The sequence below is a fragment of the Nuphar pumila genome, chromosome 11 (assembly GCF_984573655.1).
Source record: "Nuphar pumila chromosome 11, dmNupPumi1.hap1.1, whole genome shotgun sequence".
NCBI lineage: Eukaryota > Viridiplantae > Streptophyta > Magnoliopsida > Nymphaeales > Nymphaeaceae > Nuphar > Nuphar pumila.
This window is the reverse complement of record NC_143259.1, coordinates 4,771,062-4,843,150: the sequence shown is the minus strand read 5'-3', so window position 1 is coordinate 4,843,150 and position 72,089 is coordinate 4,771,062. Positions and strand designations below refer to the sequence as shown.

General features: G+C 37.4%; 3 protein-coding genes and 1 pseudogene across 4 annotated transcripts; 2 read left to right on the top strand and 2 right to left on the bottom strand.

Annotated features, from left to right (window-relative positions):
• Positions 1-4,950: 4,950 nt before the first annotated feature.
• On the bottom strand, positions 4,951-6,278 carry LOC149821715 (protein SLOW GREEN 1, chloroplastic pseudogene; annotated as a pseudogene). Its single transcript, XR_016425924.1, has one exon. The product of XR_016425924.1 is annotated as a protein SLOW GREEN 1, chloroplastic pseudogene (transcript).
• A 5,755-nt stretch (positions 6,279-12,033) lies between these two features.
• On the top strand, positions 12,034-46,206 carry LOC149821714 (methionine aminopeptidase 1A-like). Its single transcript, XM_089980076.1, has 17 exons — positions 12,034-12,092; positions 13,254-13,346; positions 14,954-15,004; positions 18,472-18,654; positions 18,949-19,024; positions 19,169-19,216; positions 19,311-19,355; positions 20,642-20,741; positions 22,466-22,517; positions 22,619-22,660; positions 23,323-23,384; positions 23,482-23,580; positions 44,226-44,299; positions 44,386-44,455; positions 44,653-44,718; positions 44,858-44,946; positions 45,884-46,206. Exons 2-17 carry the CDS (start codon positions 13,273-13,275, stop codon positions 45,950-45,952), a joined length of 1,200 nt encoding a protein of 399 aa, XP_089836202.1. The 5' UTR covers positions 12,034-12,092; positions 13,254-13,272; the 3' UTR covers positions 45,953-46,206.
• Positions 46,207-47,878: 1,672 nt separating this feature from the next.
• LOC149821713 (spindle/kinetochore-associated-like protein) lies at positions 47,879-51,458 on the bottom strand. The gene is made up of 9 exons (XM_089981415.1): positions 51,362-51,458; positions 51,140-51,264; positions 50,888-51,000; positions 50,701-50,776; positions 49,834-49,901; positions 49,420-49,525; positions 49,288-49,317; positions 49,064-49,177; positions 47,879-48,288 (listed from the first exon to the last, which is right to left on the bottom strand). Exons 1-9 carry the CDS (start codon positions 51,456-51,458, stop codon positions 48,214-48,216), a joined length of 804 nt encoding a protein of 267 aa, XP_089837541.1. The 3' UTR covers positions 47,879-48,213.
• A 4,840-nt stretch (positions 51,459-56,298) lies between these two features.
• On the top strand, positions 56,299-71,789 carry LOC149821712 (uncharacterized). The gene is made up of 5 exons (XM_089981414.1): positions 56,299-56,403; positions 56,783-56,860; positions 56,940-57,000; positions 65,150-65,274; positions 71,515-71,789. The coding sequence occupies exons 1-5, from the start codon at positions 56,299-56,301 to the stop codon at positions 71,650-71,652; spliced, it is 507 nt and encodes a 168-aa protein (XP_089837540.1). The 3' UTR covers positions 71,653-71,789.
• The last annotated feature ends 300 nt before the right edge of the window (positions 71,790-72,089 follow it).

The window sequence follows — 72,089 nt, the reverse complement described above, 5'->3', positions numbered from 1 at the left end:
TGTAAAACGAGTCAAGCCGAGTTGAACTTGCCATTTTCGTACTAGATTAATTTACCTAAATAAGCTGGCTCACTAAGCCGAATGGCGAGTTGCTTATTTCCCAACTTAACATTGGTACATTAATAGTGACTTCACTTTTTTTTACGACACTGGGAAACCAGTCCTCGGTTTGGAGAGTTGGAGACCTAATTGTGCTGGCTTAGCCAAGTGTAGTTGTCATCCTGGTAGTGTAAAACTTCATGAGCACACTTGTTGCCCCTTAGGAAGTCACCTTGTTCCAGCTTCTACAAGGGGTTGACACTAGGGCTGGTAAACGAGCCGAACGAACCGAACAAGGCATGTTTGGGCTTGGCTCGCCAAGCTTGAGCTCGGCTCATTCCTGAATGATACGAGCTGGCTCATGTAAAAAGATTTCATGTTATTTATATATAGTATATACAATTTTATATATTATACTTAAAAATATTTATAACTTTTTATAAATTACAATTAATAGTTTGTATTTTATCTATATATTTTTCATTCATCTTTCTTATATATATATATATATATATATATAATCTATACGAGTACTATCGAGCCTAGCCAAGCTGAACACCTTGGGTTTTGGCTCGGCTCTTTTAAGCTAAATGAGCTGCTTGTGGCTCGGCTTGACAACTATACAAACCGATCACGAACTTGTTTGTGACAGCCGAACTGAGCCGGCTCACGAGCTGCTCTGTTAGCTTACCAGCCCTAGTTGACACACGAGGTTTGAATCTTGACCGTCCTTTTAGCAGCCGAGGTTCTTATTGCTATGCTTACTAATCAAGAAAATGAAACGGTTCTTTTTTCTCGAAGTGCACCACACATCTAGCTAGGTGAGTCAGCATAAATTCTTAAAGTTGAAAGACATACGTACTATGCCCATCTCTTGCTGGAGTCTGTGGTCTATTTATAACCCGAAGAAACTGCACTTGACAAGAAGATCTAGGCAGTGTTTTCATCATGCTAATAGCGTAAAACTATGAAGCTAAGACCCTCACCCTCACCCTCACCCTCACCCTCACCCTCACCCTCACCCTCAAGGCCTATGCTATGTGTCAGCTTGCGCAGAGGGATGCCACTGCTGAGAATCAAACCTTGACCGCCCATCTAGCAGCCAAGGCTCAGCCAAACCGTAACTTTTGGCCAAATGAAGCTGAGTAGTCTCTGTTATAGGTCAATACCCGATGACCAACCTAATGTCCACCCCTAATTTTCAGTTTCGTTCTTGTATTATGATCAATTGTATTTTGAAATTTGGAGCTTGCTTCTTTGTATTTTTTATTTTGAATCCACTAGCATGTACGGAAAACCTTACCTGCAATACATCTACCGAAGCAAATATTTCATGCATATACATTTTTCAAAGGAATGTAGAGATCAATAAAAGGTACATATTTCTCTCATATATTTATAAATACCTGATTTAGTATTACAGAGCGAGTGTTTAAAAAGCACTGCTTATCCCTATGTTGGATTAAGTGGGCTGAGACTAGACTATTTTTGACATATACAAAATTTGGGCCAAGATTTGATCGTGAATTTGAGATCCCCAAGATATAATACAAGATATTTACATACCATGAAAATGCTAACAATATCAATGAAAAATGAATGTACTATATGGCAAAAATGACATGTTTTTAAAAATACCTCACAATTTATTGAATTCATCCAATTACAATATCGTAGGTTCTCGATTTTTTCTTGATGCTTTTACCCCTCACAAGAGTACATTTTTTTATTTTTGCACTTTATGACGTTAAAATAATACACCCATGAAACTTGTCAACAAAATCATTTTTGAGGTTGCGTTTTTTCAAAAAACAATTGCAAAATTTCAAACAATTTGCGAAACTCGTGATAAGTTTCCCGCGATCACTTGCAAAAATCATAAAATTTGTAGAAGTTTGATAATTGCAAAATTATGAACGAGTATCGCATGAAGTATTGTAAAATATCTTGTATTACATTATGTGTTGTTCTCTTGATTTTTTATATCTCACCTATATCATGTGATCAAACCCTAATTGTAAAATACATTGACTTTGTATTCATGGAGAAAAAACACATCTATCCAACTATCACAGATCGTTAGAACGAAGCCCCCCATCAATTTTACATCATCATCACTCATGATTAAAACTAATTTGTATATGATAACTTACGGACTTTTGGTTTTCTATTTCACCTACACCATAAGATAGGCTTACTAAAAAAACTCGCAGTTCGTTAAAATGAAGACCTCAAGAATGCTACATATCTCACCCATATAGCATGATCATATGTTAACTGCGAAATACGTTGACTATATGTTGATATAGGTTGCAGATTTCATTTTTAATGCCACCCATACCATAAGATGCCCTTACCACAAAAACTCATCGTCGATGATTTTTCGTTGATGAAGCGTTGTCAATCTTTTCATCATCGATGCTTGGCTCTAGAAAAATAGTCATAAGTTTTCACTGGTTAGAGAGCAAAAAAACCTTAGATTCTATGGAACCCTTGCTTTTCTTTTATACTATGCTCGTATGGGATTTCACAAGAAAAAAAATGCAAAAATTCATGTGATACTCATCCACAATTTCACAATTATCATACTTTCGCAAATTTTATGATTTTTATAGGTGATCACGCGAAACACGTCATGAGTTTCACAATTTTTTTGAAATTTTGCTATCTTTTTTAGAATATCATAAACTTATATGCGATTTTGTTGATGAGTTCCTTGGGTATATGATTTTAACGTCGTGACATTCAAAAATAAAAAATTTGCACCTATAAGGGGTAAAAGCATAAAACAAAAATTGAGAACTTACAAATTTGGTAAATTGTGGAGCATTTTGAAAAACTAATCATTTTTTTCGTACAAAATGATCATTTTTTGTAATATCAATTTCTTATATATCATAATTTTTAAATTTTTTTAAGTTTTAGAATATTTATAATTATACCATGATTTTGAAGTTTTAACTAAAAGTCTAAAACTATCAATTTATATCAAGATTTTTCTGTCAAAGCCTGCTTTTGAGGTTGGAAAATGAGATGAGCTGCTTGTGGTTTGGCTCATGTTCGGTTCATAAAGAGCTCATTCGAACTCATGAAATAGACTCTACAAGCTAAGTTTGAACAACTAATGTTTGTCCCGGCTTGACTTGTATAAACTCATTAATATATATATATATATATATATATATATATATATATATATATATATATATATATATAGGGAAAAGGATAGGTGCCTGATCCTTTTTGTGCAGACAGCATGCCTATCCAGCTTGGATAGGGGTTTTCAGGTTGTTTTTTAAAAATCTAACCTAACATATGTGTTCTACATGATAAATTTACTAGAAAATCACACCTGGATCATGTTTTTTTTGAAAAAATAATTTTTTAAGCATTGATTGCTTTTTTAAATTGTAGACCATTGATTTTTTAATCTTATAAGACCTAACTTGGTATTGGAATCAGACGATTCAAAAGTAGATTCACACACATCTGTACTGTCAGATTTTAGAAAAAATAGAAACAATCTTTTCAAGGCTCGAGTAGGTACAAAAAAAACGTCAGGCCCATATATATATATATATATATATATATATATATATATATATATATATATATAGAGAGAGAGAGAGAGAGAGAGAGAGAGAGAGAGAGAGAGATGGCTGAAGTATTTGGCTGGTAAGCAAGTTTAGAGTTCAAATCCTATTACTACAAATTTGAAACAATTATTGATTTTGTTAACGAGCCAGTTTTAGCATGCCTTAGTAGGTTTAAGGTCTAAATTCGAATATTTTCAACTCTGAAAAAATATAATTGTTTTGTAAATGAGATAGCTTGTGGTCAGCTCATTTAGCTCAGGCTTTTCATGAACTCGAGCTCGGCACATGAAACGAGCCAAGCTTGAACACCCTCAGTTCGGTTCGGCTCATTTACCAACCTCTAGCTGCTGTACAAGAAAAACATGATTTGATCTGGTAAAGCTTTGATTTATCACTCGAACAAGCACAATCCTCTAAGAAAACAAAAAGAAGACTCGAACAAGAACAAGCTTGAATTGCCAAAGAAAATCCTGGTGTCTTAAAACATGTACCCCATCCAACCGTTTTTAGGCGATTCGATTTTGAAGGGGGTTACAGAGTCAGGCAAAGCAGACATGGATAAGAAAATCGAGCAAATCCCAAAGCAATTTTGAATAGGTAGATGCTTTGATTCCCTTAGTGACAAATCTCATGATCAGGATATTCTTCACAAAAGAAAATCTTGCAATAAATTAAAGAAATGTATTTTTCTGAGAAAAATACATGTACATTTAAATTTTAAGAAAATATAAGAAAACAAGAAAACCATTAAAAATATAAACATTATATAATAGTCTGAAAATATCTCGTTTTTTTGGATTATCAGTTTCTGAAAATCTGGGGATAAAATCACAAGATTTTACAAAAGAATGACCGAAATTCGTGACTATGGGAACTTTGCTAGCTGAATCTGACAGCGTCTGCACCTACCTCGTCTTCTTGGACTGGAACAGCAGATAGAAGAGATTTTCACCTAAATCCCTCATCTTTGGATCTCCTCGCATAGCCCATGTTTTCAAAGAGATTATAATAAACAATTACCCAAGACTCATAATGAGGGATAACACCATGATTATATGTTTCCAAACAAACAACTGCAGAAAAATAGATAGAATGAACTATTTCAGTTTTGATTACCAATCCATTTTTGTGATGAAAAATAACCCCAACTAGATACTCCAAGCTTCTTGCCAATTAGCATTGCCCAATCTCTTTCGCTTTACTCATTTCATAATATTCATTCATTTTCTAGAACATCAATCTAAGAGCGCCAGGTTATATTATTGTTAGAACGCATTAAAGAAAGGAAAACACGAAAAAAAACAACTCAAGACATCATAAATAAGCAATTTTTAGTCATTAAACTTTTTGTTAACAGAGAGAGGAAACCATTATTCTTGCATCTCCTCTTTGTCGGCAATCAGAACGACTCTCCCATTTCATGTTTGCAGTTAAAAAGAAGAAGAAGAAGAAAACTTCAAAATGAAGAACCCCTGCTAATTCAAAACTCAATATTCTAACAAAACACCATTATTCCTCTTACCAATATCTGACGCGCTTTAGAAACATGCAATTCACCTCTTTGCAAATGCTTCAGCGGACGCTTCCCGCCATCGAATCATCATCTGAACCGAAGATCTTCATCCTTGAGAGTGGGGTCTGCAAGTAACCCTCGACCTCGAATTTCCGGGGCGCCAATTCCTTGTACTTGCCGAACTGCTCCCTCGCCTCTGCGTTCCGGTCCAACAAGCTGTAGATCACCCCCTGGCAGAAGTAGGGCCGGAAGTCCTTGGGATCTTCTTTGGCCAATTCGCAGTAGCTGGCCAATGACTCCTCCACCTTCTTCTGCAGGAACAGGATCTGTGCAATGATGAACCTAACATTCCTCGCGTCCTTCTCTTTGGCTTCCGACTTCGCAGCGCTGAGTGCCGACTCGAGGCGGTCCAGTGCGGCCTCTCCCTCTCCGCAACGATCCATGAGAATTGAATTCTCGAAGAGGGCCTCGAAGGAGAACGGGTTGTCGACGAGGATCTCTTCCAAGAGCTCCCGCGACTCCTGTGGACGGCCCATCTCGTTGAGGAGCCTAGCCGCGAGGAACTTCCATTCCGGTTCTGCGGGTTGGGAGCGGATGAGGGACCGGAGGAGGGAGAGAGCTTCGGAGTCTTCGCCAGACTCGAGATTCTGCTGGACTAGGGCTTTGAGATGGGGGATCGAGTCGGGTTGGGAATTGAGGAATCGCTCCAAGATGGGTTTCTCGGCGTCGGGTTCTTCGTGAGTGGAAGAAGCCACAGGTGGTGGTGGTGGTGGGGTGTCAGCTCGAGCGGTCGCGAGGGAGAAGCGTCCGAGGAGGAGGGCGGTGGACAGGACGACCGTTCCGGCGGTTTTGAGGATGGGGCGGATTTGGAGAGTAGGGTGCCGGCGGGCGGAGATGGTGAGAGGGGCCTCCGGGAAGCGTGGGCTTAGGGAGATGGCTCGGAGGGGAAGAATGTTGGGGAGGAAAGGAGAGAGAGGGAGTTGAAGGGTTTTGGGGGAGGTAAGTGGGGAGGTTGAGAGATGCATTTTTGAGAAAAAGGGTTCTGGAATTTGGAGCTCTCTCCTGAAGTTTAAGATTTTAGAGTTCTCTCTCTCTCTCTCTCTCTCCTGAACTTTTTTGTTTCTTATAAGCGTACCGGTTTGGTTTTGGCTCTCATCAGTCTAATGTAGGTATGGCAGTCGACCGGGGCGCGGGCGGACCGCCCGCCCCGTCTCAAAATTCCGCTCTCCATCTTTGCCTCCGTTTCTTCAAGAGTTTTGGTTTTAACCTCTTATCTTCACCTTCATCTCTCTTATATGTCCTTCATCCTTGGTTTAAACAGGATGAGATGGTCTGGGCTCATTTTTTTTCGGTTCACAATCATCCTTAAAAGAGTATTTTTAGCATTTTACTAACGGAGGAAAGCATAAGTTGATTCTCGCTTTCATCCTGGCACAGGTTTTGATTTTAACCTTTATCTTAGTTTCATGTCTTCCATCTTCAATCTAAGTGGGCGAGATGGGGTGGGGGCTCTGTTTCTCTCTGGTCCACTGCCATCCTTAAATGTCACCCAACTTTTCCAAACTATTCTTACCTAACCCTTTTGTCTCTCACTAGTCACACGCACCTAACATTTTGCGCTACCGACACTATTAAAAACTCCACCAAACTTTGCCAGCCGGTTATTTTGCACCATTCCTGTCGTAAACAAGATGATGACCTAGGAATCAGACATGTGGGTGTGTTTTTGTTCGTTAGAATTACAGGGAAAACACTAACCTTTAATAAATATCGAACCCAACAACGACAAATTAAAGAAAGATAAGAGGCAATTCACTAATATATACTTTACGCTTGTTCAATCATAAACTAATCTCAATATATATATATATATATATATAGGTATTGGTCCTTTTTACACACTTCTAACATACTTACAATAACTTTTAGCTTTCTTTTATTGTACTAACTATAAAATCTCATGTTAATTACTTACTAATGACTCACTAATGGACTATTCTCGACAAGCACATGTAACTTATCTAATTCATATAAGCTTCACATGGACCTTGTTGGATTTTTGTATGGCCTTGCATAATTTTTTAATAAAAATTATGAATATTTAAATAAATATATTTATGTTTTCTTCAAACAATTTCATATTATTGCATGGAATTGTGGCTTGTACAAGATTACATTGTGGTACTAACCAGTTATTCTCAAAATTAAATGTGAAATATGTCAATTTGATATGAGAAAACCCCATCTTCGGGACTTTTAATGCATTGCCTTTGATGTCTCACATACCAGGTTAAGGGTAAATCCTAAGTGAATTGGGGTGACCAAGTCTATCTTCCTTTATTTTTTCTATAGTAGGGGCCTTCAAGAGATTGACCAATTCACGATGCATGAGAAAATCACCCAAGTACCTGACAAAAAATTGTGGAGCATGCAGCACACTTGCTTGTAGGAGACACATATTGTCTCTATGTATCGGTTAGACATTTTTCGATGTACAAAAGGCGCATAACCCTTTGGAAAGATGATGGTTAACAACTACACTCATTGGTGACTTGGAGTTGGAATTGGCTAAGCGAATTTTGGTCTTGGATAATTAATATGTTAATTATTGATTTGCATGTCCCTATTGTCTCTATGTGCCAGTTAGATATTTTTAAGTGTAAGAAAGGCACATAGCCCTATGGAGAGATGATGGTTATCAACCACACTTGTTGGTGACCTTTGAGTTGAAATTGGCTAACGATTAACATGTCGATTATTGGTTTGCATGTTCATGTACTAGGTAGGTGTGGCTTTTTCAATGCTCATCAACATGAGCACACTTAATTTATTAAGTCAAAATCATGATTTGCCAAATAAATTTTTATAAATCAAGTTTTTTGAAATATGTTTGTAAAAACTAAAATTGTTGGATATTATTTTGGCACCCTTGAAATGTCTACAACCTTTTGTTTTAAATAGACTTAATTTATTAATTAATATTAATTAAAGAAAGCTTGAATTGGTTTAGGAATGTGTGGTTGAAGATAAGGCCAACTGAGACTTAAATAGGTGTCTCACCCTTGAGGGAGCATAAGAAAATCCTAATAGGTAACTTAGTGCAATTGAATTAAGAGGCAAGCCCAAAGGTTTGCTCTATTCAATTTGTTTCTAAACCAAGGGTGAACACAAAACCTTGGTCTCATTTTTATTTTTTTGGCTTGTCATTGGTGGAGAAGTCTTGGTCAACAACAAGGTATGTTCATTTTTTTATATTCAGTTTTTTTTTATTATTATTCAATAGATTTCATAATTAGGGGTGGGCATGGGGCCAGGTCGGCCTGGTCCGGTTCCCATTTAGAGCTCGGTTTGCCAGGCTTTAAGTGTGGCCCGACCCATTTACTAACAGGCCTAGTTTTCACCCGATTCTTAACGAGCTTGGGTTTGAATAGAAGCCCATGGCTCATTGGCCCAATGGGTCAATGTGAAGCGAGTCGGGACCAGTTCAACCCGACCCAAATTCATTTGTAAATAGTAATAATTAACAAGTTTTCAACTTTTCATGCACTCAATTAATTATCTTTTTAATTTCCATAAATTTAATGTAATTAATTAGGTGAATAGTAATAGTTGTCAAATTATTAATTATGCAATAGTTATTTTTAAAATTTTATGTTATTAAAAAAAAATAACTCAGGCCCATCGGGCCAGCCCAATCCCGACCCACGTATATAACTCGATGGGTTTTGGCCTATGGCCGGGCCTAAAACCTTAGCCAAAACCCAGCCAGGTCGGCTTGGCCCATCTGGCCAACCAGCCCGTTGCCCACCCCTACTCATAAATAATAGGTTGCTTGTTTCTTAATGTGGTTACGGTAAATCATGTATGAGCGTTCTCCGTTATTCTTTCACGAATAGCATTTATAAAGCATGTTGTTTTATTGTGTTGGTTCATCACTAGGGGTGGCAATCGGGTCGGCGGGTTGGCGGGTCAGCATACCTCAACCCGAACCCGACCCATTTATTAAACGGGTCGGCTGTGGCAAACACGAACCCGACCCGTTTAATAAACGGGTAACCCGACACGACCCGCCAACCCATTTAATAAATGGGTTGGGTCGGGTAAACGGGTTTTCAGGTTGGCGGGTTGACGGATCGGGTTGGCAGGTTGGCGGGTCGGGTTGACGGGTCGGGCAGACGGGTTGGTGGGTCGGGTTGGCGGGTTGGCATACCCCCAACCCGAACCCGACCTGTTTAATAAACGGGTTACGCGGGTCGACCCGTTTATTAAACGGGTTGGCTTAAGCCCAACCCGAACCCGCCTAAGAGGCGGGTTGGCGGGTCGTGTCAGAAATTGCCACCCCTATTCATCACATTTGTATCATCCTACTTGTCAGTTTTGGTTTGCATATGTAACTTTTCCTTTTAATTTGTATAAGGATAGCATTAAGTGATATTTGATCGTGCATATAAGTTATGTCATGTAACGTGGCAATGCAACATACAATAGGTTGTGCTTTTATTTAGCTGTTAAATATTCTTGAATTTCTTAAAAGTAAAGTTGTTAAAACGTATTCATCTATAGGTTAATATTTTAACAGCAATTTTTATACACTAAATTATTACTTCATCGTTATTACATTCATGCACATTTATGCTTACGGTCATGCATACGGTTGCACATGAATGGGTCATTAGGAAGTGTGCATGGTGACTTCTTTAAAGTGGAGATAATTGATTTTATATGTTTTTTCAGGTTTGGATTATATCAAAAATAATAATGATACTGATAAAATGAATTGCATTATGTGTCATGATAAGAATTATTAAAATTAAACTTTATGATCTGATTTAATTCTAAAAAATTATTTAATTTGATTAAATAAGATTTATAGATTATTAGTTGATCATATCTTACCACTTTTTTTCAATATTGAGCTTACATTAATAACCTATAGAAAATTATCTTAGATATGTCATGGCATCCAATGGTAGTAACTTGCTCGGTTTACCAAAAAAAAAAAGATAAGATGAATGAAGAGAATTTCTCTATGTGGCATAGCAAGATCCGGTTTCTTTTCAACTCACAAGATTTGGAGTATGTCTTAGATACTCTTACTTCTTGTTTTTCTTGAGTATGATGTGATTCTAAAAAGTAAAGCTTGCATAGGTGTAACAAATGGAACAAAGACAATCATATCACTGTTTATATCATTTTGAACTCGATGAAGGATCCTCTCATATCATTGTTTGAGTAATATAAATTTTTAAAAGGAACTTTTGGATGCTTTCAAGGCCAAATATAAGGGAGCTACTACTGTTATAATTGTTAATCTTCACAATAAATTGTTTAGCATAAAAATGAGTCAGGATACAAAAATCATAGATCATATTCTTGAATTCAACAAGATTGAATGATTTGGCCATTGTTGAAAAACCAATTGATGAGGTACCTACATTTTTTTTTTATTATTTTGTAAATCCTATTGAGGACCTACATATTATTCATGTATTTTTTTTCAAGTCAGGACTCTTTTATGTCTTTGTCATCATCATGACATAATTTCATTGGGCTTCTTTCTGCTCAAAGAAATCAATGTAGTATTGGCTTTGTGAAACTCTACAATAGGTTGTAAAATGAAGAAAAAATGTGTAATAAAACAAGTTTAGAGAAACCCAATTCCACGAAGTTACCTACTTTAAACAAAAAAGGCAAAAGTGATGAGGATTAAGAAACCCCAAAAATCTTGATAGCAGTTCAAAAGAAATATCAATGTCTCTGTGAAAAATAATATTAAGTGTTATGCTTGCGAGAATGCGAGGCATTACAAGTCTAAATGTCAAAGCTATAGAAAGCCTCATAATTACAAGGGCAACTTTAAGGCACCTATAGTTGCTACAATATGCACTTCTTCATTGGACACTGACATATCTACAAGGGCTAGATTGTGGATGCACCTATCACATTGCAAATCACAAAAATGAATTTATTAGTTTTAATAAGATACTTACATGAAAACATTATTGCTATATGAGCAATAACCTTAAAATTAAGGTTTTGAGAGGTGTTACATATCTCTTGCAAACAAATAATATAATCATTGAGCTTAAAAATACTCTTTATACTCCAGACATCAAGCAAAACCTTCTTTCGAATAAGCTTCTTATTGCAATTGCATTTATCATTAATTTTATTGGTGATCGTGTGCATCTGCAATATATCAGCTAATGATCAATATGTCATTATTGTCTCGATTGTCATGAATATGATTATTTCTTCTTATATTGTTGCTCCATCTTCCTATTTGAACATGTCACATGATAATTAATATTTGTGGCACTTAATATTTGAGCACATTAGTATTGAAAAGATTAAACGTATCTCATTATTGGGACTTGATACTTGGCAACCTTTATTTTCATTATTCTGTTTGTGAGTTATGCATTTATGGGAGGATGGTTCACGCATATTTTTCAAAAGTTGAGCGTAACATAGATTTGTTACAAATTGTCGGCATTGATATTTATAGTTCACTTATTATTCATATAAGATCTCATAATTTTTATTTTATTATTTCTATTGATGATTATCCGACTTTACTTAGTAAATAATGTAAATATGAAACACTATCATTTTATACATTATAAAATTTTCATAAAAAGTAACTTAAAAATTCACTAAGTCTCTTAGATAAGATCGACATTGAGCATGCATCAACTGCTTTTCAATCAATCACACAACTCCTTCTACACCTCAACCGAAGAACAGAACACTCATGGACCTGGTAGGTGCTATGATAGTCATGCAAGCCTCCCAGCCGTCCATCACATGAAAAGTTGCAAACTTCCACGTTTTCAAACCCCACTTTTGACTCAATAAATAGGTTGGAAGGGAGAGCATCGCGTTGCGCGGGTTATATGCTTGTGCGCGGCAAAGGGAACGTTGAAGGACCCTTCCGCTAAACAGTAAGCATCATCTCTCTCTCTCTCTCTCTCTCTCTCTCTCTCTCTCTCTCTCTCTCTCTCTCTCTGCGTGCCGTAAACCCAAATCATGTTTTTCATTGGATGGAATTCTTAGTCACTGTGCGTTTCATCGCGGTCAAATAGTTCGCACCCAAACACCTCTTTGATTGATTGAAGGCAAAGATTAGGGTGAATTGAAATTCGGTCGATTTTGATTACTTTCTTCTTGCTTTTCGCCGTCGGTTATTGCTAAGTAAGCGCTCCATTACCTGTACGAAATTGGGAAAAGAAACCAGTATAGACGAACGATCTCTTTGATGGACCAGCTGTGGATTGATGACCGAGTTTGGTGTTCAAATTATTTATCTTGTAGAGACACTCACTGCCCCTATCATCAAGATGTTGATATCCGTTACTGGATGATGGTTTCAAAGTTGTTTGTGGAGTGAATTTGATGCTGTAAAGAGTCTTTGATTGTGACAGAGAAGATTTATGCATTACATGTTCCTTCCTCATACATGCTGTGAATATGAACTTCACATAATGCTGATATCAAGGATAACCACACATGTTTTACATTACAACTGGAGCAAATGAATGCCTTTTTTATTGGATGAGAGAAGATTCCAAAATCAGCTTTTACTTCTTCCTTTACTCATTCACTGTTTCCAAGTGGTAGGCAATCAAAATGTTGACCTTATAGGCATGTTTGGACTTTGGACACTGTATAGCTATCTCAATTTGCACGAAAGATATATCTTCTGCCTGAATCTTTTGAATCGATCCCAAATCCTCTGCTATGTCACACAGATTACGACTGCAGATACGGTGTCACAGCCATTTGTATGAAATTTTCAATATGACTACTATATAGGGGGACACTATACGGGGGCCAAAATGGAGTATCAGTGTGATATAGGTCCTTTGTCATAGTTGGCAACTTGTGAGCTATGCGGGCAAGCTCTCAAATGAAAGCAGAGAAACTATATATATGTTTTGTTCTCTTGTTTGTTGCTGCCGTTTTAAAGTTATGTGTTGATTAATGTTTTGAATCTTGATTGACAGTTTGAAGTCTTGATTTAGGTCACTGTGAAATAGCTTTTCTCCGTGGCACAGTTCAACTAATTGCTCTTGCTATTTCTTCCTTTCTTTTTACATGACAAGAGGAGTGCAATAGGGTGGCATGGATCGAGGCTCAACTATGGCAGCAGAATCAAGTTTATCTTGTGTTAAGTGCGGCAATCCTGCACGTCTTCAGTATGTTCTTATCTACTATTATCTTTTATTGCAATATTTGAATGTTAAGATTAGCCTTTTGACTTTTTCATATGTTAGTCTTTGCTTTGTGAAATGACTCTTGTATGATCAAATTGGAAACAATGTGATGGTCATATTGTCATATGTTCATTAGTATAAGATGTCCATGATGGGTAACTTTGTTCTGTACAACGTTATGCTTATCAACTTGTTTACAAAACCTTTTTTCTTTTTCATTCTTTTGAAATTGTGGGTTTTAAAATTAAATTGTTGTCCATATTGGCTTTGAAATGCATGACCATGGTTTGCACATGCAGGTATTGTTAGCTGCTCCTAGTTTCATAAATGACATAAATAAAGTTGAATGTTGTCAGTTATTGCTTAAAGTCAAATTGGTCCATGGTTAAGTATCATGAGTAATTCAAATTATATTGTTGGATAAAAATTAAATGACAGGTATTTTGATGGATTATTAATTACAATCATGCTAAGATTCTTTAGCTGCCATCAAGTTGAGAATGGGATTGATTTACATGTATTAAAATTACATACCCTGCCAACTCAGTAGTAATATTTATTCTTATTAAAGTGTGGAGTCAAACTATCAGCTGCAGGAGGGTCTAGGGAGATGATGCGCTATTGAAATGAGACACATAGGTTGGCTGATGAATGTCATATTCACCGTTAAGAACAGAGTGCTGATCAAACACTTGGCAGGTAGAAGCATCTAGCAACTGCCTTGACGAGTGTCCATGGTGGAAATTTCCATTCAATCACAATGAAAAAACTACACATGATTCTGAATGTGAATGATTAGTTGAATTATAAGAATAGAAGATGCTTTTGCATTGTTTTATCTTATTGGTGTCAGCTGCAGAACCTTGTTACAAATTTGATGCATCATGATAGTGTTGGTTTAAATATAGGCCTTTGCTACAACTTATCATTGCTTGAAAACATGAAAGAGAAAACCATGATTCAATAATAGGGATGGCAGTGGACCGGAGCGGGGGCTGGGGGACAAGGTCTCCACCCTGCCCTGCCTCCATCCCCGTTTCATGTCCTCCATCCCCGGTCCAAACGGGGCGAGGCGGGTTGGGGCCCCGTTTCCCCTCGGTCCATTGCCATCCCTAAAGAAGGATTGGGGATAGGGAGTGGCAGGGGAAAGCGTAAGTCCATCCCCACCTCCATCCCTGCACGGGTTTTGATTTTAACCTCCATCCCCGTTTCATGTCCTCCATCCCCGGTCCAAACGGGGCGAGGCCCCGTTTCCCACCGGTCCACTGCCATCCCTATTCAATAAGAGACTTGCCAGTGTGTTTCTTGCTTCATATAAATGATTTGGGCGCATCTTTGTTCTACTGATGTAGTCCTTTTTACTCATATCTGGACTTGTAAGAATTGTGATCTATTATTACATTTTGATTAAGGTCTTTTTCGGTGTTTGTTGAAGTTAATTTGGTTACCTTTTCATTGACAAATATGTATGAACATATGCCACCATATGTCCACTGCACACCATATGTCCACTGCACACCATATATTCTACATTTATTTTTTATTCTTCATGATTTTTGTTTATCTTAAAGTTGTTTTTTTTTTTTTAGGTGTCCTAAATGTTTGGAATTAAAACTGCCTCAAGAAGGTTCTGCTTTCTGGTTAGTAATCATTATCTTTAGCATGAATCTTCAAATTTTCCCTTTTTCAAGATTATTAATTTCATCTGTTTATGTATTTTGTAAATGGTAGGACACTAGATGTTCTTTTCTTTAAGTTCATGCTATGTTAAATACTGAGACATAAAAGCATACAGATTTATTGCAACAGTCATTTGGTAATTATGATACTTATGTAAAAAAGAACTGTCTTTGTACTTTGTGTTTTGGGAGTGTCGGTTTAGTAAGCAACGAAGTAGTGATGGGAGTGTAGTGAAGCTTGGTGAGCAAGAAATACCGGTGAATGATTATTTCAAATATTTGGGATCCATCATTCAAAAGCATGGAGAAATTGATGGAGATGTAAATCATAGGATAAAGGTTGGGTGGATGAAATGGAAAAGTGCAACTGGAGTGTTGTGCGATCGTAGAATGCCATTGCGGTTGAAGGAAAAGTTTTATAGGACGACTATTAGACCCACTTTACTATATGGTACAAAATGTTGGGCTGCCAAGAGACATCATATTCAAAAAATGAGTGTAGCTGAGATGCGGATGCTTAGATGGATGTGTGGAAATACAATAAAAGATAAGATTCGGAACGAGGAGATACGTAAGAAGGTAGGTGTTGCACCCATTGAAAATAAGATGCGAGAGAATCGTTTACGGTGGTTTGGACATATTCGGCGAAGGCCTAATGATGCTCCGGTTAGAAGGTTGGAGAAATGGGAAAATATATTAGTTAAAAGAGGTCGGGGTAGGCCTAGGAAGACTTGGATGGAGATGATAGGAAAGGATATGAATGCTTTGAACCTCACCGAGGACATGGCATTGGATAGAAATGATTGGAGGAAAAGGATTCATGTGGAAGACCCAAAATGAATTTCTTTTTTGGTTCATATCGCTGACCCCAATTGTTTTGGGATGAAGGCGTAGTTGTTGTTGTTGTTGTTGTTGTTTGTGCTTTGTGTTTGTGTTCATGTACTTGTTGATTATCTTGGGCCAGTGCTTTTATTTTTATGTGGGACTTCCAACTAGAATATCCTGAATTGCACATCGCTAGAAATACAAAGTGTTATTAAGAGTGTTCCAGGTACTGTTTAGAGTGCACTCTTGTCATATTGTTTAACTTGTCGCTTTAAACTGTAGGTATTACACCCATTCAAACAAATGGACTCATTGGTTTCTCTATTTTCCATGAGAGAGACATAGAAAGATAACATTAAATAGTTTCAGTGATAATTACCATCTTAATAATGTTAAACTATCTCAATGATAATTCAAACGGATGGGTGCGTTAGTTGTTGTGTGAACCAGTTTTAATAATTAACAAGTTTAATAAATAAGTTTCTAATTATCCACTTTTGATTATCTATATGGATCTATTGCATAAAACTTATTTTATAATTACTAATTCAAGAGTAACCTTTATATATTTAACATTAGTGAATTTTCTAATTCCACAAATTTCTTATATCTCTCGTTTGTTAGTAGGTTAACCTAAAGCATCACAATTCTTTCTCACATTTTGAAATGTGTTCGATTTACCCAAAGGATTATGTAAGTAGTTTACTAGTTCTATCCATTGTCTTTTTCCCTTTCGTATCTGTGTAATTGGGTGCATGTGTGAAATAAAAATTGAAAATCACAAACAAGAAGTGCCATATGGTGAGAATAAAGTATGCATAACGCAAGCCTAGTAAGCCAAACCATGCACAACCAGATTATTTGTCCAAGTACAACAGTCTGAACTTCTCAAGACAATATATAGGCCAATCTAAACCCTCTATTATCATATTATTAAAACCTTGTTTAATGTTAGATTCTATACTTACAAAGTGAAAAGCAGGGTTACCCGAAATGCGTTGCTTCTGAAATGTTAGGGGAAGCACCATTTTTAAATGGGAAGTGAGCTTCCCTATTAGTGGAAAGCGAGCTTCCTGATATTAGGGAAGGGAAGCTCGCTTCCCAATAATGGACAATTTAGCCCTTAAAAACTTTTTTTACCAAAAAAAAATATCCTTTTTTAAGGGTATAATGGTCGTTATGCCAAAGTCGAATAGGATTTCGACTTTCCCAAATCTGAACTCTCTCTCTCTCTCTCTCTCTCTCTCTCTTGACCTCCATCGAATTTCGGCACTTCCGACGATCTTCAGCAACTACCAGCGACCTTCGGCAACCATGAGTGTGTTCAAGTACTCTCTCTCGCTCTAACTCTCTCTCTTTCACTCTCTATGTCTCTCGCTCTGACTCTCCTCTCCCTTTGTCTTTCGCTCTCTCGCTCTCTCTGTCCCCCACTCTCTCTCTCTGTCTCGTTCTCTCTATCTCTCACTATCGCTCTGACTCTCCTCTCCCTCTCTCTTTGTCTCTCACACTCTCTGTCTCTCACTCTCTCTCGCTGTCTATAAAATGTTATGTTGAATATTCAGTTGCGAAAAAATATGTTATCCAATTTTTGCGATTGGCTTCTGTTGTGTTATCCAATTTTTGTGTTATTCAGCAAATCATCCAATTTTTGCAAAAAAATGTGCTGAATATTCAGTTGACAGCATGTGCATACTGCACACATAGATGTTATAGTCTTGACTCTTGATTAATTTTGCTTGGGATCAAACATATTTGATGTACTCAAATATTCATGCACCTTGCTTGCTGTTATGATTATGGTATTGGACCCCATTAAGTCAAATTTTTTTGCCATGTAATTTGTTGATGTGTATCATAGCTGCAATGATATGTGAAAGTTTTTTTCCTTGGGAAAAATTTAATGCAGTTGTTTTTTGGGATTCAAGGATTTGCTGAGTACAAATTTGTAATGTTGAAAATTATAATTAATGAAAATATGTTTTTGAGGAAACATCAGCTTTAATGTTATCTACTCATGTTTTATTTTGTCAATGATAACATAAATATTATATTTTGGTAAATTAGGAAAAATACAATTACGTTTTCGCTTCCCACTAAAATCCTAGGTTGCTTTCTTCTTCGTTCCCCCTTTGAATCCTAGTTCGCTTCCGATTCGATTCCTAGGTCACTTCCCTTCTTGCTTTTGACATGATTCCCGGTTCACTTCTCAGTCGTCCTGCGCTTCCCGCTTCCTAAAATTTTAGAAGTGCCTCGCTCCTCCCTTCCGCTTCTCGAATTGCTTTCCACTCCTGCTTCCTCGACTGACAACTCTGGTGAAAAGTTTGATATTTAATTTGAAAAGATCAAGAAAGTTATTTAGATCCCCATTAGTATGACATATCTTGTTATGATCTATGCAATCTACCCATGGTGTCTTTAATCCATTAGAGGATACAGTTTAATGGTGATATTCTTTTTCTGATGCACATTCTTACTAATAGATTTTATCATCCTCTTTTGATGGAAATTGGGAAGGATAGGTTTCATCTCAGGTCAATGTGTTTATTCATTTTTTTTCTTTAACCTTGTGGTTTCTTGATACTAAAGTACCTTGGGATTTCCAGCTCTCAAGATTGTTTCAAGGCATTATGGAGCTCACATAAGTCAGTACATTTGAATTCAGAAGTGCATACATTTAGTGGAAATCCACAGGAACAAATCTTTGCAGCACTTTGTAAGGGTTGGTTATACTGCTTGAAGAAAGGCCAGGCACGAACTGCTCAGCTTCGTCATTTTGATTGGACAGGGTATGTTCTAATGAGATCATCCTTTAGTTAAATCTATTTTATGTGGCACCTTCATACTTCTGTGAGTTAATGGTTGGCTCAGATTTATTTTTGGAGAGGTGTTTGACTGCTGACCTGACAGTTATGCTTGATAATTACACATGACATATATAGTGATTGTTTTCTCTTGAACAGAACTTTTATGAATTATAGATGTTGACTACAATTGTGTCAATATTCTGATGCATCTTTGTACAATTCAAATCATGTTTCTGTATGACATGGAGTTGGCTCACATGCCTTAACCTCAAATAGAATGTTAAGGCCATACCCTATTTCCGGTCGGCGATTTGTTCCAGACAGAATCAGTAAATCTGATTGGGCCATTGATGTGAGTTATCTTGAACATTGTGATCATTGTTTTGCATTTCATTTAGATGTCTTCCCTAATATATGTCTGTAGAAAGAACAACATGCTTTGTTGAACTCTGAGATGTATGCTGTGTTATGCTTTTAATCTGAATCTGACATGCAGGGTATTCCAAAAATTGAGCCTAGTAGTGACTTGCAAAATATTGTAGAGGTACTTTTAAGTCTTAAATCTTGGTTTTGTTTAGTTGAATCACTTTTGTTGTTAGGACATTTAAGATTTCTCTCATTGTGTGGTGCATTTACAGATTAAGACCCCTGAACAAATTGAGCGAATGAGAAAAACTTGCCGGGTAAGCATTCATTTGTTCCAAAACTAAAATCAGTTCAAACTGAAATGATTTCATTTATATTTTCTGAAATATTCTTTAATGTATCTCGTTTTATTGCTGTTTGTGGAGGCAAAATTACAGTTTGTTAATGTACTGATGGCTGTTAGGCATCGGATCCTTGTTTGGTAGGCAAAGGCTAGGTGCTTATCTGAAGCATTTTACTCTTCACCCTTGGCAGGTGTGCGGTTGCCTTTCACTGGTGGGCTCCATAAGGGCTTGGGTGTTGGTGACCCCACCTAGAGATTACCCGCTTCGGCGGGGAACTTCATCATCAAAAAGAAAAGAAAAGAAAAAAACTCTTTACCCTTGGCAATTGGATAAAGATCCACTTATTCATAACCAAATTCATTTTAAATTTCAGACCGAGGGTTTCTAAGTTCTCAATTCTTATTGTTCAAAAATGAATTCACCTTAGTTTCAAAGCCTGCAACTACAAAGAATGTGTCAAAATGCATCTTTAGTATGCAGCTGCATGAATGTGATTTATCTTCTTGACGTGATGCCAATCCACCGCAAAACTCCCAAGTTTGGAAATTCATATTATCAATGATATGAGTTCATTGCATTGCAGTGGAATAATTTAGGATCTACTTGTGGCTCTTTAACTTATTGAAAAAGGGAAATTGGGAGAAGATAGCAAATGACTGGAATATGTTGTATGCAGATTTTTATGTTTTACCATGAGGATGATTCTGGGAAGTATACAGTTTGAGTAGCAATATTTTTTGCGGCTATGCCAAGGGGAAACACCTCCATCACCGACCGTATATTGACTGACCTTTGATCAGTAAAACCCTTGAGGTCCCCCCTGCCCTTTAGGGTGTACACCCATCTTTGACCTTGCAAGGGATGCTCCCCATGGGTTTCAAACCTGTGACGTCCCGTCAACTTGGTGAGGTTCACAAGTCGCCCCTACCAGATGAGCAGAGTTCTTGTAGGTTTAGGGATTTGGGACTTGTAAAAGAAAAGAAAAAGGTTAATCACTTTCCTGTCTGAGAGGTGCTAGGGGTTGTAGCTATGTGGTATTTCTACGAGGGTATTCTTCATTTGCTAACTTGTGAGAAGAATAAGTTCAGTTGGATCCATAAATTTTGTTTAGGTTTTTATCAAATACCTTAATCTTTCTTCGGAGAATAATTTCTATGATATAAGCACACACTAAATAAAACCTCTGTTCTTTAAAAAAAGCGGAACCCTCTCAGTTTTCTGTTTGATTTGTTTTTCTTTTCTCTATTTATGAACTTTAGATTGCAAGGGAAGTTTTGGATGTTGCAGCTCGTGCAATAAGACCTGGAGTCACAACTGATGAAATTGATGAATTGGTCCATAATGCGACAATTGCTGCAGGTATGTGGTCAAGTTTTTGACATGAAAACAGAGTTATCTACCTTTTATTTTGCAACCATAAATATTAAGATGTCATTGGAATTACTGGACAATATTCTTGAGAAAATATTAGTTTATGTTATTTTAAAAGTTAATAAACCAATGTCCTTGAAGTAGAATTGATAGTATTTGCATTTCATGGAATTACTTTTTTTTTTGTTGCTAGCAAATGCCATCTACTTAGGAACTTGAGGTACGTTTTCTACGAGGCATTGTTGTCAAAGCCTTTTGTGGTTGGTAATGTATCTAATGCCTTGCGGAGCTTTAATCATTGAGAGCAAGAATTTTCTGAGATATGTTCTTTGTGTTCTGTTCACCATTTCCATATGCTAATGTTGAGTCTGATATTATCGTTTGGGCAAATTCATGGTTTGTGGAAATCTTAGTTCACTATGAACTACTGGTTTCTTAACCCTTTCCAAAAGTGAATGTTGGAATTTATAATTTTTATGATTGGACCTAATGGTCAATAACGTGATCATATATCTGACAGATTGAGTAAACCTCAGTAAATCAATTAAGAATATTATTGGCCTTTTTAATTATCAAGCATGGATGATTGGTAGTGGGGCAACCAACAGTGTGACTGATGATAGGATAAAGTGCTTCTTAATCTGGTCATTTCAGATTGTCTAGTATCCAAGTGACTTGTTCTCTTGAAACAAGAGAGAGAGAGAGAGACAGAGTTCCTTTGTTATTCTTATGCCCGTCTGATGCTTATCAGCTTTCAGATGCTTGTGACGAAGTTTACACGTTTTTTCTTCCTTCAACCTTTATAATATTTGAGTTCATCTTTTCCGGTTCGAATCCTGGAGACGCCATTTACTTCTTTTTTCACCCCAAAAGAGAAAAGAGATAATAGGATAAACTTCTCTCATTTCCTTTCTTATGTTCATGGCTTTGCACCAGCCAGGGATGGTTATTCTCATACAACTACTTATGTTAAAATATCCTGACAAATCCTTTAGGTAATGTACAACAAATCAATATGCTTTGTTCTTCAAGGTTCACAATGTCTGACATCCATCCCGATTAAGTTATATTGTGTATGTTACTGACTGAAGGAGCTTTCCATGTAAATATTTTATCTTCTATCACATGCAATGAGTTCAATGTTTGGTATCATCTCGTGAGTCACTATGATGAAGTAATTAATTTGTCTAGTGGAGGTCCTTTTTCCTTTTTATTCCATAGCTTGAAAATGTATTCTAATATTCAGACTTCTGCCTACTTGAATTAATCCATCTGACACGATGGGATCTATGTGAGTTGCGACTTTGTCCAAAGTGATTGATTATGTCATTTTGTAAGTGGCTTGAAAGAGAAGCAGTGGGATGTCAATATGCATGTAAGTTCAAATAGTACATGGCTCGTGAAGGCCTGAAATCTCTTCATGCAATTTCAACAGTCAAGGGTATTCCATTTGTATTTTTCATCACATCTATGGTTTGTTCATGTGTGGGAAATCTGTCCAAAGTTGAATTACTATTAATGCTATGTTCTATGTTTTTTCCCCCCATTAATGTTGTGGAAAAGCATGAATGCCAATGGGAGTTTCAATGTCTTATTTGTTAGTATTGGATATTTTTCATTCTATGGCTGTGCATTATTTACTGTTTTATTAATTGAGTCTTGAATCTTGGGTTATGCTACTATAAGCTGATAATTTTCATATTGTTGTCCAGGGGGATATCCATCTCCACTAAATTACCATTTCTTTCCAAAGTCTTGTTGCACGTAGGTAACTCTTTTTTAATGAGTTTTGTTGAACACCCATTCCAGTCAGAAAATTATATTTTCAGATTTGTGTAGTTCATGCTTCTTGATCTTTATTGCAGGTCAGTCAATGAAGTTATTTGCCATGGAATTCCTGATGCTAGGTTTGTGGCATGATTTTCATCTATTCTTGTTTTAAAGTCAGGATTCAGCATTGGATTTGTTTTCAAAAGATATTCTTGACCTAGTATCATCAAAATTTATAGCACGGTAATGTTAAGGTCGCCAGGAAGACTCAATCATTTGTCACTCAGATAAAATTGATAGAAAATGAGAAAATACGATCAGCGGATGTGTTTAGTTTAGGGCTTCCTTGTGAGAGTTTCTGCTGCATACCTTGCCCTTTTGGCTAAGTTCAAGTGAGGAGGTCTGCATTACTGTAGGTGCTATTTTTATAGGATTTTAAACTTATCAAAATGAGAATTGTGTCAGTTTTCGGTTTTAATGGAATTAATGTCATCAACATGCTTTGATGCAAGCATAGTTACTGTGTTTTCTAATTTGGGCAAGAAGCCATTGCCGATGACCCAATATTCCAAGCATACACAGCTTTTTTAGTACAAGTGATTCTACGGGTATACTGGGTTGTTTAGGCCTTGGCAATCAACTATCCACACTCGATGAGCTCAAGGATTATGAATGGAATTACTTTTGCAGTTTGCCACTGCATTTAAGCAAAGGAGTTCTGACAAACTGCATGTCCTATGCTAGTTTTGGCTTTTGCTCTACCTTTTCATGTATGATATCAATTACTACTTTTTTGTAGGAGATTAGAAGATGGAGACCTAGTCAATGTTGATGTAACTGTCTACTACGATGGTGTCCACGGTATTGATTAATACTATGCTATGTGTGTTACACATCATTTACTGTATTGTTATCCACATAATTGTCATGTTATTCTTTGCTTCTTTATAACTTCCAGGTGATCTCAATGAGACATATTTTGTTGGAAATGCTGATAAAGAATCTCAACAACTTGTACGTTGTACATATGAGTGCCTTGAAAAGGCTATATCCATAGGTACTTATATGAACATGTGAGTCCATCAGAACATGTTGTGTGCTTTCAAAGTTTCTATCTATGACCTATGCATATTTTATTTGTCCATTTAAGTCAGAGCTTGTGCCTGTCATTTTTCTTTAAAGTGCATAGCCTGATTTTTTTGGCCTCCTTGAAATGACTAGTTTTCATTTATCCTCACCTAAAACTTATCTTGGCTGACAAAAACTTCATTCGTGTGAGTGCATGTCTGTATGTGTATGTTTCTTTAGTTAAACTCTCTTGTCCATCATATCACTGATTTAAATTTCCAATTCAAGAACTTACTGAATGAGTAGTTGGAAATATGGGAAAAATATAGCAGTATTGTGTATAACCTTTTTCCCTAGCTTATAACTCACAGATTTACTGAATGAGTACTGCATACTGATTTGTTGTGATGGATTGCTGATGAACAGATGGTTTGTTTGGGTTCTGAAAACCCTACAGTAGGATTCTGGATATCTCTGCCAATAATATATATATATATATATATATATATATATATATATATATATATATATAAAACCAGGTATTTTGGTCTTTTCATTGAATAGGCGTCAGCCCATTAGGGGCTGATATTTTTATTTTTATTTTGTATTTTGCTTTTTTGTACTTTTTATTTTTTTGTTTTTACCTTTTGTCATGATGGGGACAGCTCCATATGGCTGTTGGAGCTGCCCCAACAGCCACATGGGGCTGCCCCCCTTGGGCCCTGATTGTATTATAAATATGCCCCTTTGGCCTTGTATTTGTTCATCTCTTTTTGAAGAGAGTTTCTATACAATAACAAAGTTATTTGACCCTTGTGTGGATGGTGTGATTATTCAATCAAGTATTCTCCTTGATTGAAGTGTGTTCTTGCATGTTTATTGGGTTGAATCCATTTCATTACATTGTATCATAGCTTTGGTGTTCCAAAAGCTATTTTTTAGAAGAAAGATCATGATAATATCAAGAGGAGGATCGTGAGCTTGGCGAATACAACGAATCATGGATTGTTGCATCGGGAAGCACACCATCTCTCAAGCAAGTCATGTATTGCATTCTTTTTCTCTTTCTCTTCTTCTCTTTACTCTCTCTTTCTCTATGGAGAATGAGAGGGAAGCTATGCCACAGGGATTCGGACAACCAAGTGCCGCACCCGCGTCGACGCGACGCAGGTGCGTGTGTTGGTGCGGCACCCAATGCGGTCAACCCCACCCTGGGTGCGGTCAACGCACCTAGGGTCATATTCGTCTAAATTTTAGACTTTAAAAAAAAAATTGCCCGATGAAATGGGCTTGAGCTTGAGGATTAGGGCAAAATTGTTTTGCCCTCTTTCCTGTCTTCCAAGTTCAGACGTTGTTGAGCTGCGACACCCCGACACCGGCGATGCTTGCTACCGTCTGATGAGTGCGAACTCAGTCTCCATCTCCAAGGTACGTTATTCTCTCTTGTTCTTTCCTTCAATCCCTCTCTCAATCTCTCTCTCTCAATCTCACTCTCCACTCGTCTCAATCTCTCGGCTAACTCTCTCTCTCTCTCTCTATCTCTCTGAGAACACCAACCATCAATCCTCCTTGTTGGCCTCATTCTCTTCAATGTTGAAGTACCTCATCTCATAGACACTCCGGTCTTTGTTGGATGCAATCACATGCAACCAATCTCTTACGTTGTGTTTCTTCAAATACTTCTTTGTCAAAATAGGAACCAGAAGCTACCACTATCATGTATTGAAACCAAATGCACTGCGCATGCTATATCTTGAAAGAAAGCGTTTAATAAAGGAAATTATTTGAAGGTTCCCTTCTTACTTGCATAATGCAACTGATACAGTTCTTTTGCTAGATTGTTCTGTTTTAATTTGGGCAATGCACACTATAGGGGTGGCAAAATTTGACCCGACCCGCCAACCCGCTTCTTAGCCGGGTTCGGGTTTGGCTTAAACGGGTTCGTGTCGTAAACGGGTCGACCCGCCTAACCCGTTCATTAAACGGGTCGGGTTCGTGTTAGGGGTATGCTAACCCGCCAACCTGTTTGACCCGTTTAATAAACGGGTTAGGTGGGCGGGTTTACCCGTTTACACGAACCTATTTAAAATATACTTTTTTGAAATTTAATCATTTTAAAATATATAAGACAGTAGCGTCTTACACAAAATAGGTAGGGGCAAAGACGCCTTTCCACTTCATAGAAAGGGCAAAGGAAGCCCCAGCCACTAGCCTGAGAGGCTGAGATAAACCGTGCCGGCGATGCCCAAGGCGTAGATTCCGGCCGCCTTTCCGATGAGGCTCCATCCGGAATGCACCACCGCTTCGACGCCGCTAGGGATCCACTCTGCCACGAAGAACGCCGCACTGATCGCGGCCAACCCGGCCGGAATGCGCGTCGCGAGGGCCGTTCCGGCGTTGGACACGACAGCGTCTGTGAACAGCTCGACAGAGAACACCTTGAACTCCGCCTGGCTGAGGGCCTCCATCCTGTCCGCAGAGTCTGGTCGGTCTTGCCGGAGGACTTGGTCGACCTGGATCTGGGCTGGTGGAGAGGGGATCTAGTTGCGGACGAGGGAGAGGGAGAGATGGAGGCGGGCGGCGGCGTCGTGGAGCTGGTAGGTCAACTCGCAACCCGTTTAATAAATGGGTCAACCCGCAACCCGTCAATCTGAAACCCGAAACCCGTGTAATCGGGTCGTGTCGATCCGACCCGTTTATTAAACGGGTTAACCGTGTCGTGTCGGGTTACCCATTTAATAAATGGGTCGGGTTTGTGTTTGCCACATCCGACCCGTTTAATAAACAGGTCGGGTTCGTGTTGAGGTATGCTGACCCGCCAACCCGCCGACACGACCCGCCAACCCGACCCGATTGCCACCCCTAGCACACTAAGATATAGGGCATTACCCAAGGTTCAACTTGCAATTCTTGTGGTTTGACAGAATTGCACACACACATGCAACTCTATTTCCCAAAATTTGCAAAGAATATGTTAGATTTATTTCATTTTTCATGAATGTATTTCTCTTCCTTCTTCCAAGAGAAAGATCTTTATTTTTGCTTCATTTTTTTTCAAGTCTTGGATACGTTTTTTGTCTATTGAAAGTAATCAGAAGTAGGATACTTTTTCAAGTTTCAACACAAGACTCAAAAGTAACGAATAGAGTAAAATTGTAGATTGTTAATTTGATTTATTGCATGCATGATAAAATTATATATATATATATATATATATATATATATATATATATATATATATATATATATATATATATTGCCGCACCCCCGCACCCAAGTTTTTTTAAAGTGTCGCACCCCCGCACCTGCACCCGCATTCATGTGACATAGGAGGGAAGTAATAGTCTCCATTCCCGTATGCCTAAATGATACAAACTATGTGATGTGGGCATCCATAGTAAAGCACAAAATATGAAAAAAAGGACTATGGGGTTTGGTGGACGATACCGAAAAAACGCCTAAATTCATTCTTACAAAAATTGAGAATGAGAAGGAAGTTGCCCTTCAAGGAGAGGAAATGGTTAAAGCCATTTTCGATTATGAAAAAAGATGGAAAGAATGGAGTATGGGTCATTCCAAGATAATTGGATGACTCATCAATAGTGTGGACATCCACAAGTGTTCTAGTTTGCCGAAATTTGATTTCGCTAGTGATACATGAAAATATCTTAAAGACATGTATAGTCTTAAAGATATTGCACATATATGTAATGTTCAAAACAATGTAAGAACCTTGACTCAAGGAGAGATGAGCATTAGGGAATACTACAATGCACTCGAGATGAGCATTAGGGAATACTACAATGCACTCTCTCTTCTTTGGGATGAATTGACTCTTCTTGAGCCAAAATGTCATTGCCATCAAGATGTAGAACTCTGTGAAAATCAAATTAAAATGGAACGTTTCTACCAATTTATTAATGGGCTTAGACCCGAATTTAAAGGAACCAAGTCGGCTCTCCTTCATAGAGGAGGTATACCATCCATAGTAGAAACTCATGAAGAATTGACTATAGAAGAAGAACAACAACAACAACAACTACGCCTTCATCCCAAAACAATTGGGGTCAGCGATATGAACCAAAAAGAAATTCATTTTGGGTCTTCCACATGAAGAAAATACATTAAAAAAAGCCTTTCGCTTCAAAGGATGAAGAATCCATGCTTGCCATGTCAAAGCCCAGTAATCATACTAGAAGCTACAAACCTCCTCATTTTGTAAAAAATAAGAATGAAAGAAACTCCAGTAACTGTGAAAGAAATGAAAAGAGGGGTGACCATGAATATAAAAAGGGTGAAAAAATAATTTGCTATCATTGTTATGAACCGAGATACATCAAACTTTTTTGTCCCAAAAGAAAGAAGGATGATCATAGAAAAGACAAAAGAGTTGCTTCGGTTGAAAGGAGTGATATAGACGACTCCAAATGCATTGGCTCACTCTCTTTGGCTTAACTAATGGAGGCGCTACATCTCATGCTTAAAACTCAAGCTCCTTTTTCAAGAGCGGCCATATCTACAAGTGGTGATCATGGTAAGACCTCTTGGATCCTAGACTCCGGTGCTTCTTTTCATATGGCTCTAAATGAATCCATATTGTCCGAATGTAATTTTAATCCAAATGACTTATGTTTTAACTGCTGATGGAACATTTTTGAAAATCAAAAGTTTTGGTATTTTTCAAAAACCTTCAATCTTTCACATACCAAATATTAGAGTAGTACCAAAAATTAAATTTAAATCTTTTATCGGTTTCTCAAATTACGGACCATGGTTGCAAAGTACTATTTTCATATAATGATTGTCTAATACAGAATCTCCAGTCCGGGAAGCCAATTGGGCGAGGCCATAAAAGAGGAGATCTCTATGTCATAGACAATCTTGAGTTGCCAAAACAAGTTTTTTGTAATTTTGTGAAAAATAAAGATATAGAAATTTGGCACAAAAGACTAGGACATCTTAGCGTGATCAAATTACACTTGTTTCATATCTTTCAAATTATAAAGAAAGATTTTGTGTGTGAAGATTGCATTCTTGGCAAAATGAAGTCTTTGCCCTTTGAAACAAGACATTTTATAACTAAGAACTCATTTGAATTAGTTCATTCGAATGTACGGGGACCGACTCCTGTTGTATCCAAAGGAGGTGTATCCTATTATGTTGTGTTTGTAGATGACTATAGTTGACACTCTTGGATATTTTTTCTAAAAAAAAATCGAAAGTATTTTATTGTTGTAAAAAATTTCACTGTTATATAAAGAATCAATTTAAAACTAATATTCAAATCTTTATAACCGATTCCGGGAGAGAATTTGTATCAAAAGAATTTGAAAATTATCATGGCCTAAATGAGATTGTTCATAAAAAATTGTGTCTATACATTTCTTAATAAAATGGACTAGTTGAGAGAAAGTATAAACACATTATTGAGACCACTAGAACACTTGTGTCTAGAAATATTTCAAAAGGATTTTGGGCCGAAGCCGCCCTTACGATAGTCTATTTGATAAATAGAATGCCTTTAAAAAACATTGAAAATATCTCTCCTATCGAAAAACTTTGTAAAACATCTCTCGATTATAAAAGGTTAAGGGTCTTTAGATACAAATGTTGTGTCATTACCAATAAGAATGACAAACTTTCTCCAAAAACAATCCCTTGTATTTTTTTAGACTATGCCAAAAACCCAAAGTGATATAGATGTTATGATATTGAAAGAAACAAATTGTATGTTTCTTGAAATGTCACTTTTCTTGAAAATGAAATCGGTTTTAGCAAGGAAAAAATCTAAAGAAAGTTGTGACTATTCGTTTCTTTTTTACTTTGTCAATGATAGGTGCGAAAATATTCATGAGAGTGAAAATCAAGACACGCATAATGCAAGTGAGAATGTGAATAGGGATCTTGATAATTTAGATCTATCTCACAATAACATACAAACCTATGCTCGACGTACCGAAGATCATCCACCATCTGCTTTAGAAAGATATTCCCAAAACCAAGAAGTAGATTCTTCTAGTTTTAGAAAATCCATAAAAATTTCAAAAGCTCCTAGTAGATTTGTATCTTATGATTCCTTTGAACCAAGGTATAGATCATGCCTAATGGCCATATACTTATATTCTGAACCTCAATATTATCATGAGGCTAAATATCATCAAGAATGGATTAAGGCCATGAATGATGAATTAGAAGCTTTGGAAAAGGCAAAAACTTAGGAGATCCAAACATTACCTAAAGGAAAATAACTATAGGATGTAGACAGGTCTACAAGATAAAAACCAAATACGATGAAACATTAGAAAGATACAAAGCCAGGTTAATAGCAAAGGGATACAGTCAATAATATGAAATAGACTACGATGAGACGTTTGCCCCAGTTGCTCGAATGACCACTGTTAGAACTCTCATTGTTATAGCAACGATTAAAAAATTGCCTATATTTCAAATGGATGTAAAGAATGCATTTTTTAATGGTAATATGGATGAGGAGGTTTACATGGATCCTCCACCAAGCTTGGATTTTATCACATGCGAAAACTCTTCGGTTGCGCAAAGCCTTGTATGACTTAAAACAAGTTCTTAAAGCTTGGTATGATATGTTGAGTAATGTGATGATACAACTTCATTTTAAATCTTGTTTTACTGACACTGTCTTGTTTGTTAAGTTTTTCAATGCAGGAATAGTGATCATATTACTTTACGTAGATGATATGATAATCACAAGAGGTGATAAGCAGAGAGTTAATTATATTAAAGAATTTGTGTAACTGACACTGCTTTATTTGTTAAGATTTCTGATGCCGGTATTATTATTCGTCTCATTTATGTGGACGACATGATCATTATCGGAGGAGACAAACATGGAGTTGAAAAATTATTTTGAAATGACTTATATGGGTTTATTGAGATATTTTTTAGGAATTGAAGTTGCTTATTCTTCTAGAGGTTATTTATTATCTCAATCTAAATTTGCTTTTGATATTGTTTATAGGTCCAGAATCACAGATGATAAGAGAGTTGATATTCCTGAGGTTGTCAACTTCAAAATGTGAATTGATGACAGAGAACCTCTTAAAGATCTCACTCCTTACAAACAACTTCTTGGAACACTCTCCTACCTCTCAATCACTAGACCTGATATAGCAAATGTTATACACACAGCTAGTCAATTTCAACATGCTCCTATTTCTGTTCACATAGGAGCAGTTTTGTTTATTATTAAATATATTAAGTCTTCAATTTCTCAAGGTCTCTTCTTGTCTGCTTCATCTTTATTAGATGTTGAGTGGGGAGGTGACCCAATAACATACACTCAACCACTGGTTTTTATATTTTCTTAGATGAATCATTGATTTCATGGTGGTGTAAGTGTAAAATTGTCTATGAAGAGACAATACACATACAAGCATAAATACTTTATAAAAGAAGTGCACGAAAGCACTCTCACAACACTTGAACAAAATACGCAAAAAGCGTAAAAATAATGAGCATGCAATAATGCATGTATTTTATAGAAGAAACAAATGCTTGAGACTCTCAAGCTTGAGAATTTACAAGGGGGAACACCCCTATTTATACAAAATGAAAGGAGTGCAAAGGGGGGCTCCCAAAGGAGCCGTTGGGGAGCCCCCAATGGTTACAACCCCCAACGACTCTATTGGGGGACCCCCAATGCACTTTATGAAAAATATAAAAAACAAAAAAACAAAAAATAAAGAAATGTAAAATACAAAAAATAAATTACAACATATTCCAAAATGGAATATGCGCAAGATTACAAGAATACCCTTTTAGGGTAAGATAAAAAAAATGAATAAATATATATATTTATATATGTAGAGATACATATAATATATTATATGTATATGTATCTCTAAGTATATAAGTATATATATTTATACTTACAACATGTTTTTGGAGATACATTTTAACACCCCCCCTCAAACTTACGGTGCGATAACCGCAAGTTTGTCAAGAAGGAAATGAAATCTGGGCGAACATAGTGCTTTTGTGAAGAAGTCTGCAAGTTGATACTCAGACGTCACGTATGGTAGATCAATGATCTTCTTCAAATATTCTTCTCTGACATAGTGGCAGTTCATTTCTATATGCTTTGTTCGCTCGTGAAAGGTGTGATTCTTGGCAATATAAATTGTGCTTTTATTGTCACAGCACAACTTTGTTGGTTCTCTGATAAGTACTCCCATATCTTTCAAAAGGCGTTGAATCCATACAATTTCCATGGTAGTGGATGCCATGACTTTATATTCGGCTTCAGTAGATGACAGAGAGACCTTCTGTTGCTTTTTACATCGCCATGAGATCAAGGACTCACCTAAGAAAACACAAAAGCCAGTGGTGGAGTGACGGTTACTAGGGTCACCTCCCCAATCTGAGTCAGTATAAACAAGTAATTTCAATTCAGAAGAAGAAGATAAAAATACTCCCTTATTCACAGTTCCCTTCAAATATCTGATGATGCGAAGCACATCACTCATATGAACGGTTGTAGGAGCGTGCTGAAACTGACTGGCGATGTGTATAGCATATGACAAATCAGGTCGGGTAATGCTAAGATACATTAAAGAACCTACCAACTGCCTGTAAGGAGTAGGATCGGTTAGAGGAACACCGTCGTCAATCTTCATTTTTGCTCCCACAACTTCAGGAGTTTCGCATACTTTGTCATCAGAAATTCCTGATCTGTCAATAATCTCGCAAGCAAGTTTAGACTGAGATGGAAAATAGTCACGTTGCGAATAGGCAACCTCAATTCCAAGAAAATATGTCAGAAAACCCAAGTCTGACATCTCAAATTTTGAAGTCAAGACGAACTTAATACCCTTGACTCCTTGAACATCATCACCTGTAATTAACAGGTCATCAACATATAGTAATAATATCACAATCCTTGCCTTAGATTTTCTAGTAAATAGAGCAGTGTCAGTATAACATGAGGAGAAACCATTTTCCAGCATTACACTGGTAAATCTGTCATACTAGGCTTTGGGGGCCTGTTTCAAACCATAGAGGGCCTTTCGAAGACGAAGAACTTTATCTTTAGGAATCTTCATGCCTGGTGGAGCATCCATATACACTTCTTCATTAAGATCACCATTTAAAAAAATATTTTTCACATCCATTTGAAAAATATTCTAATTTTTAATAGATGCAATAGTGATAAGACATCTAACTGTAACCATTCGGGCTACAGGAGCAAAAGTTTCTTCATAATCAATTCCATAATCTTGCTCATACCCTTTTGCAACTAAGCGAGCTTTATACCTTTCAAGGGATCCATCGCTCTTAGTTTTAACCTTAAAAACCCATCGACAACCTATAGTTTTCTTTCCTATGGGTAGAGTTTGGAAATCCCAAGTTTCAGCCTTTTTAAGAGCATTAAGTTCATTTTGCATAGCTTCTTGCCATTCTATACATTTTTTAGCTTCTTCAAAATTTCTTGGTTCAAAATAAGAATTAATGGCACTAAGACAAGCCCTATATCGGGGTGAAAAGGAATCAAAAGAGACAAAACGAGTTGAAGGTCTCCTATTCCTCTCAGATCTTCGGTGATCGAGAGCAGGAACAAGTTCACTATATTGATCAATAGCACTTCTAAAGGTGTCTTGGTTTCTGCGTGAGTAAGTTATTGGATCACTTGAAATTCTGTTTTCTTGTTCATTGAGTGGGTTATGTTCTTCAACATCACCATCAATTTCCTCATCATGATTTGATGATACATCATCATCACTAGATATATCATCATTACTAGACAATAAGTCAAAAAAGGAAGGAGTAATCAAAATTTTCTTGTTGAGAAACATTTTTTTCAAATCCACTTTCATTTTCCAAAAAGGTTACATTTCTAAAGACATATAACTTATCATCTCGAAGATCATAACAACGAAATCCTTTTTGAGTTTCAGAATATCAAAGAAAAGCGCAGGGGATAGCTTTGGGAGAGAGCTTGTCATTTTTATCCGTAAGTATGAAACACTTACACCCGAAGACTCGTAACCTATTATAATCAGGTTCGAGCTTATATAAAATCTCAAAAGGGGATATTTTCCCTAATATCCTAGAAGGTAAGCGATTTATCAGATAAACAGAAACAAGAGCTGCTTCAGCCCAAAATTTTTTTGGGATGTTTTGGGAAATAAGAAAGGTTCTAGTGGTCTCAATGATATGCCTATGTTTTCTTTCGGCCAACCCATTCTGTTGAGGGGTTTTAGGACAAGATCTTTGGTGAATAATTCTGTGATCTTCAAGATATATTTTAAATTGGTTGGAGAGATATTCTCCTCCAGAATCACTTCTAAAAATCTTTATATTATTGTTGAATTGATTCTTGATCATTGAATGAAAGATTTTAAAGCACGAAAAAACTTCATGTTTGAACTTAAGAAAAAAGATCCATGAATATCTAGAGAAATCATCCATAAAAATGACATAATAAGAAAAGTCTCCTTTTGAGACAACAGGTGCGGGTCCCCAAACATCGGAATGAACAATTTCAAAGGTTTTAGATGAGAACATAGTTCTTTGCTCAAAAGGTAAACTTTGCATTTTTTCGAGAATACAATCATTACAAGAAAATGAACTTTTACATAGGTCCTTCGCAAAATGTAAATAAGATAACTTGGTGATATTAGGATGACCAAGTCTTTTGTGCCACATATTTATATCTTTGTTTCGGGCAACATTACAAAAAGATTTTGGAACTTGAAGAGATTCCATATAGTATAAGTCTCCTTTTCTAAAGCCTTCCCCAATCAATTTCCCGGACCGACGATCCTGTATTAAACATTTATTACACGAAAATTTAATATCGCAACCATGGTCCGAGAGTTGAGAAACAGAGAGAAGGTTTAAGTTTAGTTTAAGTATGAATCTAATTTTTGGAATGAAAAAATCTTGAGTTTCAAAATCACCTATTCCTTTAATTTCAAGAGAGGTTCCATCCGCAGTGGAAACAAAGGATGGAGAGACATTTTTTGAATAGTCGGAAAGCGAAAACATGTTTGGGGACATATGAAAAGATGCATCTGAGTCCAAAAGCCAAAAGACTTTGCCTGGAAAGGAAGAAGTGGACATGGCGGCACCGGAGGTAGCTCCCTTGAGGAGAGGTTGAAGGGCTTCCACTATTTGATTTAAAGAGAGTGACCCACTTGATGATGCCTCTTCCTTTTGTGGTACACCGGTGGTAGCCATGGCGAGAAGTTTCTTCCATTTGGGACATATGGGCTTGATATGCCCCGGTTCTTTACAAAAATGACAAATGATCTTGCTATAGTCTTTCTTTCCTCTTTGTCCACCATCATTTCCTTGATTTTGTGATTTGAAATAAGGAGGACGATAGGTCTTTACATTATTTTTGGGTCTTGATACGACATTGACCTCATTATTTTCTTCATAATTACAAGGAACCGCAAGAACATTTGATTCTTGTTTACATAGACTCATACGAGTCTCCTCACCACTTAATTTGGTGAGAACATCTTCAAGAGAAGGATGAGTAAATGAGGATAGAAGTGATGACCTTATTTGCTCAAATTCCGGTCTTAACCCATTCAAAAAATTGAAGAATCGATCTTCTTCAGGTTGCTTGTGGCGGAGTTCAATTGCCTCGCCACTCCATTTTGGTTCAAGCATGGAAAGCTCATCCCAAATGGAGGAGAGGTCGGCAAAATATTCCCTAATAGACATTTCACCTTGAGTAAGGGAGAGAGCCTTCTTTTGAAGGTAATACTTGTGGGATAGATCTCTTGATGTATACATTTCCTCGAAATAACGCCAAGCTTCCGATGCTCTTTTGAATTTGACAATATTGGCATTAATCTTTGTTTCAACAGATGCGAAGAACCATGAAAGAATCTTCAAGTTCTTCATTTCCCATTCGTCGTGCTTTTTGGAGTATTCTTCAAGAGCTTTGATCCTTTCTTTTCCCTCAAGAATCTTGATTTCACTTCCGTCCATTATGGTTATTTTGGGTTCCGATTCCGGAATTGTGCCTTGCATATAACTCCATAATCCTTTACCTTTTATGTGAGCCTTCATGTTCCCGGCCCAAATATGATAGTTGGACCCATTCAACTTGAAGCCAAGAGCGAAGTGAGACTCTTTTTCACCCATTAAGGAGTTAAGAAAAGGAAAGAAGGACGTACCAACACAATGCTTCAACTTCTAGCTTGCACAAGATCCTTCTAAAATATTTGAGAGGCAAGATCCACCACTTCAACTTCTAAGAATCCGAAGGCACGGTTTTCGAGGCACTCGAAAAAAGGAGAATCTCACGATCCTCAATCACCAACCGAGCTCTGATACCATGTAAAATTGTCTATGAAGAGACAATACGCATACAAGCATAAATACTTTATAAAAGAAGTGCACGAAAGCACTCTCACAACACTTGAACAAAATACGCAAAAAGCGTAAAAATAATGAACATGAAATAATGCATGTATTTTATAGAAGGAACAAATGCTTGAGACTCTCAAGCTTGAGAATTTACAAGGAGGAACACCCCTATTTATACAAAATGAAAGGAGTGCAAAGGGGGGCTCCCAAAGGAGTCGTTGGGGATCCCCCAACGACTCTATTGGGGGACCCCCAATGCACTTTATGAAAAATATAAAAAATAAAAAAACAAAAAATAAAGAAATGTAAAATACAAAAAATAAATTACAACATATTTCAAAATGGAATATGCGCAAGATTACAAGAATACCCCTTTAGGGTAAGAAGATAAAAAAAATGAATAAATATATATATTTATATATGTAGAGATACATATACATATAATATATTATATGTATATGTATCTCTAAGTATATAAGTATATATATTTATACTTACAACATGTTTTTGGAGATACATTTTAACAGTAAGAAGCAATATAAGGTATTTCTTTCGTCAACCGAATCTGAGTACCGAGTTATGGTCACCACAACGATAGAAGTAGTCTGGCTCAGAATACTGCTGGCCGACATGAGAGTTGAAGTGGCAAAAACATCACGCATGTGCTATGATAATAAGAGTGTGATTTACATAGCCAACAATCAAACATTTCATGAGCGCACCAAACATATCGAAATGGATTGTCACTACGTCAGAGAGGAGTATCTACATGGGACTATTGATCTGCTTTATGTTACATCATAATACCAATTAGCAGATTTTTTCACCAAACCTCTTGCCGCTCTCAAATTTCATTTCTTCTTAGACAAACTTTCGATCATTGTACCGTAAATTTGAGGGTGAGTGTTAAAAAGTATATATATTTAGTTATACATATGATATATTATGTAATATATATACTATGTTTACGTACCAATGTATATACACATATTATATAATATATATATATTCTTTTATTTATTTTTCTCTTTTTAGTTTGTCTAGTCCATTTTGAACTAAACTTAAACTAGTCAACACATTGTTGTTGACTAGTTTAAGAGCCGTTGGAGCTAGTCCAATGTTTACAAATAGAGCCGTCGACTAGCTCCAACGACACTTTTTGAGTCCCTTCAAAGCCCATTTTTTCCTCTCTTAAGTGTATAAATAGGGTTCATTCCCCTCTCATTGTAACAATGCTTTTTAAGCATTTTATGTGAATTAAATAAAGATTATTCTTTTACTCTTTAGCCTTCTCATTTGTGCCCTTTTGTGGGTTGTGGTTAATGTGTCTTTAATATTCCCTTGTTGTGAGCATTTGTGCTTTTTGTTGAAGGCTTACATTTCATTACTCTGTTACCTGCACATCTGATTAGTTAGATATTTTCCTTAATATTATTTGTATGTACACTAATTACCTCTAAATTTACATGAATTCAGTCAGTTAGTTTTCATGTTTTTGGTTATTGCATTGCCTTCCTGCTTATGGCTGGCACGTTTTCTGGAAATAAGAAATTGCGATGGAAGCGTATTTTCTAGAGGGTGATGGACATAAACTCTTTTAACCAATTATTCCTTATATGTTATATAATGAAGAAATCATCAGCTTTTACAATTCCACGTGATCAGAAGTTCTCCATTCTTTTACTATTGAAACTGCTAGTTGCATAGACATACAGGAATCTATATAATATCTATTGTTAATATTTTAATAAATCTTGCAAGTCGATCATATTCTGTAACTAGTGTTAATATTTATGTTAAATTTTGTTAATTTTTATATCTTTTTATATGGATGTTTTCTAGTCAATTTTCGTTTTTAGCCCTCTTTCTTCTGATGCCAATCCTACTTGCAGTCCACTATTGGCAATTCTAATGCTGTGTCTGCTTCAGAAGTGAGGATTTTCTCAAATGGCCTTACCAAAATAAAGTATGAAACATGATCTCATCGTGGGTGGTCTTATCCGTCTTTTAAGAAAACATTAAGTATTAAACCACCTACATAGTTAGTGTGTTAAGTGCAGTCTGCATAATGAAGTGCATGAATATATCTGTTTGTATTAATCAATACGATGACTTTGTAATGAAGTGCCAAATGAGTGAAGTGAAATCTCCAAGCGCAAAACACGCACATACACAAGTAGCCACTAATGGGCAAAAATACAGCAAACCACAAAAGTGGCAAAAACACACAAAATAAAGTGAAAAAATATATTCCACTCAAGAGGGCTTCAAAGAAGCTTACATACAGTGGGGGAGAACCCCTTTATTTATAGGCACAAGAAGAGGACCCTTGGAAGGGCTCCTAAGGGACGTTGGAGCTCTTTCAACGGTCACAAATGTGACCGTTGGAGGCTCCAACGTCCCTCAAGGGGGGCTTTTCCAAGGTAAAAGGAAAAAGGAACAAGGAAAAAAAAAGAAAAAGAAAACAAAAAAAAGGAAAAGGAAAAAAAAGAAAGGAGAAAAATATACATGGCGTGAAATGGTAAAAAGACTATTTTACCCTTAGTGGGTATTACAAAGGAAATATATAAATATATATATTTATACATGTAGATAGACACATAGACATATATATATGTAATATATATATATACATGTACAATCATATTTTAACACCCCCCCTTAAACATACGGGGAGATCACCGAGAGTTTGCTGAGAAGAAAGTAAAAGCGAGGCGATGGCAAAGCTTTGGTGAAGAAGTCCGCCAACTGGTATTCGGTAGGAACATATGGCAAGTGAATAGTGCTTTGGAGGAACTCATCACGAACATAATGGCAGTCCATCTCAATGTGATTGGTTCGTTCATGGAAGGTGTGATTGCAGGCAATGTAGATAGAACTCTTGTTGTCGCAACACAACTTCGAAGGAGTTGAGAATGAAATGCCCATATCTTTAAGCAGACTTCTTAACCATACAATCTCAGTGGTGGTAGTGGCCATCACACGATATTCTGCCTCTGTAGAAGTGAGGGATACTTTATGCTACTTCTTACACCTCCATGAAATAAGTGACTCTCCAAGAAACACACAATAACCTGTGGTGGAAATACGATCATTGGGGTTACCACCCCAATCAGAGTCAGTATAAGCAAGTAAAGTAAGAGGTGAAGAAGAGGGTAAGAATAATCCTTTAGTTATGGTGTTTATCTGATAATTCTCATAACTGCAGCCATGTGAATGCTAGGAGCAGTCTGAAATTGGCTTGCACTATGAACCGCATGAGAAATGTCTGGCCTGGTGATAGATAAATATGTTAGTGACCCAATCAACTGACGATAAGGCGTGAGATCTTCTAAAGGAGTGCCATCACTGGCTCTCATCTTGGCGTTGATCATTTCTGGAGTCTCCTCTTTTTTGTCATCCGTGAGCCCAGACCGGGCAATGATATCAGAGGCAAGCTTCATTTGGGAGAGGACATACCCGTTAGGGGAATATGCAACTTCAATACCTAAAAAATACCTTAGAAAAGCAAGGTCAGACATATCAAAATTTTCTTTCAAAATATTCTTAATAAGATCAATACCTTTTTTGTCATTACCTGTGATAATCATGTCATCAACATAAAGCAACAAGATTGTTATCTTTTCATTAGAAGTTTTAACAAACAAAATAATATCAGTATAACAAGAAGAAAAACCATTATCAAGAACTACTTTGCTAAAAAGATCATACCAAGGTTTTGGTGCTTGTTTGAGACCATAGAGAGCTTTGTTTAACTTTAGAATATTTCCTTTACCAATTTCAAGACTTGACGGAGGATCCATAAGGACTTCTTCACATAAAATTCTATTTAAAAAGGCATTTTTAACATCAAGTTGATAAATCGGCCATTGTTTAATAGAGGCTAAGGCAATTAACGTTCGTACACTAGTCATTCTAGCAACTGGAGCAAAGGTCTCTTCATAATCTATCCTATATTCTTGGGCGTAAACTTTTGCAATTAAACGAGTTTTGTATCTTTCAAGGGATCCGTCACATTTGGTTTTGACTTTATATACCCATCTACACCCAATAGCCTTTTTTCCTAATGGTTGACGAATAATGCTCTAAGTTTGGGCTTTGTTAAGAGCCTCTAATTCAATTCTCATTGCTTCAATCCAATGAGGATGATCTTTAGCTTCTTTATAAGAGGTAGGCTCATGATACGAATGTATCATCATGAGGCAAGTTCTATAATTGGGTGAAAAAGATTCATAAGATACAAATTTTTGTGGTGACCTATTATTACGAGAAAACCTTCTAGGTTGGTTGTCATCAATAGATTCTTCTAAGTTTTAAGAATATCTTTCAAGGGCCGGTTGATGTTCATTTCCTAACCATCGGGTATATACATTTAAATCATTAGGGTTTTTATTTTGAAAAACCTCATCATGTTGAGGTATGTCATCATGATGTAAAATCCCATCACAAGTATTATTACAAATAGTTGTATCTAGGGACTCAATTCTAGGAGCTAAATCAAATAGGAAGGAATAATCAATGTCTTTTTTAGATGTGTGAATATCAAAACCATTTTGATCCTCAAGAAAGTTTACATTTCTTGACACATAGAGTTTATTGTTTTGAAGATCATAGCATCTATAACCTTTTTAATTTTCACCATAGCCAATGAATACACATTCAAGGGCCTTTGGTGATAATTTGTCTTGTCCTTGAACAAGCACAAAACATTTACATCCAAAGATCCTTAGTCTTTTAAAATCGGAAGTAATTTTGAACAATTTTTCAAAAGGTGATACATTCTTTAATGAAGAGGAGGGCATACGATTGATAAGATATGTTGCGGTAAGAAGAGCTTCGGTCCAAAAAATTTTAAAAACATTTTTAGAGACAAGAAGTGTTCTTGTGGTTTCAATTAAGTGTCTATGTTTCCTTTCCATAAGACCATTTTGTTGCGGAGTTTTAGGATAAGAACGTTGATGTAAAACTCCATTTGATTTAAAATAATTTTGAAAATCTCTAGACATGTACTCCCCTCCATTATCGGATCTAAATATAGCTATATTGTGTTGAAATTGATTTTGAATAAGAACATGGAATTCTTTAAAAATATTGAAGACATCGGATTTGTTTTTAATAATGTATACCCATGTATATCTAGAAAAGTCATCAATAAAGGTAACATAGTAGGAATATCCCCCTTTGGACATAACAGGTGCCGGCCCTCATACATCGGAATGCACAAGTTCAAAAGATCTTTTTGACATAAAATTACTATGCGAATACGAAAGCGAATGAATCTTTCCAAGAATACAATCATTGCATGTAAATGTATTTGTATTACAAAATTTTTCCAAAAAAGGAAATAGATACAACTTGGACATACTAGGATGTTCAAGCCTCTTATGCCAAGTCTCAATATCTTTAGATTGAACATGATTACAAAATGATTTAGATGGCAAAGACAAAAAATTCATATAGTAAAGATCCCCTCTTCTATGGTCTTGCCCAATCCGCTTCCCGGACCGGAGATCCTGCACATAGCAATGGGTTGGTGAAAAAAAGGCATTACATTCAAAATCGGTAATTTGAGAAACGGAAAAAGATTTAAATTAAGTTTTGGAATAATTCGGATTTTGGGAACAAATTTTTTTTTGTTTTGGTCATAAGTTTTCTTAATGTTTTCAATGCCTTCAACATCCAAGGATGTTCCATCGGCGGTTGAAACATATGATTTAAATTTGTTTAGACTTGGTTTTGATAAAAGCGATGCAGTTGGGGTCATATGAAAGGAGGCACCCGAGTCAAGGATCCAAGAAGTCATACCCGGAAAAGAGGAAATGGCGGCACCGGAAGTGGAAGACAAAGAAGATGATGTAGAGGAGTTCATCTTTATGAATTATTGAAGAGTTTCGGTAAGATGCGCAATGGACTCCTTTATGTCTCCATCCTTCTTTGAATCTTCATTTTGAATTTAGGGCAATCCGGGCGATTATGACCCGGTTCATTACAATTATGACAAATAATCTTTCTTTCTCCACCACCATTATTCTTCCAAAAATGGAGTGGTTTATACGATCTAACATTATTGTCGGGTCTAGATACGGCATGAACTTCATCAACATCTCTTTTCAAGGCCAAACGAGTTTTTTCTTGACATAAGTTGGTCAAAATATCACTTAGAGGAGTAGAAGACCTATGAAGTAGGGATCCTCTAAGTTGCTCAAATTCGGGACGAAGCCCATGAATAAATTGAAAGAATCTTTCTTTTTCCATTTGCTCTTGCCTCATGGCAATAGCACTACCTTCCCATTGAGGTTCAAGGAGAACAAGTTCATCCCATAAAGAAGATAGGGCACTATAATAATCCCTAATACTCAAGTCACCTTGCTTGGTTTCTCTTACCTTTTCTTGTAAAAAGAAATGCCTAGCAAGGTCTCTTTGCTTGTACATTCCTTTCATAAAGAACCAAGCTTCATTTGCCTTCTTAAACTTTGCAAAATTTGCTCAAATCTTTAAATCCACATTATTCATGAACCATGCTAGAATTTTAGCATGCTCACTTTCCCAATCCTCCATTTTTTAAGAGAAGTCAAGAATAGCCTTCTCTTTTTCTTCTTCATTCAAAGCTTTTTCCTCATTGCCTTCAAACTTAGTTAATTTCATTTGAGGTTCCGGAATGGTCCCACACACATACCCCCAAAGTTTTTTACCTTTGAGGTTATTCTCCATAGCGGCCGCCCACATTCGGTAATTGGTCCCATTCAATTTGAATGAGAGATCAATTTTTGCATCCTTGTCGGCCATTTATAAAAAAAGTTTAAAGGCAAGAGAGAGGATAAATATTACTTGTCAAGTGAGATTCCGATGAAGCTTTCTTAACCTTGCTCTGATACCATGTAATGAAGTGCCAAATGAGTGAAGCGAAATCTCCAAGAGCAAAACACGCACATACACAAGTAGTCACTAATGGGCAAAAATACAACAAACCACAAAAGTGGTAAAAACACACAAAATAAAGTGAAAAAATATATTCCACTCGGGCTTCAAAGAAGCTTACATACAGTGGGGGAGAACCCCTTTATTTATAGGCACAAGAAGAGGACCCTTGGAAGGGCTCCTAAGGGACGTTGGAGCCCTTCCAACGTCCCTCAAGGGGGACTTTTCCAAGGTAAAAGGAAAAAGGGAAAAGAAAAGAAAAAGAAAAGAAAAAAAAGGAAAAGGGAAAAAAAGAAAAGGGAAAAAAAGAAAGGAGAAAAATATACATGGCGTGAAATGGTAAAAAGACTATTTTACCCTTAGTGGGTATTACAAAGGAAATATATAAATATATATATGTATATATATACAATCATATTTTAACTGACTTATCATGTCCATCTTCTCTTTTGCTTGCTCCACTGATGCCTTTTGTCCACATGTAATTGAAAGATTGAATTTTGCCAACTTCATACTTTTCATTCCATGCATGTAGCAAGCCTGTTCTAGAAACATTAAAAGATCTACTAGACTCACTTGTGTTCCTATATTTTTGAGGACCTGCCATGCTAAGATTGAATTGTGTATTTTCTTGGAAGCACCATCTTAGATAACATACAATTTCTCAATCTCCATTTAGGGGATGCTTGGATGCATCCACTTATCCGAAGAAGCTGGTTATATTGAGATTTGCATTGTGGGGTACAAATTCAAGTTCCAAGCTTACCCCACCTTTGTGGATGAGTGGGTGCATCCAACCACCCCTTAAATTTCATCATGTTGCATTGGCTGGCCTTTTGATGTATGTCTTCATGATTTTAACCAAGGGCGTAGCTAGGGGGGGCAGGACTGGGCTGTAGCCCAGTCCTGCCTCCCGAAACAGTTAAATTTTTTTGTTTTGTTTTTTTTAAAGCCCAGTCCTAGCCCAGCCCTGATTCCATATGAAATAGATTTTTATCCATTTTTGTAGCCCAGTCCAGTCCTAGCCCAGCCCTGACTGCAGCAAATAGTTTGATTTGTCCATATGAAATAGATTTTTATTAATAATTGTAGCCATTTTTTATTTTATCTCAAAAAAAAAATTCGGGGCCGCTGCCCCCGAACCCCCGACTATCGCACAAATACATTTTTTTTTGCTACACCCCTGTTTGCCCCCCCCCCCTCATATGAATCCTAGCTACACCCCTGATTTTAACTGTTTGAATTCTTTTATTAAATTGAATGATGCACTTAGAATGCATTTTTTTAGTTTATACTTGACCAGAGAATGTTATGGAAATAAGCAGTTAATCTATAACTTTCTGTCTCTGAGATCAGTTAAACCTGGAGTACGTTTTCGTGAAGTTGGAGAAGTTATCAATCGACATGCATCAATGTCCAAGTTCTCTGTGGTAAGCCTAGTTTTTCATGTTGTCATTAATCTCGTCAGATTTGGTTATTAACATTTTCTGTGGTGTCACGTGATTGGCCATACCAGGTCAAAACATACTGCGGTCATGGCATTGGAGAGCTTTTCCACTGTGCACCCAATATTCCTCATTATGCGAGTATCCTTATAAAAGTCATTAGTCCGTATCACCTTGGACTTTGATGTTCTTGGATTCAACGCCAATCTCATATTATTTGAGAAATTAAGATTTTGAAATTCTAAAAGTAAGATTGTTTTATGTTGGCCCAATTCATTTGACTTTATTTGCAACTTTGTTCTTTGTCCAGTCTTTTGTCTCCCTTAATTAGGAGAAAGAAAACAAGGCGGTTGGTGTAATGAAAGCAGGACAGACTTTTACTATTGAACCTATGATTAATGCAGGTAAATCATTGTAATTTACTACTTACCAGTTATTTATTTTTCTTTTCTTTTTGGGGTGCACACACACGTGCGTCTGTGTTGAGAGAGAGAGAGACTTTTTCTGTTGAACACATTCTGACATTAGTGTAAAACTTCTTAGGTGTCTGGCGTGATTGTATGTGGCCTGATGGCTGGACTGCTGTTACTGCAGATGGCAAGCGCAGTGCCCAGTTTGAACACACGCTACTGGTCTGTTTTCAATTTGTCTGGTGTAATGGTGTTGCATTTTTCTTGATTTTTGATGCATATCTCATCCCAGTTATCTGCTTCTGTTGTCGGTTATATTTTGTGATTTGATGATCATCTGGGTCATAAGTGTCACTGTGAGGATATTCTCAACGATGGGATATATTCAGATGCTTTTACATATTTATTGTTTTTGAGGGAAAACTTTCAGGAAATTCTTGTTAACTTAAAAATCAAACATGGCAAAACCCTAAAAAATAAATAAAAATGAACGTAGTCCAATAAATTTGCATTGAAATTGTGACAAATCTATAAAAAGGAAAGGTGATAAATTGAATACGTCAATTTTATGATAAAAATCACAATAAATTCAATTCTTGCTAATATTTGTGGCATAGATGAGTATATTTAGTAATTTATGCCAAGTTGAATATTTTAGTATGTAAAATTGTCACGATTAACAAAACTGGGATATGTTTCCAAACCCTTGCAAGTTGTTTTCTGTTTTTTAAGGGTCTTTCAATGTCTTTGAATCAATGGTGGCATCAAAATGAATTTACCTGTTACAGGACTGCTTTTTGCTGAGATAAAATCTTGTGTCTATTTGCACTAGTTTTAGGATTGGGTAGAAGTGAAACTGCAATGCTGAATTATATTCTTATTTTTAGCATGTTTGCATGGAAAGAATTAAATGATCCTAGGAGTAGCATGTGTTTTACTGTGGCTGTCCATCGTCCATTTTGTCGTCATCACTGCTAATTAAATGATTATAGGAGTAGCATCTGCATTTTACAGTTTTATTATGGATGTCTTTGTCGTGCATTTTGTCTTGTTCAGTGGCACATATTCTTCAGGGTTGCCCCCTTATCATTCCCTACTAATCTCATTTACAGTTTGTCATTTTTCTTTCTGATTTTAAGCCTGAGGTGTTATCATGTAGGTGACTGAGACTGGAGTTGAGGTCCTTACAGCACGCTTGCCATCCTCTCCAAGTGTGTTTCCATGGTGATCCAAAATACACTTCAGCGAAATATTTTCAGTGTTCCTACTCCAATCCTGAAGATTTTGTTTAATTCATCCCCCTTTTGAAAGTATTCAGACTTGGTCGTGTGTAGTCCACCTGTTGTTTATTAACAGTTATAAATGATCCGAGAGTCGTTCTTAAATTGTAGCATGCAGTAACTAAAGATTATCCAGTTGCTTCCAACAATGTCTTATACTGTTTAATTTTCCAGCTTTGTGTTCTACATTGCCTTCTTGGATCTATCTCAGGATGCTTACAATTACGGGTATATACAGTAAGTAATACAGAAATCAACCTTATAATCCCTATGCTCTTCCATTCTCCTTTTGCATCTAGAAGATAATGGGAATGGGTAATGCAGAGGGGAATTACCAAATTCCTGCTTCTTGCTCACACCTTTCTTTCTAGTATTTTGTCCTACGCAATTCCAGCAATAGTGGTTGTGGAAATTTCTGAGCCATTCAACTAGACTCATTTTCAAGCCTTCTCGGTTAATGGATTCCATTTTGGCATGCTGGACGAGTTAATTGGAAGTTTCCTAGCCAATTCAGTTAATAGATTGGTTTTGGGTATGCTTTTGTCCCCTTCAGCCAAACTCTATAACTTTCAGAACTTCGTGAGCAACTGAAAATATCTGTCTAGTGGAGGACTGTTTTTCCAATTTTGAATTTCATCTTTAGTTTCATGTCACCTTATACGTTAGTCATGTAGCCATGTGATGGAGATTTCATTTGCTTGCTTTCTCTTGCCCGAACAAGGCCGACCGAGGCACTTGTTTCCAAGTGCAGCCTAAGGTTTTTGGTTGCACGAATTGGGAAATGGATTTTGGATCAAATGAACATCGCAAAGAATTAGACAAACCTGATTTTGTCTCAACTTTTTATTCTCAAAACATGGCGACATATATGGGCTGGGGAAGATTTACCAAGCTGCTAAAACTTGCACAGCATAGTAATCTTTGCATGTATCAAAGAACCCGTGTCAAAAGGTCAATAGTATTTATCCCTGATTAGCACAAAAATTTATCTAAAACGTATATCCCCATGTCAAAGCCAATGCCTTAGGCTTATCCAATGGAATCTGAACTTCCTGCACTAGAACTTGAAAACTGGTTTGTCAAATATTTAACCCCCATTTTCCTCCCACTTCTCTGACCCAATCTCGTTCTCTCTCCTAAACCCGACCAAGAGTTAATCAATTTAACTTTTATTGGAACCGTGTGGCTTGCCATGTCACCTTCTGAACAGCTCTTGGATTTTTGAACTCGATGGAGCATATAGGCTGATGTGTTTGAAGGATTCTGATATCTTGTGAGTCAAACCAAAATTCTATTTATGAGATTTTAATGTAATTATGTTAGCTACTGTGTTTGATCTCCATTCCAGCATTAATCAGAGATTTCATATTAAAATATATATAGTCTCCGAGCTTTCACAGGCATTATACCTGAAGTGTTTAATGGTGCACTTCTTAGATAGAATCGTTGAAAGCATCAGAATTGCTAAAATCGAGATTCAATAATAAAACGAATTAAGAACTTGGCGCATTCAAAAGTTTACAGACACTAACCTAGGAAAGTTGTGCTAGGCCTTGTGAAAAAAAGAGACGACCCTTTTTCCTAGGTCTTGTCATCCCTCCTTGGCAACAGGCCTGCACTTTAATGACTTGGTCCTGCACCATGTTATCAGCCATTCCAAACACTTCTTGATTCACCTGACCCAGTCAACTAAAATCTACAAATTACGCTCCTGATCAGTGCTTTTATAATAGCAGCCTGACCCGTCGAATAAAAACAGACTACCGATAGGATCCGTGACAGGTAATATGAAAGGAGTTTGAAGTGATTTACAGTGTGACCCCAGAAATGAACTGAGAAATATTATGAAATGGACCGATTGCAGTTGGAAAAAAAGTGTTGATGGTGATGATGATGTTAGGTTGGTCGTTTGTCATATAACATCCACAGTAACCGCGTTGACATGAAATCCAACTGATTATGAACCTACTCACACTGTCAGCAATCAAGCTTAGATAATCAATGTTGAACAATGGTGATTACGTTATCACCAATTAAGCCATGACCTTCTGTTTATAGCATGAGTTCGGAGTATTCTACACAATCAGGTTGAAAGACGATCAACCTTGATTATCTTTTGCTACTCTTCAAGATAGACGAAGAGAAATCTGAACCATTTATTTCTAGCATACAGCAGAAGCAAACTGCCAGCAGAGTACCACTACCATCATTAAGGTTTTGCGAGGATGATGACACGTTGACGCCCGATTCTTGTCTCCTGGATGCGACCCAAATGCCGGAGGACCTGTCATATACACATCTTCAGAAAGCAAAATTTACATGCAGTAGTGCATCAAGAGTTTTCTTAGAACTGTTTAGAAGTATCTGTCATTCTTTCAAATACCAAACCTTAAGGTGTATAATATGAAGTTATCAATGGACTCGCTAAGGTACAGATCCGACTTTATGTCGTTGTTTTGGCATCCTACATGAATAGGTTCAAATGAATGAAGCCGCCCTCTCTCTCTCTAGGATAATTATGCCTGTCATGGACCTTTTTTACATCCTACCGGGAGCTAAAGGATGCATACCCTAAAGACTTTCTTTCTTGAGAAGCTGCCCAATGCACTCTGTACTCTGTAGCCATGGAGCTTTTGCATCTCTCCAATAAATGGTTTTACCATGTCCAGTGGCCACCTTGTCTCCTATAAACTAGATTGCTGGCTTATTCATCGAGCCTCGGCATCTTGTAAGACGTTCTTGGAACTTCTCCGACTAGGCTTTGCCACAATTCTACAAGAAGTCTTGCCAAGACTGCATCACTATAGTCACATGCAATCAAATATGATGTAAATCCCAACATAAAAGCATGTCATATTGACCAAATTCTAATCTAAGTCATGCTTGTATTATTCCTCAAAAATGATAATATGTAACCATAATTGCTAAAAGTGCCTACTAAAATGACTCGGCACAAGACAACTATTTTGGATTGCTTGCTTGCATGGGCTTGTCATAAGGATATTTGAATTTTTTTTTGTATCTATAAAAACACAGCTTTGAGGACGGCAGACACTTACAGTTAGTATGGCTTTGCCAGTGTTGTCAAGCTTCAGACCTGAGCCTTTCATGTCTGACTCCAGGAAGAAATGTTTTCCCTTCACAGCTTCTGACATTCCAATATCTCGCAGTTCCTTAATATTTTCAAATTTCAAGTAACATCATCTCAATATTATGATGAAGATTTATAGAAATCGGATGTTTTGTTAGAAGAATAACTTTATAAATATTCAACATTACTCACCAGTGCTTTTTCCAGAACATCTTCAGATAACTTCATGTTTATCAAAGAAAACAAGGAACAAATTAGTATTAGTGGTTTGGAGATCAAACAAAACAAGGCATTTAAAAAAAAAAACACGAATTGGGCCTGAACCTTCTTCCTCGGAGCAGCAACAAGTTGCATATTTGCCTCCGCATATGCAGCCATCTCATTTATAGCAGAGTTTACTTTATCCAATGTGAGCCTCCCCCTCATGTAACTAAAGATATTACAGTAAAACCAATAAAGTTGTCAATGACAAAAAATTACACATCTGAAGTGGATGAAAAAGATGAACTCTTCATGCAGTAACTTTATAGCAATAGCAGTGTCACACTTTAACCACGTTAATCAGATTGTTTGAAGTTATCTGAGCTGGAAATAAAGTGTCTGACATTATCAATTTAGAATGCTATTAATTCCACAAGGTAGAGAAGTATGAATTAGGAACTAGTAACCCATAAGCCACCACCACTGAAAAGCAAGCCCTCTGTCTATAATGTATGATGTGAAGAATTTTTCACTTACTTTGACAATGAATCAAGCTCATCATTGATGATATACCAACGTGGAGCTTGGCCACGACCCTTTTTCTCCTGAAAAAAGAAATTGAAGAAATCAAGTGGAAACAACATCTATTAGATGAACAGGAAAAAAATAAAATAAAATAAAACAACTCACAAACTTTTTGTGCTAAAAGGACTCTGAAATACTATGTACTTGTCTCTACGATTAACTTAACTAGCAAAAGTAGCAAGTTCTATGGTTGAAAGCTCTATAATTGAGGGCTAAATAAAATTAAAATCAAAACTAATGATTATATGTATAGGCCCTGATCCTGTGACTCTTTGAGTAGTGTGCGCGCCTGAGCAGTGACTACAGCTTGGACAGATCAGTATTCCCAAGCCAATAGATCATGCAGCATGAACTGCGTCACACTACAAGCCTTTGAAACATGGTTTCAGTAGTACTGGTTGTGCAACCATTGAAGGGAATAATGAGCAACAAAATTTAGAATGAAGAAAATGTGTTCTATTAACTGGAGCGATTGTGCGTATACCATCTATCAGATGTTTCTAGAGATCACTCAGTAGAAAACAAGATTCATGTAGAATAAGACGTGCTGATTGGTCTTGGTGCAAGCTATCATAGACCACATGCCTAGACTCATGCTTACACACACAAAAAAAACCATATTCAGGGGATTCCCAAAATTATGGATCGCTAGTGGCGGAACCTGCAGGAAATCAAAAGCAATCCAAATAAATCACAATTCAATTCTCATGAATGTGAATCGAATGGATGAGGCGTTTGAGAGTTCCCATTGTGAATTACATCATTTGGGAAGAAATAAGGATGGCTAAGGATTAAACAGAAAGAATTATCAGAGCGTACCTTCTGCAAAGGGGGCTCCTCCTCAAGCTTCAGAGCCTTATCGACAAGATCATTAACTGGTCTTTCCTTGGCAATACTGAACCAAATAGGCATTCACAACCGATTACAGTTGAACAGAGTTAAAATTATCCAAACTACGACCAAAGTCCAGTAATCAATACATCGATTTATGTTCAATTGTATTTACCCGCATCCACCTGCATTCAGAGCAACCGCTGCGGTGCCAGGCAAGCGAGACGGTAAGCGCGCAAGCATGTGCTGCAATTTCCTTTGTTGGTGTAGGGAGAGCTCGACCAGTTTCTGCATAGGGCAACGAAGCCCTTAAGTTAGCCTGATTTCTCTCATTCCGGTGCCGAGAGCAGGCACAGAAAGTTATCGTATCAATGGATGGAAGAATCAAAGTTTGAACAGGCAAGAATGGGGTATGGGGTAATAGTACCTTGGCTTTGGGGATAGCCTCTTTCTCTTCTCTGATGCGATTCTTGATGGCTTGGACCTGAAACTCCATGGCCTTCACGGCAGCATCGATGTTCGACAGATCCGCCATCACCTTCCCAGGATTCACTTGTGCCAAACGCAAATTCAACAAATTAAAGAATACCCAATTGCACAACGAGAGAGAGAGAGAGAGAGAGAGAGAGAGAGAGAGAGAGAGAGAGACTGTTTCTGGCGACGACGAGTTCTTGGAGATTGGAGATGCGAGCGGTGAAGGAAGACATGAGCGATTCTAGGGAGGAAGCTGCCGCTTTGGCGTCCATTGGGATCTCTCTCTCTCTCTCTCTCTCTCTCTGCGAATGAGCGAGTGAAAATGAAGCCTCCTATTTTTCCAATCATTCTTTTGGCGGGAAAAGTTGAAAATGGGTTTACAGTTTTAAGATATTCCGGGTTTTGCTTTTACATGAACATAGTCCGAAATGTGATGCTGCCAGCCTCCCACTTGTACAATGTGGGGTTGCTTTTTATTAGAAAGTTCTGTAATTATGGTTTTATGGTTAGGGATGGCAGTGGACAGGGGGAACGGGAGTGTACCTCCTCGCTCCATTTGGATCAGGAGGTTAAAATCAAAACCTGTGCGGGGATGGACTTAAGATTTTCCCCGCCCTGCCCCGTCCCCAATCCTCTTTAACTATGGCAATGGACCGAGGGAAACGGGGCCTCACCCTGTTTGGATCAGGGATGAAGGATGAGAAGCGGGGATAGAGGTTAAAATCCAAACTCGTGCAGGGATAGAGGCAAGATTCTCACCGCAAGGCGTTTGATTGTGCGGTCACTTGCGCCCATAGGTCGTTGCTGTCTGCGCTCCACGCACTCAATGCAAACGTCCCATACACAAGACGCCTAAAACACGATGTCCCACGAGTCTAGTATGACACCTTTTAGGTGTCCCACAGTATTTCACCCCTCTTTGGAGCAATGGTGTCTGGAACATTTAGGGCATGAATCAAACAAAATAAAAAAAAAATAAAAAAAAAGAGCGGAACACTTTAGAGAAAAACTCGACTTGTCCAGACATGCTTGTACTACACAATCCTATCCGGCTATCCGTGTAATCAAACACCCCTTGTGTTTGAGGGATTCAAGTCCCATCTCTTGTTTCTATGGTTATATGATCTAAGGATCTCTAGTTTGAACCCCTCGAATTAGAGTTATAAGGATTGATGTGAGTGTAGGGATTTGAGAAATTATCAGAAGCTCATATTTAAGCTTATAAGGTTTGTCTCGATCCATGTGTTGGTAGATCTCCAGTTTAGTGAGATCCACCGAGGTGGTATCCCATGTAGTAAGCGGGGTCCTGTGTCAAGCTGAAGGCTCAGGATCGAATCCCTCTGCCACATGGGGTGGCTGTTGTTCAGGTAGGGGTCCGCCTAACCCCAGCTTGCCTTACAAACCGTGGGATTCTCAGAGCGCAGGCCCCACACGCATCCACTTGCTCATGCAAACGTGGGACACATCTCTGGTGCTTCCCAGCATCTCCTGCTATTCCGTGCCCCCACACTGAACAGCAGAGGACAGACACCACCGAACGCACATGAAAAAAAAAATTTGAGGGCTCTGGACAATGCATCATGTCCTGTTTACACACAGTACAGGACAGGAAGCACAGTCCTGTCCACGCACTTCTGCCATTCAAACACCTCCTTATGGATCAAGGCATGGTTCCCATGCCAGATCTAAGTTTCTGACAAATGAAAGACCTTGAATCCTTGTATATGATATCTCCAAAACTATGTTAATCCCTCAATCTCTTTTCTGATTGGAGGGGAGGGGAAGTTGAACCAAAGACGCGAGAATCTATTCCTAAGGATGTCAAGTCCGAAGCTCTCAAAGACACCTTAACTTCAAGGGTGCCTCTAGATTTAAGCTGATTACGTAAACTTTCACTGAAGTGAAGTGTAGTTAATGTATCCCATAATTAACAAATATCCCTACCACCTCTGAACACATACCTCATCACTCTAGAGTTATATAGGAATCTTCAGGGAAAGATGTTGTATATGCCATTTATAAGTTCTTACTGGACGTCAGCCAAGTTTCTGTAAGCAACAGAGCATATATTGGAGCTCTACAAAAGTTTACAATAATTGTGTTTGGATTTCTAAAACAAGCAATCTTCTTGCCAGAAAGTTGGTCCAAATCACTGGTATGATAGGATTCTAAAGGACAAACCACCTGAGTGGTTTCCCTTGTTATCATATTTGTAATTACTTTTTTTTTTTGGCTTGTAACAGGTAGGGGTTTGCCTAACCCCAACTTTCCAATATATATATATATATAAGAAAAATTAGTAGCCACCTCCATGGAGGGTAAATCGGATTGCAACGTAGATGGTTACTTCTTTCCTTGACTTCAGGGATTCATGAAAAGTGAGATGAGTTGATTTTGCTAAAACAAGTGAAACAAAATAATTCATTGGAAAGTGTGAAACCAAATAATCCTAGAACCAATTAGAGTTCTATGTATTGCAGTTTTTTTTTTCAAAGGCAAGCTGGGTTAGGCAGAACTGTAACATCCATCTGGGGCGGTTACGGGAAGAGGGGAAAGCGTTTCCCCTTCTCCTCCTCCCACGAAAATGAAAAGTGGAACAGGGAAAGGGGAAACACCTTTTCCTGTATATGGAAGGACAGGGGTGAGGGGGTAACAGACGCCCCTCACCCTTGACTATAAAAGCCATGGGGGCTCCTCCCTTCCCCATCCGAAATTACTCAGAGAGAGAGAGAGAGAGAGAGAGAGAGGTGACGCCGACTGACAGGTAAGTCCTCTTCCTTTCATTTTTTTAATATAGAGGTTGCCGGCAACCTCACTGTTGTCGGTGAGTTGCAAAGGTGTAGGAACAGGGAGAACCCTATCCCTGCCTTCTATAAAAGAAGGTTGGCAACAATAAGGTTGCTGAAACTGTTGCAAATCGTTAATGGCCGACTCAATCTCCATTTTCAACAAACTGAGTCAGTCATACCGCTCGGTCTGGACATGATAGATCGAGATAGCACGCTCAGACCGAGCCAAGCTATAGAAAAAAATATTTGACAGACCAAGTCGAGTCTGTGTATTGCGACAGATCGACTCGGTCTGAACAAACTGAGTCAAATTTGATTTTTGTTTGACAGACTGACTCGATCTGTTTGGACCGAGTCAGGCCCGTTTGGATGTGACAGACTGAGCTCGAATAATATACAAGGCAGACCAAGTCGAGTCTGTTTCTGCAGACCGACTTGATCCAGACCGAGACAAACTCAAACTTTTGATATATATATATATATATATATGTGTGTGTGTGTAAGTGGATTTGAACGGGTGCAGTGGAAAATCGAGATAGCGGAGACCTTGATTTTTTAGTATGAACTGGATCAAGTTTGGATCCAAAATGCAAATCGGATCACGAACACCCAATTGGATTAGAAACTAAGTGGACTTAGTGGAGTTTAGTCCAAATCCCAGACTGTTCAGCATAGATGTTATACATGTGTCAAACCATCATGAAAAGGTTTGGATCAAGTGTACTACATCTAAGATCCAATCAGAATTATAGTTGAAAAAACTAAGTGATCAGTTTTGAAACCAGAGTGGATGTGGATCCGAAATTCAATATGAGTTAAATATAGTGTAAAGATGTGATGTAGATAAAAAAACATTACATGAAACCGAGGGTGGTCAAAAAGTAAAAAAGAATATTTTGCCCTCAGTATGCCGGATTAGTAAACAAGGCATAATTTGCTTGGATTCTTCTCTTCAAGTAGGATCCATTGGCAGAAGATGCGATGATAAACTCTGTAGAGTCCCAACTCACTCAAACATTATACTTGAAATGTTACTTTCAAGGAGAAACAAGTTAACAACGTCGAATGTGGTTGAGTCTATGATGGATGTAGAAAGCTTGCATTAAAAAAGGTTATTTAACCAATATCTATTGGTGAGGCGATCAAGAAATTGAAAAGCTTTTCAGGTGGTCAAGAAATCTACGAGGTTGTGTCATTAATATCCATAGCATTTGCTTATTGTTCTCAAACAATGTTGTGTTTCCTTGTTGATAGATTTGCATAGCTATTATTATTTGTTCGCAAAGTTGTTCTTTGTGGAGGCGATGAGGCTAGAGGAGCTTTTTGTTAGTCAAAACAAATTGATCATAGCCATCACTAGGATGATTAGGCTCCATGTCCTTGAATTGCTACCTAAGCATAGAAGCTTGGATAGAAAATTTCTGTTTGATGACTTCGGATATCTCATATAGTGCATGAATGAAGAGCACATTCAAGGAATATATATATATATACAACTTTAAAGGCCTACCGATGTTTGAAGATTTTTTTCAACGTTTTCTTTAAATCTGAACATAAAGATGTGTTCAACATGATTGATTTTATAGGAATTGACTCTTGGATTGTTCAATTTCAACATGAAGGTAGGTTTTATAAGGTTTAAAAATTGACGGTCTAAGATTTTTATAAATATTCAAGGCTTAAAAAATCATGTTTTTATGGAAAAAAAAAACATGATCAAAGTGTAGGATATGATTTGCAAAAAACAACTCGAAAACACATGTTCACTCGTGGTAGGCTAGGGTAGGATAAAAATGTGATAGGCAGCTACCACTTTTCCTATATATATATATATATATATATATATATATATATATATATATATATAGAGAGAGAGAGAGAGAGAGAGAGAGGTAGCTGCTTCTAGCTTACCACAAGCAAACAGGTTTTCTTATTGTGTTTTGTAAATCTAACCCTGTAGAGGTGTTGGGCATGGTTGATTTGCTAGGAAACAATACTTGGATGATGGTTTTTCGATAAAAACATGGTTTTTTAAGCGTCAAATATTTATGAAAATTTTATACCCATCGATTTTTAAACCTTGTAAAGACCTACCTACCTGCCTGTCGGAATGAGAAGATCCAAGAGTCGATTCCTATAAAATCAAACATGTAAAACACATCTATACAGTCTGATTTACGGAAAACACGGAAAAAACCCTTTAAAAGCCCAGTAGGCTGGCATTAGGCCAGAAAAGTAGTAGGCAGCTACCACCTACTATATATATATTTAGAGAGAGAGAGTTGGTTGCTTGTGCATTCCACAGAAGTAGATGGGATGGTAGATGACAGGCATCATCAAATTCCTATGGTTGCTAGGTGCTTCTGCTGCTGCTCATGTGGTTCTTTCAGTCTTTTTGTTTGGAAAAAGCATATCTCCTACTCTATATGTTAGTGGGATTATCACTTTCTGATATCTTGTGAATAGTTGCAGAAGAAGACCATTAATTTAGTCAACTACTTCATCCTAGCTGGGATACAGTGGTCTTCTAGAAATTAAGCTCAATTAATTGAACAATCTGTTCTAAGGTGTGAAAAAAAGCTGAAAATGGTAAAAATTGTTCTTTTAGTAAAATTGCTTAAAACAATAGTCATGCCCTGTTGCCTTTCACACTGGAAATGGTTTTTCAGACTTCATAGTATATTTATCGTGTTTTAATGGTATGCAATATTTCTTCTATTTTTAACTGTTTGACATTTTTTATTGAGATATGATTGTAGGGGAACCTCTTTACTAAAGTATTTAATTATTTATCCTTTATGATCCAGGTTAACACTCAAGCTCCAACTAACATAACTGATTGTAGTGATCGCAACAATTCAAAATACTATATTGTAGTAATACAGGTAGTCTTTTCTCACCCTTTATCAAGCATTATCGGGGCTTAGGTCTGTTACTGAGTCTGTTCCAATTGCTATCTTGCAGTATACTGCTCGATTTAATGCTGAGAATGTGAAGAATTTCTTGTACTCACTTAACAATGACAGTGAGTTACTCTAGACTTTATGGTATTTAATATTGTCTCGATACACATGCTATGGTGAGCCAACTGCTCTACTGCTTAAAATTGGAGATGTTGATATTTACAACATCTAATTTGGGGATCTAAAATTTTGTTATTTGTTTACTCTTATTACATGAATCATCTAAGTAATATTTCCTATACTTGGCTTTAGTAATGCATAGTTTGGAGCTTGATACATGTTTCTGCCATGTTGCTGATTATATTTACGACATTTGTCTTCTTTATAGACTATGTAACATAGACACGGCATTGGACCCACCGTACCTGTGTTGACACGGGGGCGGGTACTGGGTGTTGTGCGAGCACACCGCGGGGTCAGGTCCCGCACTGCATCAGGTTGGGTCCAACGCAGACCCGACCCCTCTTACTTAAGAACACCCCCCTCCCACCCTCCCTCTCTCTCGCTTTTCCCCCCACTGTGGATCTCCCGACTGTCATTTTTGGGTATCAAGATCAGCTCCTTTTGGGTGAAGATGTTCCCATCCCCGGTCGCTCCGATGTCGTTCTCAGGGAAATGTTTTGGCCGCAACCTCCTCTGTCACGATCGTCACGGTGGTTCGCTCGACCTTTTGGGTCGGGTTGGGTCTTGCTCCGCTTTGCCGGTTTCACCTCATCTTTGTGTTGCTGCCGCTTCTGAGGGTGCATCCTTCGCTGATTATGGCAAGTCGGGGTTGCAGGATGCGTGCTTTGGAGTGGCTGCGATATAGTCACCTTTTTTCTATTCGGTGGAGGTACTTTTTAAGTTCTTTCCCTTTTTTCTTTTTTCGAGGTGGTGTTAAGGATATAGGTAAGGTAGGCGGTCCCACCACGTTGCCTAGGTCGAGTCCTTGCCTTTCTTCGCTTTGGTGGCCACGCTGGACTGTCGGTGTCCGTGCACACCAACTACCAGTGGCTACGGTGGGGCACTTGTCCGATGTCGCGGGGTCCACGTGGGTGTGCAGGGTTTTTCAACGTCCTTTGTCGACCTTTTGCTCTCATTTGGTGGCGTTGGCGTACGGGCTCGCTCTGTAACTAGGCGGTCGATATGCCGTTGAGTCTAGGTGCAGTTATTTTCTGCCTCGGGGTGAGAGCTCGTCGGCATCTTCATTCGTTGTTGTCTCCTCCTTTCTGGGCTCGCCGTTCGGAGGTTCTCTTCTTTCTGAAAGAACGCCTTTTTCCTTTTTGGCAGCTCTAGCAACACGTTTATCGAGGTCTCCATGGCACCTTAGAGGTTATTTCTAGCAATGGTTTCGCTTGTTGCATGGACCAATACGTTGCCTTGTTCTGGAGCCTCGGTCCGGTATTGTTCTTTCTGTAGGCTCGTGGATGGTCTTTCAGCATTGGTTTCGTCCATCTCTGTCGAAGGCATCGTCTGTCTGCTTCGCCTGGTCTCCTCCAATATTGTCAGTCCTCCTTCGTTATCCATGATTTGCAGGGCTATGTCTATTGTGGACAATTCTTTTTCCTTCGGGGAGTGCCCCTTTGATAGTCACAGGAGCTACCACTCCTCGGTCTCTCATTCTATTGCGGCTACACTAGCACCGAGCAGTCCTATCTCATCCTATATGGGTTTTTCTGTGGTCGAAGCCGCTCAACATCTAGACTTATCGCTTCCTCAACCACAGTTACAAAGCTTCGATTCACTTATGCATGAAACATTCGCCGATATCGCTGATGTCTTTCTGACCTTGGTCGAGACTGAGTGGCGTAGCCCTGACGTCATCCTACCTCCTATTTTGGTCGGAGGGTTCTCTCCTTCTGGGCATGGTGGTCCCCCAATCAGAAGACATCGTCGGCCTCTGTTTCCTCTATCCGACAAGTTGGGGGTTTCTCTAAGGTGGTCTGTGAGGATTCGCACTCCGAGGGGATTTTTGGATTTCCAGTTATGAAGTTCTTGTGTTGGAATATTCGGGGACTGAATTGCCCCTCTAAACATCTTTTCTTGGCAAGTTGGATTAGTCAAGAAAAACCTGATCTCATTGCTCTTTACGAAACAAAGATGGTGGTTATCTCGCTCTCTATCGTCTCTGAAATCTGGCGTGGTGCAGATTTTTTCTTCAAGCCTACGATTAACTATGTGGGAGGTCTACTCATTCTTGGGAAGCTTTCTCTAGACTTACACCAGGTTGACGTAGGAACATTTTCTATATCCATCACTCTTTCACTCCCGCCTAAGTCGACGCCAGCTGTGGTCACAATGGTTTATGGTCCCAACCACAACTCCTGACGGGATGAGTTTTGATCAGATCTGAATAGGGTCATTGCTACTTTCGGGGACCAACATATTATCATGGGTGATTACAACTGCCTTCTGTCGCCAACCGACTCAAGCCTTCCAGTTTCCTTCTCAGCCTCAATGAGGGACTTCCAAAATTTTATTCAGATGAACCAGTTGTACCCCGTCCCACGTGTAGGTGAAGCGTTCTCTTAGACCAATCGGCACTCTCGATCGTGCTTTTGTCTGCTAGATCGGGTGCTCGTATCGCCGAATCTACTGAATTCTATTAATGACATTTCTTTTTGCCTTCTTCCTCCTTCTGTCTCGGACCACAGTCATATTATTATCTGATGGGGTCAAGGCTTCTCCGGCAATAGAACCTTCAGATTTGAGCAATGGTGGCTTAAGGAGGCAGGTTTCGAGTCATTAGTCCAACAATCTTGGAATAGATCTTGCTATGCGAACCGGACGGCTTCACGGTGCTTGGTTAAATTGTTTCGGTTATCTTGCGGCATTAAATCTTGGCTTGTCTCCAATAACATAATCAAATTCCAAAATATGGGAGAGTGGGAGCGTGAGCTGTCTAACATCAATCAGTCACTCTTGGTTATGACCTTAATGTCTGCATCCAAAATTGAAAGCCTCAATGCTAGATCGGTCGAGTTGTCTCTATTGTTGCAATCTTGGCATCTAAAAGATGAGATACGCTGGAAGCAGTGGTCAAGGGTGATTTGGCTTAAAGCAGGTGACGAAAACACAAGGTTCTTTCATTCTTTCGTCTCTCATAGGCATAAAAGTCATGTGATTCTCTCTCTGTCTATCGACGGTGTCTCCTACTCGGGCGATCAGGTACTTCTTACTGTCACCAACTATTTCACTAACCTGTATTTCTGCAGCAGCGCGGCAGGCGATGCTATGGGTACTGCATTATTCTTATTCATGGATTGGGCTCTCTCAAAGTCAATTTAGATGTCGTTCTCCAAAGACGAAATCTTCTCAGTTGTGCAAGATTCGTTTGGGTGGAAAGCTTCAGGATTTTATGGGTATATCATGAATTTCTTTCGCATTTTCTGGCAATGCGTTAAGAGTGACATCCTTAGTGTCTTCGCAGAGTTTCATCACAACGGTCGATTGCCAATTTATTCCCACCTCGCCATTGTGTCTCTTATTCCTAATGAGGTTGCCGCATCAGACATCTCATGGTTTTGCCTCATTTCTGTGTTAGGAGGTTTATATCGCATTATCGCAAAAGTTTTGGCAAATAGGATGTGGTCAGTCACTCCTAGAATTTTTTCGGTCAATCAGTTTGCCTTCATCTCTAATAGAAGGCTTCAACATTCTTTCATTTTGGACACAGAAGTGTTGCATTCACTCAAGATCAGCGAGGGGGGGGGGGGGGGAGGGGCTTTCTTCACTCTTAAGCTTGACTTCCATAAAGCATACGACTCAGTTCATTAGCCGTTCTTTTTCAACATGTTGGCGAATTTGGGCTTCGACAGATGTTTCTCTAGCTGGGTGCAGGAGCTGGTTACCAATGCACAGTCACAAATTCAGATCAATGGGGTAAGGGGCAAGCAGTTCAAACTTGGTCATGGTCTTCGGCAAGGTTGTCCCCTGTTTCCTTTACTCTTCAACGTAGTCTCTGAGGGCCTTGTGGTTTTGGTTAAGAGGGCAGTGGAGTGTGGTTTAATTGAGCCACTCGGTATACCGGAGTTCCCGTGTCATATCCTGACCTACGCCGACGATATGATTATCTTTGGAAGGGCTTCAATCCAACAAATATTAAGATTTAAGCTTGTCCTTTTTTTTTTCCTATCGATGTCAGGTTTATCTATGAACTACGATAAGTGTTGTTTGTCCTTGGTAAATGCCCCTCAGTTGATGCTAGCCATGGGCCAGCAAATTTTTGGATGCACGGTAACGGACAACTCATTTTCTTATCTGGGTCCGCCGCTTCAGCTAAGCAGGGTCACAGAGGCAACCTGGAGCACGACTCTTCAAAGGGTTTAAAATAAAATTTCGGTCAGGCAAGCTTCCTACCTTTCCATCGCGGGTAGACTGACTCTCATCAAGCATGTCCTAAATGCCATGCCAGAATTTTGTATGTCAATGTTCTTGATGTCTGTGAGGGTTAGTAAGAAGCTATCTTGGGTCTTGACAAACTTCTTGTGGTCTGGAAGTGGTCTCAACAACAAGCGCCACCTGATAGAGTGGGAAACCCTAAGGCTTCCTCTTTATAGGGGGGGTTTGGGAATCAAGGACCTTAGATTGAGGAGTATGATTCTCGTCGTAAAGCATAGCTGGTTTGCGCACCAACATGGGTCTCCCTGTGCAAGCGTTCTTCTTGCTAAATATGGGGGTGTGGAATCGTTGGTTGGGGCCACTCGCGTGAATCAGCAAGCAATGTCAAAACTTCATTGCTCATGGATCCAAGCTTGGTTTGTGGTTCTTTCAAATAATGACATTGTTGACTCGCAGTCCCAGTTCTTAGGTTGCGCCTTTGCTCCTAATGACTCTTTTCGCGCAAAAGAATGTTACCTCTCTCTCCTTCTTCGGGGGTGGACCGGTTTTCGGCAAGCCTTATCTGGGGCAAGGGACCGACTCCTAGATCTCGTTTCCTGGCATGGCTCATCCTTCACGATCGGGTGCAGACTGATAGCTTCCTCAAAACCATTGGATTCCAGCTTCCGAGTAAATGTGTTGTGCGAGGCGGCCGGAGAAACTGTGTTTCACCTTTTTTGGGAGTGCACTGTATTTTAAAACATCTTTAAGGTCACCTGGAATAAGCCTATGGTCAACGTACGTCAGGAATCATTCACCAATGACTTGTTGTGGGGTCCTCAACCAGTACGCTAGTGCAACAAATGGCAGATTACTTGGCGAACTTGGCTTCTCTCGTCCTGGTGAGCTGTTTAAATGACCCGCAACAATGCCATTTTTCAGCATATTCCAGCGGTTTTCAATAAACTAGTGAATCTGATATTGGCAGACATGTACACCATTCTGCGCATCAGCCTTCCTGAGCTCCAGTGCAATCAACACCCATTGACACCTTCTGAACTAGGGTGACGCTCATCGATCATGTGTATTTGTATCTTGCTTTCTTTTCTGGGCTTCTAGGCTTGCCTTGGGCCTTTTTTGTATTTCTGACAGGTTCAATGTTGGTTGAATCTATTTTTCGCAATGTTGATGGTTATAGTTCAACTCACTCTGGATTCTTACTCTTTCCTTTTCTCTGTCTCTTTCGACTATCGCTCTTTCCCCATCTGTGCAAGAGAGAAGAAGAAGAAGGTGAGAGATCTCATAGAGAGAAAAGAAGAAGAGGAGGACGAGGAAAGAGAAAGAAAGAAGAAAAAAGAATGTGAGAAAGAACCTTTTCTGCCTTTTTCTTCTTCTCCCCTTTCTTCGGACACCTCTCTTCCTTTTTCAGTTTCAGACCCCCAAGAGAGAGAGAGGCGGTGTGACAAATACTCCTCTCCCTCTTCTTGTTTTTATACCCCACAATTTCTTTTTATTTTTTAAATACTATAACTTACCTTTTTTATTGAAAATATTGGTTAAACCCTTTTTATCAAAAATATCAGTATGCTTCTCACATTTATTAAAAACATCGATAAAACTAATTTTTTACTACAAACTATCTTTTTTACTAAAAACTGCATTGGATCTATAAACCATATGGATCTACATTGGACCCATACTATAGATATAGTTGTGTCCCCGTACCTGCATTTTTTGAAAATGCCGTATCGTACCCTCCGTACCCACCCCATACCCGTACCCATGTGACAGTTTATAGACAATGTCTATACTTCTCTCTCTCTCTCTCTCTCTCTCTATATATATATATATATATATATATATATATATATATATATATATATATATTTGTTGTGTGTGTGTGCATCTAATACATTTGGAAGGGCTCTCCTTTCTGGATGAATGGATATATATATTTGTTGTCCGTGTGAGCATCTAATACATTTGGAAAGGCTCTCTATTCTGAATGAATGGTCCAAACTATTTGCAACTGGTTCCAAAGTTATTTTCTACTTAATATGATATCATTCATAATCATTTTCAATTATAAGAATGATTTTTTCATCAGTGTGGCGTGGTGGTTTTAGAATGGCAGTGAATTGGTTTCTTTCTTTTTTCCTTTATTTTTAGTGCTTAGTTGCAGTTTTATATGCCTTCTTCAGTCTATAGTTTTGGCTGATGTTTAGCGAATATTCTTTCTTTCTTGGCACATATTGGATAGGCTATTCAAAGTAGCAATGACATGAACTAGAAGCCCTCGTTTTTTGGCAAGTAGTGTCGTGAAAAGCGTTAAGGCGTAGTGAGGCGCTCCACCAAAATCTGAGGTGTAAAGCATAAGCCTCGAGGCATAAAGCGTAAGCCTCAAAAAAATTTAAACTTAAAAAAAATATAAAAAATATCTAAAATTATAAATAAATAACAAATTCTTTATTGATGAAACAACAACCAACAAGAAATAAAAAATCTCAAATAAATACTGAAAAAATATGAGATTAACATGTAAAGCGGCTAGAACATAATAACAATAGTGCCCCTAAGGGGCACTACCTATTACAAAAATAAGGAACATAAAAAACAAAAGAAAATATAAAAATTACATAAATACCTAATGTATATTAACACATATATATACACATTTAATGTATATATATGTTAATATATTAACATATATATTTACAAAGATACTATAATTTAATAGTAGTATGCTAACCTCAAGAAAAGTATCTTCTATAAGAGAAAAAGATTTTGTTGCATTTTATGATTCAATAATTCAATAGTCAACAAATGCACAAACAAACAATAAACTAATAGCAGTTGCAATCTGAATAATGAATGCATACATGCTTGTGTATATGAGAAACAAATAAGTGCACAAGATCTTCTTTAACCAAAAAATGTGGACTAAGCCAAGCGAAAAGAGTTAAATGGAACAAGGCTAATCGATTCAAACTTTTGAAGCATAGTACCAAAAAGAAAACAAATCCACGTAAATACATGCAAGTGTACTCCATAAAACCTTAGAATAGAAAAGAAACAATAGTTTTGGAAGGATGACATACACTGCCATGCCCAGCAGCTTCATCTAGTGGCAACCAGTATTTCAGGGCATATTCATAGTGCACAAGGCTCATCATATCATCAGCAACTTCAACTAGTAAGTCAGCACAATCATCAACATGTGTGTGAAAAAAAATGAGAGAAGTTCACATGTTATCATATGAATGCAGTCTTAGAAAAGTTCACGTTTTTTTTTTTCACATGCAGACTCTGAACATTGAAAATTGTAAAAAAAGCTTCACTCCAAAGTTTCTGAAATCATCAACTTATGCTAAAGTAAGAGTTCAAATCAAACTACGCTAAACACTCAACACACTCATCAACATGTGAACTTTTCTTTCTAAGACTGTGTGTGAAAAAAAAACGAGAGATGAGAGAGAGAGACAATACCGGTTTTCGGTGAGAGACGAGAGTGAGTGGCTGAGTGAGAGATGAGATAGAGAAGCTGAACGAGAGACGAGAGAGAGAGGCTGCGTGAGAGACGAGAGAGATAGGCTACGTGAGAGATGAGAGAGAGAGGCTGCATGAGAGATCTATCAAAAAAATAAAAGGGTTTAAAGACTAAATTTTGGTCAAATATGGGTTTTGACCCTTATTTGACCAAAAGAAATGAGGCATGTGCGCCTCAAGGCCTATGAGTCGCACGCCTCGGGGCTTTTACGTCTTATACTTGCGCCTCAAGGCATATAACCCCTCGCCTTGAGGCGAGGCATGCTTTTTGCGCCTTGAGGCACGTTTTTAATAACACTGTTGGCAAGTAAATTTTCCCATCTTGATCTTCATTTATAAGAATATCATGCCTAATATATTAGTGAGTAGTGGCTGAAAATAGAAATCTTCTGTTTAATTCAGTGAGACTTGCTCCCGAGGAAGAGTCATTAAAGTTGATAGGATATGAGCACAACGCAGTGACTTCTATTGGAATGAAAACAGATATTCCGGTAAGATGGCAGCCAGTGATGTAGTTTTTGTTGCTATTCTTCTATTACAAACCTTTTTTTTTTTGCACTGAGCATTTTCATTACAAACCTATGTATGTATTTGTCCGTCCTTTTTCTCAGTATGATCGACAGACTGCACTCATACACCTGAAGAAACTGCATGTCCAGATTTGATCACAGAAACATAATTTCCACATCTCGCATTGTAAAATATGCTAGTAAAGGTTTATTGTATAACATAAGGAAAAAACAAAACATTCCGAGGATTTCATATGGTTCTCTTTTGACTGTAGATTTATAGTTAAGGGATCTATGTTTTTATCTTTCAAATTTGTTAGTCCACTTCTGTTGTCACTGTTGTGGCATTTTATATAACTGTATGTATACCATTTTCAAATGAATCCAATTTGATCATATTGCTTTTTCTGCCTTTACAGCAAAAATGCTAAGTTCCCCGCAGCATTCTGTTCCACTTCCATTTACTCATTATTTTTCTTCAGAATCTATCCTCAAAGGCTATGTAACTACGCAAACTTGGCATCCTATCAGAACTTCAACATCTGCTATTCTGGTGTAGATTTGTTGTCATGTAACTGTATGACTTTGTGATAAAGAAATTTCTGCCTTTAGATTGTCATCATCATCATCATTTTCAGCATGGATCGTTTCCTTAACTTGCAGTTTATTGTTGTTTCCAGTAGCTAATTTCATTTCAATGAATTTGTATTTGTGATTATTTCCCATATCTTTCCTGAATTATTTTTTTATTTCTGATTGCTGCCATCATCTTTACCTCTCATGATGCTGCTCTCTTCCTATAACTGCAGTGGCCTCTGGGTCTTGCTACCTGAAGAAAGCCTGGTTTGTCATTTCTTGGTGGTTCCTTGGAATTTTTTTCTGTTTGCTGTATCTTAAGTCTAGTGACAAACCTTCAGGCTCCCACACTCACTATAACAGCTGTTCAGGCTTCTGTGTTTTACGCAATATGGTTTTCAACACTGCTTTTTGTTGTCAAATTTTGTCAGTCTGTCTTACTTTGATTTGATTCCAGCTTTCGTAATTCTCTCTTTACAGTGCTACGACTTCAAGTTACCTGTTGTAGTTGGTCTCCTGTTCTCTTTGTTAGTTTCTCTTAAGCTTCTGTCAGGCCTATGAACGCTTGGGAATCTCTAGGCATACTCTCTCTCTCTCTCTCTCTCTCTCTCTCTCTCTCTCTCTCTCTCTCTCTCTCTCTCTCTCTCTCTCTCTCTGTGTGTGTGTGTGTGGCCTATAAACACTTGGGAATCTATAGAGTATGTGTAATGAAACAAGAAATATGTGCAAAAAAAGGATGCCTCTAAGGGCTACAATAACTTACAAGAGTGTACGAATAGTAAGAGCCACTTATGGGCAAGATACAAAACTCACAAGGAGTCACAAACACAAGCCACTAGAGTCAACAGAAGACAAAAAAAAGTTTTATATTTCACAAATATGCTTAGAAAAGCATAGCAAATTACATGGGAGATTTCCTTTATAGAGCAAACAAAGAAAACAAAGCTAGTTGGACTAGCCCAACGGTTAGTTGGGCTAGTCCCAACAGCTATAAATCAGAAAAAACAAAACAAAAAAATTTGATGTTTACAAATCCGCCCTTAATGGGCAGCCCCTATTACATAAATGAAAATGACTAAAATGCCCTTAACAAGCATTACCTGTTTAGTAGAAAGTGAAACTGAGGTGATGGTAGTGCCTTGGTGAAAAAGTCAACCAATTGATATTTAGAAATAATGTAAGGCAAAGTGAGTCTTCTTAAAATATTCTTCATGTACATAGTGGCAGTCATTTCAGTATGTTTAGTTATTTTGTGAAAAACATGGTTGTCACCTATGTAAGTCAGTATTATTAATTAAAAATGCACCTTGAGGCACAAAAGGCGCGCCTCGCCTTGAGGCGAGGCCCTCTGCTCCTCAAGGAGCCAACCTGAGGCGTGAAGCGTGAAGAAGAAAGAAGAAAGAAGAAAGAAGAAAGAAAAAAGAAGAATATATGTTTAATTAGTTTCTTAGTTACTTTTTATATGTTAATCTGATGCTTTTTAACTTTAATAGGCTAATCCCATATTTTTTAGTACTTATTTGAGATTTTCTATTGCTTATTGATTGTTGCTTTATAGGACATTATATTTTTCAATCATATAATTAGTTTTTCAGTTATGTAATCAGTTTCGTAGTTACTTTTATATGTTAATCTCATATTTTTTAGTACTTATTTGAGATTTCCTATTTCTTATTGGTTGTTACTTTATCAATAAAGTATTTCTTTATTTATTTATATTTTTAGATTTTTTTTTTATAATTTTTAAAAAAAAATAAAAAAAAAATAAAAAAAAAATTGAGGCTTACGCTTTACGCCTCGCCTCGATTTTTGGTGGAGCGCCTCGCCTCAACACTTTTTACAACACTGATGTAAATGATACTCTTGATGTCGCATCACAATCTTGAGGATATTTGCAAGTGAACCCCCATATCTTCAAGCAATTGTCTCAGCTAGGCAATCTCTGATATTGTAGTTGTCATAATATGATACCCAACTTCAGTAAATGACAAAGACACATTTTGTTTCTTTTTACACTTTTAAGATACCAGTGAGTCATTTAGGAAAACACAAAAACCAGTAGTTAAACATCTATCATTAGGATCTCCTCTTTAATCTGAATAAGAGTAAGCAATTAATTCAAGAGATGAGGATGAAGATAATAAAAGACCCTTAAAAATAGAATTTTGTAAATATCTAATGATTCTAGTCAGAACACTCATGTGAACTATGGTAGGAGAGTGTTGGCACTGACTTGTATGAATTGCATGAGCAATATCAAGTGGGGTGATAGTCAATATGCCAATCATCTGGCGATATGGAGTAAGATCTTTCAAGAGTGATCCATCATCTTTTTTTATCTTGGCATTGATAACTTTTGGAGTATCTACCATTTTCTCATTAGTGATCCCTGACCTGCCAATAATATTATTAACAAACTTTGTTTGAGTTAGCAAGTATCCACGAGAAGAATAAGCTACCTCTATTCTTAGAAAAAATGTATTCTTAAGGTGACACCTTCTGATGCTTTTTATACCTCCACGATACAAGCGAGTCACCAAGAAATACATAATAACATGTGGGTAGAAATATGATAGTTAGGGTTGCTTCCTTGGTCGGAATCATTGTAAGCAATTAAATTAAGAGAAGAAGATAGTATAAGAAAAACCCTTTAGTAATGGTGCCCTTAGAATATCTAATAATTTTCATAACTTATGCCATATGGATTGTAGTGAGGGCATGTTGAAACTGACTTACAGTGTGAACGTCATATGCTATATCAAGTCTAGTTATAGATAAATACATAAGAGATCTAATTAGCTGACAATAGAGAGTAAGATCATTTAAAGGAGTGTCATCATTAACCTCATCTTTACATTGATCACTTTTGGAGTATTCGCTTCTTTTAATCTATCAAACCTGATTTAACAATTATATATGATGCAAGTTTTATTTGTGAAAGCACATATCCTCACATGGCATAGGCAACCTCGATACCTAAAAAATACCTTAGAAAACCAAGGTCAGACGTATTAAAATTTATTTTAAAAATATTTTTAATCACATCAATACCCTTTTTATCACTTATCATCAACATACAACAATATAATTATATTGGTGCTTACATTTATAACAAAGCGACAAGTATCAGGATAACACAAAGTAAATCCACAATCAATAATAACTTTACTAAATCGATTATACTAGGCTTTGGGGTCTATTTAAGACCATAAAGAACCTTCTTAAGTTTGAGAACTTTACCCTTTTTAATATTAAATACTAGCGGATGTTCCATATAAACTTCTTCACAAATGTCACCATTAAGAAAAATGTTATTGACATCTAACTGATAAATAAGCCATTGTTTGATAGATGCTAAGGCAATTAAGGTCTTAACACTAGGCATCCTAAAAATTGGGGCAAAAGTTTCTTCATAATCAATATCATATTCTTGTGAGTATCCCTTAACAAGCACATGAATAGTCATAAAGCAAACCTTATATTTTGAGAAGAAGGATTCATAGGACACATTTATTAGGAGGCCTAAAGATCCTTTAACTTTCAAAGTAGGGATTCTTCTAATGGTTGACCTTGTGAATAATTTTCAAGAGCACATGCTGGTCTCTCACCTTAACACCAGGTATACACATGAATTTCATTAGAAGTTTCATTAAGGGAGTTATCCCTATCAACATCAAGAGGAATATCCTCTTCAACACATTCAACATTATCATAATCATTTATACTAGATACTTCAATATTCTTTCTAAGCAATAAGTCAAATAGAAAAGATTTGTTAAATTCCTCTTTTGGATTACTTTGATCAAAAACATTTTGATCTTCTAAAAAAGTCATATATTTCGAAATATATAATGTATCATTTTTAAAATAATAACACCTATATCCTTTTTAATTTTCATTGTATCTAATAAAAGCACATTCAATTGGTTTTGGAGAAAGTTTGTCATTGCCTTTAATAAGAAAAAAATATTTGCAACAAAAAACCCTTAAACTTTTGAAATTCATAGATATTTTAAATAAATTTTCAAAAGATTTTTTTTAAAGAAAGAATGAAGGCATTCTGTTGATAATATATATAACAGTAATTGCGGCTTCGGCCCAAAATTTTTTAGGAACATCAATTGAAATTAATAGAGTTCTAGTGGTTTCAATTATGTGCATATGGTTCCTCTCCACAAGCTTATTTTGTTGTAGAGTTTTTGGACATGATCTTCAATGTATGATTCTATTTTTTTAAATAGCACTTAAAATTATTTGACATATATTCTTGTTAAAAATTATATATATATATATATATATATATATATATATATATATATATATATTCTTGTAACTAGGTTAGAATAGTTAGGTTAGTTTTTATTTTTTTGGTCTTGTTTGAACCAGTGAACACTTGTTGACTAGTCAACAAGAGAGTGGTTGGGAGGCCCAACGAATTTATTGAGAGCCGTTGGACCCTCCCAACGACTCTCTTGGAGCCTCTCATGTTTGTGTATATATAGGGGTTGAAACCCCTCTCAAATGTAATGCTTCTTGCATGAAGGTTATTAATAAAATATTATTTATTGTACTTCGTGTCTTGCACCCACGGGTTTTGTGAGAAAGCCCATTTGTGGCTTTTTTGTGTGTTTTGTGAGTGAGCTCATTTGTGGTTTTTTGTGTTCACTTTAGCATTGTGGTGGATCTTGTTGATGGCTTCCATTTTCTTTACAATTCTCTACCCGAATCTGATTGAAAAATGAAAATATTTGCTTGACATTGATTTTTGATGAGCACGTGAAATTCTTTAAAAAGGAGAAAATATTTGATTTAAATCTAATGAAGTATATTTATGCATATCTAGTATAATTATCAACAAAAATTACATAATATGAATATCTTCCTTTTGACACGACTGTACCAACTCAAAGAGTTTTTTAGAGACAAAGTTATTACTTGAAAAAAAAGAAGAATGCATTTTGCCAAGAATGCAATCATTGCAAATAAACTCTTTTTCATTACAAAAAGTTTCAAGAAAAGAAAAAAGATACAATTTTGAGGCAATATGATGACCAAGTCTTTTGTGTCAAGTAACAATGTCCTTGTTTTGAACATGATTACAAAAATATTTGGATGGTAGAGACAAAAAATTCATATAGTAGAGGTCTCCTCTCCTATGGCCTTGCCCAATAATTTTTTCGGATCGTAAATCTTGCATAGAGCAACCCGTAGGTGAAAAAGAATCTTTACAACTATGGTAAAAATTTTGAGAAACAAAAAATATGTTTAAATTTAATTTGGGGAACATAAAATTCTTTTGAGTGGTTCAAAACCTTTTTTAGATTTTCAATTTCCTTAACTTTCAAAGATGTACCATTGGTGGTGAAAATAAAATAAATGTAAGAGTTGTTGCATTGATCGAATAAGAGAGATGCATTCGGGGTCATGTGAAAAAAAACACCTGAATCAAGTATCCAAGAAGTCATACCTAACTTAACAAATAACAAAGAAGAAAGTTAAGCATTGTGTCCATGTGTATACATTCTCATGTGCATTTCTTCCTTTGAATTCGTGAGGGTATGTTTATTCAAGTATACTCAGTCTCATCTATTATTAGACTAATAATATTTGATTGATTAAACTAATGAGCACTTTATACCTTTTCAGGTGATCTTTGATGAAGCAATCACAAAGCTTAAACCTGACTTCTTCTGGTTGGGTGGAGGAGACGTTAACCTTAAACTGGGGATTAGGACCTCGCAGTTTATTGAATTTATAAAACCATTCATTGTTTCTTGTACATGAAATGAATAGAGAAAAAAAGAACCCCCACCCTTCTCCAAGGTGCTTTAAAGACATGGTTTACAATATCAAAGGCTCGGGAAATCAGGCATAGGATGTTTGATTTTCTTGCTGCACGTGGATTTTTTTTATCTTATTGCATTTTTTTATGCTTGAAGATGTTCTATTAATGAAGACATTCTTGAAATGCATGCTTCCATTGTCCATTGATAAATTAAAGCAAATCCTTTGTGGGCACCATTTTGCCATGTTGCTCCTTGATTTGAGATAACCTATGAACAAATAAAATTGGAAACATGACCCGACTATAGATGCATTGGCTTTCTAGCCATCTTGACTATCCATCAGAAGAATGTGCAATGCAGATTGGAGCAAGACCCACCATGCTCATGTGAATGGTGCCCCCCACAAGCGCCTCACCAGTATACCTGCACCACCTA

Excerpts from the sequence above, each read along its gene's own strand:
- LOC149821714 (XM_089980076.1), top strand. The coding sequence starts at position 13,273 with ATGGATCGAGGCTCAACTATGGCAGCAGAATCAAGTTTATCTTGTGTT. Across the intron at positions 22,661-23,322 it reads CATGGAATTCCTGATGCTAG|GAGATTAGAAGATGGAGACC; the intron begins GTTTGTGGCATG and ends ACTTTTTTGTAG. Across the intron at positions 44,719-44,857 it reads TGAACCTATGATTAATGCAG|GTGTCTGGCGTGATTGTATG; the intron begins GTAAATCATTGT and ends AAAACTTCTTAG.
- LOC149821713 (XM_089981415.1), bottom strand. The coding sequence starts at position 51,458 with ATGGACGCCAAAGCGGCAGCTTCCTCCCTAGAATCGCTCATGTCTTCC. Across the intron at positions 51,265-51,361 it reads ACTCGTCGTCGCCAGAAACA|TGAATCCTGGGAAGGTGATG; the intron begins GTCTCTCTCTCT and ends GTTTGGCACAAG. Across the intron at positions 48,289-49,063 it reads CTGGCAAAGCCATACTAACT|GTCCTCCGGCATTTGGGTCG; the intron begins GTAAGTGTCTGC and ends TGTATATGACAG.
- LOC149821712 (XM_089981414.1), top strand. The coding sequence starts at position 56,299 with ATGACAGGCATCATCAAATTCCTATGGTTGCTAGGTGCTTCTGCTGCT. Across the intron at positions 56,404-56,782 it reads GCATATCTCCTACTCTATAT|GTTAACACTCAAGCTCCAAC; the intron begins GTTAGTGGGATT and ends TTTATGATCCAG. Across the intron at positions 57,001-65,149 it reads GTACTCACTTAACAATGACA|TAGTGGCTGAAAATAGAAAT; the intron begins GTGAGTTACTCT and ends TATATTAGTGAG.